Here is a 72,089-nt window from a genome sequence, read left to right as displayed (position 1 = left end):
ACCATATCAATAGTTGATGGCATCAGAGAATATGCTGGCACAAATTTGGTAGAGTGCTAATATTAGCCAGTTGCACCATCACCAGGCTGAAGGCTCATTGGTGCATCTGACCACTGAGTATTCAGCATCAACATGACTATAGTGGGAGATATGATGGATGGCTTTCAGCTGAAATTGCTTTGATTGGATCTAACTACTGATCTATTCAACTCTGCAGAATGAATTATCTAGAACAAACAGTCATGGTTGTTCCATATATTTCTAATGATATCCAGGCATCTTGACAGAAGTGCTGCATGGTTCTTGGGTGTTTCTTTTTAAATTTCACAGCCACACAGTCATGCCAGGCCTCATACTGTATCCAGATCAATCATATCTTGAACTATGCCAGCCTCTCTCTGCAGCAATATCACCAGTTCATTAAAACTCTTCCACATTGCCTGCCAGTCAAGAATGTTGCTTTTGACCTGGACATCTCTGCACACCAGGCAGTAGGTGTACATGATCTTGTTCATCTGCCCATAGCAACAGATGCATGCCTTGCCCTGAGCCTCATCCCTCTCCAACCAGCTCAGGCTCAGCAGGATAAGTCAGAAGACACAAACACAGGTGTAGCTCATGTCTAGAATCTTCAGAATGCTGATCAGAATACCTGGACTGGCATCAGTCTCATCTTCAGACAGTAGCAGGTTCTGATTGAAGGTGTTGATGCACATGTCTCAGTCCTCAACACTCATACTGCTATAGACTGCTGCAACACAGTAGCCTTGCTTCTGCAGCCACTGTATGGAAAGTTAGCCAGGGAAGAAAACACAAGAAAAGAGAATGTGGTAATCTATCATCTCAAGTATGTAAACCATGCAGAAGAATTCTGTCAGAATAACAATCTTCTCTGGGCACCCACAATAGTCTCTCCCCATGCCCTGCAGGATGTGTTGAATCACATGATACTTGAAGCTGGAATTAGCCAGGGTATTAATTGCATGAATGTACAGTGTCTTCTTGTCCCCACCAGCATGCCACCCATTCTCCATCATCTTCTCATTGGTGAGCTTGAGCTTGCATTGCTCAGTCTTTATGAGATCCAGAAGGGCTGGAAAGATGACAATGATCCAGTTTATGTGTGACTTCTTGAAAAAGGTCTGGCTGGAAAGCTCAGATTTAGATTCTTGACTGTGCTTCTTCCATTCCTGCAGGCTTCTCATGTAGCTATCTTTTAGTTTTTGAATTTCACACTGCTCATGCTGCTGGAGCTCATCTCTGACCTTGGGCTCTAGGCTGCAGAGAACATCATGATAGTGATTGTGGGGCAGCTTCATGATGGATTTGTCAAACCAACTTGTCTCAGTGGTGCAGCAGATCATCAGACACTCAAGCATCTGATCAAACTAGTGTGCTGCTGACCAGAACTCAATCTGTTCTGTTCTGGACAGCTGCTTCTTGCTGATCAGTAGCTGCACTTTGACTAAGAGAGTCTTTCATTGATTGGGTTTGACAAATTACAGTCTGGCATCATTACCCCATTCATCAGAGGCCAGTATCATCATTCAGGAGAGCATGTCTGTCAGTTCTTTATCATACAGTGTCCCAGAGAGCAGCCAGGTGGCTGGAGCATAGTCTTGCTTCCCTGTAGCTGCATTAATCTCTCAAAACTGCCTGATAATCTTGCTGTCAAAGCCCTTCTTCTGGTGGCATTCATCTCAGATCACAGCTTGCCATCACAATTGCTGGACATCTTGTTTCTGAATGTCACAGAGGAGTATCATCATACAGCTGGAGAGTGAGTCTGGCATGATCAGGAATATATACCAATAATCCTGCTAGAGATCCAGATCATGTTGTCTCAGCATCATATGCTGTATGGTCTGTATAAACACATGGCCCAAGTTGCCAATCTTTGTGGAAGTTAAGTCTCCATGGTTAATGAAGAGATTCAGTTTCAGACAGTTCTCTGAATCACAGGGGATAGAGTTGGCCCACTCTCTTGTCCAGGGAAGAAGAAGACCTTTGAGCACTATCACCAGCATTGCACCTCACAGCAGTTGACTCAGACAGCATGCAGTCATTCCATCTGGAATACAGCCACACAGAATGGGAAACATATTCTGAGAGAGACATCTTAGATGATGCTGCTTTGAATCCTTGTGTTCTTCTTCTGTGTCTATGACTGCAGGAAGATGCTTGTTGGCCATTGCAGGATTCTTACAGCACTGTTTGATGTGCAGGCAGTTGTAGATGATTCAGGCACTCAGAACAAAGTACAATATCACCTTCATGATTTTGCCAATTCCCATCTTGTCAGCAATGAATCCACCTTGCTCTAACTCTTGATTCTTGAGAAGCATCCAGAATGTGCAGTAAAGCTGGTGGGGTGAGATGTCTTGCAGCATGCCATGGATAAGAATCTTTCTGATTGAATCTGTGCCATCATTTTCATTCTGTGGGAGCATGAAGAAACTGGTGAAATCCCATTATGTTTGGCTGTTCATCTGCTCACATCAAAATCTGCCAGGCTTGATGAGTTCTGCCAGGTCAACTTGCTCAGTGTTGCTCTTGTCACTGGTTTGTAGCTCAGGTTCCAGTTATGTCATCTTGTCAAGAAACTCATAACCTGTGTCCAAGAGTAAAGTGTCATCATCATCAATCATCTCAACATCTGGAGAGCAGTGCTCTTGTTGAATTTCACAGGATAGTGTTGGTGGGCCCTCTTTTTGAATTTCACTGGATGAAGCTGGCAGGTATTCATTTTGAATTTCACTGTCCTTGGTTAGTGCTGATGTTGTTCTTGAAACCAGCCACTCAACCATAATATGTGCAGGTGTGGAGTCACATTCACAGTCATCTCTGATCTGGGTCAGGCCATCTTGAGGATCCTGGACTTTGATGGAGGCAGTGGAGACAGCATCTGGGTTTGGTGGATCTATTACAGTGTCCAAGTCCATTAGAGTGTCTGGGTGGTTGGCCATGCTATCAATTTCTTGTTGAATTTCATGAAGTAGGGTTGGTGGGCCCTCTTTTTGAATTTCACTGGGTGAAGCTGGCAGGTATTCATTTTGAATTTCACTGTCCTTGATTGATGCTGATGTTGTTCTTGAAACTGGCTGGATCAGGCCATCTTGAGGATCCTGAGCTTCAGTAGAGGCAGTGGGGATAGTGCCTGTGTTTGGTGGATCTATTACAGTGTCCAAGTCCATTGAAGTGTCTGGATGGCTAGCCATGCTATCAATTCCATTGAAGCCATTCTTACAGTCACAATGTGACTCATCAACAGTTGTGTCCACGTGCATGCTGTTCTGGGGGCTGTCTTGATTGTGTTGAGAGAGGGGATGAGAGAAAGACAGTATGGATGCAGAAGATGGCAAGCATGTGATGATCCAGCATCAGCAGGTTACAGGCATATCATGATGCCCATCACTATCTAAGAACTCTGTCTCTGGGCCTTCAGACATGTTCCCATCATTGTTGGAGCTGGTGACTGACACAATTCATCTTTTTTGAATTTCACAGGTATGGGTGGACTCTGTGTTCCAGGCAGTAATCACAAAGTTGAGGGTCAGAGATTCATCTGTTTCTTTACTCAGAATCTCCTCCAGCTGCATCACACATACTGATTGTTACAGTTACTTGTTGATGATGGTGATCTGCTCATCCAGGCTCTTGATAATCTGAGAGTTGCAATGAAATTTACAGTCAGTAATCAGAATACTCTGTCACTCTGTCCAATCCTTCTTGAAGAGTGTTTCCTGCCTGTCTAACATGTGATGTGATGGTAATTCATTAACCTGGCAGACCAACATACAGCCAGAGACTGTGTTTCTGGTGAAAATAATGGCTTGATAGAGTTCTTTGGCTGCCAGCATCAGAGACTTGGCCAAACCCAGCACATACTACAGAGTGCTTGATATAGTGGGACAGGTCTCAAGAGACTCAAGTGCAGAGAGGAAAGATGTTGATCTGGAGGCAGCTGTAGCCAACAATAGCTGCTGAACAGATATTGATAAGGAAATCCAGGGGCTTGCAGGCTTGAGGGATGAATCTTGCTGAATGCCATATTACTGTTGCCTTGTTTTCTGGTACTGGACCTGCACAATAAGCCACACAAGCACTCCACAGACATTCTCACAGTTAGACTCACTCTCCCAGGCCTGCAGGATCTTGTTGCCAAAGCTCTCTTGAGAAATGGTGTACTTCACTACAGTAATCCAGCTCTCCTTCAGCACCCTCTTAGCTACCACTTGATGGAGAAGGCCCTGGATCTTCTTGTCATGAAGCTTTTGCATGATCTTTTTCAGATCAAGTAGCTCCTCCACTGTCAAGCCAAGCATAGCTTTAACATGAGTCTCATTCATTGTTATCACATTGTACTGGGAGGAATATCATGTCAGTATTTCTTGATCTGATGTCATGCAGAAATCAGACAGTGGCACAGCAAATCTTTTTGAATTTCACTATCTTTCCAAAATGAAGCAGGACCTTGACTTTATGACATATGATTCTTGATGCTGGACAGCTGCTCAATCTCTCATGATGGTTCTTGACAGTGATTCAGCATCTTCAGATGTTCAGTCAGCTCTGATCTCAGTGTCTTATGATGCTTAAGTGGGTGATGCTGAACTTACAATGCAGCTATTGAATACTGGGAGGAATAATCAAGAGATTTCAAAGTCAATGCAATTGTGGTTGAGAAGGTTGTCAGAATCAGAAATGTTGTGGGTGAGAAGCAAAGCCTGAAGCAAAATGTTGATGTGAAGTGAATGTAAACATTACAGAATCCCTCTGACCCCATGATCACATTGAACCCTCATGATGAATGCCATTTACTGTAATTGGTGACTCATCATTATTTTTGCTTCTCAGTCTGTCCTCAATTCTACATGTCAAAAAGCCATCCAAGGCCTGCCCCACAATATCTTGTCAACCACTGCTGATCCATCTTCTATCACATTTTCATTGCCTCACTAAGTGCCTGCCTGCCCAGGCAGTGCAGCCAAGCAGCATGAGCTGCAGATACTGGATTCATGGAAAATGCCAGTTTGATGATTGCTGTAAGTTTCAGCACAGCCTGTCAACACAAGCATCTGGAGATGACACCCCAAGTAAAATTAAAAAAAAGGAGATAGCCCACTGCAAGTTCTGGCTGAGAGAAAACTGCATTTGAGGAACAAAATGCTGGTTTGAACATGTTCCAGCAGAAAAGAGATGTGCCCTGCAGGATGAGTATAGCAAAGATATAAGCTCAAGAGTCCTATTCTGTGGCAATTTTCTTGATCATGGCTGACTGCAGCACAGAGCTAGACCACATGTATGAGTGTTCTGTCTGCAGGAAGACAACAATACTCATAATCTTTCCAGTGCTATCAAACTGCATCCATTGCATTTGTCCAGATAAGAGACTCTGTTTAGTGATGTGCTTGTTGCAATACTGATACTGATGGAGGCCCACAGAGTGCATCACAATCATTTAAGAACAGGACAAGAATGGATTGCTCTGGATATCAGACAACAATCTGCTGAAAAACAGAGAATGTTGCCCACTGTGTCATTCCTTCATCTATTTTGTTGTGATGGCCTCAGTCTGGCCACTCACTAAAGATGAGCACTCAGCCACAATCAAGCAGTATCTGAGATATCAAAAGAAAACACCATGCTGGTTCTTTGAAGCCAGCTTCAGGAAATGAAGACAGAATGAATATAAGGCAGAGTATCTTTATTATTTCTGAAGAAACAGATACTACTTCAAGCACCAACTTCCTGGTTCAACCACTCCCTTCCACTTCAAATAGCCTTTTGTGCAGGCAATGATGGACCAACAGCAGAAGGCAAGAAGAGAAAAGACACTAGAAGTGTCTCTAGAGATGGCTGGCATCCAGTCAATCCCAGACATCTATAACATTGACTCTGATGAGGACTCAGAGGATGGAATGCCCATGACTGAAGAAGAAGATCAAGAGCTGGTGACCATGAGACAGATCCTCTCAAGAGCTGAGTTACTTATATGGGTTGTTGATAGAGAATTTGAACAGATATGTCAACATGCACAGCTGGAACAGGAGTGATGGGCACAAGAGAATCATAAAGAGCAGCTACTTCAGCCATATCAATTCTGGTAGTGCAGCACCAACAGTGAAATTCAAAAACCAATAGCTAATGCAGAGATGAAAATTCATTCTAATTTCAAGATTTTGTGCTTGTTTATCTTTCTTAATTTCCTTGATGCAGCAGGGAAAGTGACTGCAAATGTTTGCCATCAGTTTTAACCATCAATTTTGACCATTGTCAATTTTGGCTGTTGTGACCAATTTTGGCCGTGTCAATTTTTACTATCATCAATTTTTACAGTCAATTTTGGCTGTGTCAATTTTGGCTGTGTCAATTTTGACCGCTGTGACCAATTTTGGCTGGCATCAATTTTGGCTGTCATCAATTTTGACCATCATCAATTTTGACTGTCAATTTTGGCGTCATCAATTTTGACCATCATCAATTTTTACTGTCAATTTTGGTGTTGTCAATTTTGACCATTAATTTTGGCATTGTCAATTTTGACTGACAATTTTGGCATCATCAATTTTGACTGTCAATTTTGACCATTGTCAATTTTGACCAACAATTTTGGCATCATCAATTTTGACCATCGTCAATTTTGACCGACAATTTTGGTGTCATCAATTTTGGTGTCATCAATTTTGACCATTGTCAATTTTGGCCGTCATCAATTTTGACCATCAATTTTGGCGTTGTCAATTTTGACCATCACCAATTTTGACCATTGTCAATTTTGGTGTCATCAATTTTGACCATCAATTTTGACCATCATCAATTTTTACCATCAATTTTGGTGTCATCAATTTTGACTGTCAATTTTGGCGTTGTCAATTTTGACCATTGTCAATTTTTACCGTCAATTTTGGCGTCATCAATTTTGACTGACAATTTTGGCGTCATCAATTTTGACCGTCAACTTTGACCGTCATCAATTTTTACTGTCAATTTTGGTGTCATCAATTTTGACCATCATCAATTTTGACTGTCAATTTTGGTGTTGTCAATTTTGACCATTGTCAATTTTTACCATCAATTTTGGCGTTGTCAATTTTGACTGACAATTTTGGCGTCATCAATTTTGACCATCAATTTTGACCATCATCAATTTTGACCAACAATTTTGGCGTCATCAATTTTGACCATTGTCAATTTTGACCGACAATTTTGGTGTCATCAATTTTGGCGTTGTCAATTTTGACCATCATCAATTTTGGCTGTCATCAATTTTGACCATCAATTTTGGCGTCGTCAATTTTGACCATCAATTTTGACCATCAATTTTGACCATCATCAATTTTGGCGTTGTCAATTTTGACCATCATCAATTTTGGCTGTCGTCAATTTTGACCATCAATTTTGGCGTCATCAATTTTGACTGTCAATTTTGACCATCAATTTTGACCATCGTCAATTTTGGCGTTGTCAATTTTGACTGTCAATTTTGGTGTTGTCAATTTTGACCATCAATTTTGGCGTTGTCAATTTTGACTGTCAATTTTGACCATCAATTTTGACCATCGTCAATTTTGGCGTTGTCAATTTTGACTGTCAATTTTGGTGTTGTCAATTTTGACCATCAATTTTGGCTGGCATCAATTTTGGCTGTCATCAATTTTGACCGTCATCAATTTTGACTGTCAATTTTGGCGTCATCAATTTTGACCATCATCAATTTTTACTGTCAATTTTGGTGTTGTCAATTTTGACCATTAATTTTGGCATTGTCAATTTTGACTGACAATTTTGGCATCATCAATTTTGACTGTCAATTTTGACCATTGTCAATTTTGACCAACAATTTTGGCATCATCAATTTTGACCATCGTCAATTTTGACCGACAATTTTGGTGTCATCAATTTTGGTGTCATCAATTTTGACCATTGTCAATTTTGGCCGTCATCAATTTTGACCATCAATTTTGGCGTTGTCAATTTTGACCATCACCAATTTTGACCATTGTCAATTTTGGTGTCATCAATTTTAACCATCAATTTTGACCATCATCAATTTTTACCATCAATTTTGGTGTCATCAATTTTGACTGTCAATTTTGGCGTTGTCAATTTTGACCATTGTCAATTTTTACCGTCAATTTTGGCGTCATCAATTTTGACTGACAATTTTGGCGTCATCAATTTTGACCGTCAACTTTGACCGTCATCAATTTTTACTGTCAATTTTGGTGTCATCAATTTTGACCATCATCAATTTTGACTGTCAATTTTGGTGTTGTCAATTTTGACCATTGTCAATTTTTACCATCAATTTTGGCGTTGTCAATTTTGACTGACAATTTTGGCGTCATCAATTTTGACCATCAATTTTGACCATCATCAATTTTGACCAACAATTTTGGCGTTGTCAATTTTGACCATTGTCAATTTTTACCGTCAATTTTGGCGTCATCAATTTTGACTGACAATTTTGGCGTCATCAATTTTGACCGTCAACTTTGACCGTCATCAATTTTTACTGTCAATTTTGGTGTCATCAATTTTGACCATCATCAATTTTGACTGTCAATTTTGGTGTTGTCAATTTTGACCATTGTCAATTTTTACCATCAATTTTGGCGTTGTCAATTTTGACTGACAATTTTGGCGTCATCAATTTTGACCATCAATTTTGACCATCATCAATTTTGACCAACAATTTTGGCGTCGTCAATTTTGACCATTGTCAATTTTGACCGACAATTTTGGTGTCATCAATTTTGGCGTTGTCAATTTTGACCATCATCAATTTTGGCTGTCATCAATTTTGACCATCAATTTTGGCGTCGTCAATTTTGACCATCAATTTTGACCATCAATTTTGACCATCATCAATTTTGGCGTTGTCAATTTTGACCATCATCAATTTTGGCTGTCGTCAATTTTGACCATCAATTTTGGCGTCATCAATTTTGACTGTCAATTTTGACCATCAATTTTGACCATCGTCAATTTTGGCGTTGTCAATTTTGACTGTCAATTTTGGTGTTGTCAATTTTGACCATCAATTTTGGCGTTGTCAATTTTGACTGTCAATTTTGACCATCATCAATTTTGGCTGTTGTCAATTTTGGCGTCATTAATCTTGACTGTCAATTTTGGTGTCATCAATTTTTGCTGCCATATTCAGTTTTGACTGTCCTGACCATCATCAGCTTTGGACTGCTATCAGTTTTGACCAGTTTTGCCTGTTGGTAAAAATCACTACCACTAAGCAAAAAATCCCTTGCATGAGTTGGTTTGGAGTATGAAATCTTGGCAACAAAAATGAACTCTTGTCTGAGGTTGATGTTAGATAATTATTTTTCCAACCCAACAAAATTCCACAACAGAAATATCACCAAATTCACAACAACATCATGCACCTCCTGCAATCTCAATAGACAAAATTAAACCACAATTTTTGAATAGCAAAAAGATCTCACAGAGAGGATTCTTTTAGTGGTAATCTTAATTAAAACCACCTACTGGTTGTGGAGAAAAAGGCCATGTAACAGAAATTACAAATTGGGTTAGCATGAAAAAGGACACTAACCCAATTTGAATTTCTGTTACATCTACATTTTTGCCAATAACTCCACAACCATCCATCATACAGACATAAGAGTACCACCGTTCAAATCATCTTGCCGAGCTGGTTAGAATGCGCCTATTTTTGTTAAAAAATATCAAGTTTTGAATGTTATGTTTTAGTGACTATTTGGTCTATAGATTGTTTTTTGTTACCTTTTATATTTTTACTGATAACTCCACAACCATCCATTGTACAGACATAAGAGTACCACCATTCAAATTGTCTCTCTGAGCTGGTTAGAGTGGGCCCATTTTTGTGAAAAAATATCAACCTTTGAATCTTATGTTTTAGTCACTATTTGCTCTATAGATTCTGTTGGTCAATTTTGGCATTCTGACATTTTCACACACACTCTTTTCACAACTCAGTCAATTCTTGTTCAAAATGGATGAAACTATATTCATTTGAAAGCTATTTCCCTACCTAACAACCTCTCCAATTTTCATGTGAATTGCCTTGCCGGTTGTTGAGATATAAGTGAAAATACATGGTGCCAGCCTCATGCCTGTCAGAAACACTTCTCACATTATTACTCAGCAACCACATGATTTTTTCATCTGAATTTTGAGAGACAACCTCAATAACACTCTTTAAACAAATTACCAAATTTTCTTTACTATATCTCTATTATTTCTTGTGTTATTACACTCTTTTTATCTGAAAAATCTCTTACCGGACACTCTCTTATTTTGATTTTTCTTGCCAAGACTCTTGCTTACTCACATTTTGTTAAGGTGTGTCAAGCTAAGCTAGAGCTCTTATCTTATCTTATCTACTTCCATCTTATCTCCCTACTTCTTCTCATCTGATCTTTGCTGTCCAGATCTCACACCAGCACTAAATCAGCTCTATCAACTTGATACTCTTGGTATAGCTAAGCCAAATTGATCCCTGCAAATTCTGACCAATCTCTACTAAATACTACTATGTTCTATACTGTTTGGTAGCTGAGAAATCAGAATTAATTAGTGAAAAATAGCTTTTCAAATACTTATAGTAACTAAGTTTTTGAACTAGGAACAAGCTTGTAAGAATTCACCTGCAAACCTCTTACACAGACAAACAACACCTGTGAGGGCCCAGAGCCTCAGCTTGTGAGCTGTTGGGAGTACATGTGTTCTTGTGAGGCACTAAGTCATGTGCTTGCAAGCACACATAAAAGGCTGCCACTGTGTGAACCTCTTGTTAAAAGCCAGTGGCAATCTTGTCTACAAGTTTGTGAGGATTGTATGTGTGGATTGGCGTGACAATAAATCTATAGGAGGAATTGTATGTAGAAAAGAGTATGTGAGATAAAAGATCTGATATTAGCAGCTATATATGACTTCTAGACAAGATTGCCACTGGCTCCCAACAAGAGGTTCACACAGTAGTGGTCTTTTATATGTGCTTGTGAGCACATGACTTAGTGTCTTGTAAGAACACATGTACTTTCAACAGCTTGCAAGCCCAGGCTCTGAATTCTTGTAGATGTTGTTTGTCTGTATAAGAGGTTTACAGATGAATTCTTACAGATTTCTCCCTCTTGTAAGTCTTGATCTCTCAAGACAGCTGTCTCATTAAAAATCTTCATGAGTAGAAAAACAAAACCTCTTGAGAAAAATAAAAATTTCCTCATAAGAAAAAGAGTACAGCCTCACTAGAGATGTGATATCAACACAACTCTAATAACACAACACAACATAACAACACAACAGAGCTCAATAACACAACAATATGTAGAGAGTCTCTATTGTTCTCACTAGCTCCATGTCACTATTAGATAATGAGTACTATCTTAAGAGAGAGCTTTCTCTTGCTTTCTCTTTCTCTTCTTTTCTTCTCTTTCTTCTCTAGCCTATATCATCATTACCAAGGTAAGTGAACCCTTCAAGCACTGCTTTGCATGAGAGGCAGGCTTGCAGGAGGTCTCTAATGATTGAAAGAATTAAAAATGGCTTTATCCAGATGTTCTGTGTGCTTGGCCTTGCAGCCACAAGTTGGTGAGTTCACTCTTGATTGTGCCTTTGCTTCATGTGGTCATGAAGTTTTGTCTTTGTGTGGGGTTTGGTTTGCAGGGAGGCTGATGCTTGCTAGAAGTTCCTGTGGATTTGCAGTCTCTTCCCTCTCTTTCTTGTGAGTTGTTGCTGCTCTCTCTTCCCCTTCTTCACCAGTTGCTGCTGCTCCTTTCCTGTCAGCTCAAGCTGTAAGTGCTTCTCACAAGCTGACATTTGGTTTGTGTGCTGATGAAGTTAGAGTTCTGCTGCTCTGTCTCCCCCCTCTGTAGTTATTGTGCTGGCCCTGGCTGAAAATGTGAGTATCCTCTATCACATTTCAGTTCACAGCTAACTCTCTCTAGATTGTTGTTGCTGTTTCCTCTGCTCTGACAGAGTTTGTGGGTGCTGTGGTCCCACAGGGTGCCTGGAATCATCCAGCACCCCCTCCTGCAAGACTGACAATGGTAGTCCCAGACCATCTTTACTCAAATGCTGCCAGCCACTACTTTTGCTGGTGCTTTGTGGGCCAACCTGGTGGTTCTCCCAGGCCTCCCACCCCATACTGGGGCACAAGCTTTGTCTGCCCATGAAAGAGCATGGTGTTGTGAGCCTATTCAAAGGCCCATGCTTATTGCTGGTTTGGATAATTCAAACCAGTTAGCTGTCTGCACCCAGCTCCACAAGAGTATTCTTGTGACTCAAGCTGGGGTCCAGCCATTACCAGGACAGAAGTGCTCTGCCTGCAAGAGAGCTCAGCAAGACTATAATAATATAGTCTTTACAGAGTGCATCTCTGCAGGCTTGAGTCAAAAATGTAATAACTGCCTATACTGTGGGCACCTTGCTTGCTCTTTCCAGCAGTAAGATTATAGGTAGTTGTTACAGGTCTTTGTGGGAGAAAGCTGGAGGCTCTTATATAGTTCTTAGCTTAGTTTTTTCTTCTTTTAAGGTCAATTCAATTTGATTCAGTTCAGCTTGGCTATGTCTTTTCTCTCCCTAACCCATTTTCTAGCTCTACTACCTCCATCCATCTCTTTTGTGAACCAGACTTGTCCGGGTTCCTACTATGAAATTGTTGGAGTAGCTTTCTCAGTGGATGAACATTACTTGTGAGAACCCATGTCTTGTTCTTCTCATTATCATAACCTTCCCAATGTACTCTGTACCACAGCTTGTGACCCTCTCTCTTTGAGTTAATTATCTTGCAGATCTGATACTCCTTTTCATTCTTGTCTGCCTTGTGAACTTTGTGATGAGGTGAGCTATTGATTTCTTTGTGGGTCTTGTGCTTGTGGAGCAGGAATACATGGAAGACATTATGAGTTTGCAGACCTGGAGGCAGCTCCAGTCTGTAAACTCATGAGCCTATCTTCTCCACAATCCTACAAGGCCCATGTCTCAACAAATCCAATTTTTTGTTAGGCTGTATGATCTTGATATTGTGAAGGTCAAGCCACACCTTGTCTTCCACCTGGAAAGTCTTTGTGGTGTGCTTCTGATTATAGTACTTCTTCTGGTAGACTTGTGTCTTTGTGAGTGATTCCTTGACCTTCTTGCAGAGTAATCTTATTGTCTCTGCCTGATTCTTTGAATTCTTGCACACATAACCATACTCCTCAGGGTCCAACAGATCCACTTGCAGATTCAACCCATATATCAGCTGAAAAGGTGATTTCTGTGTGGAGGCCTGCTGTGAGTTATTGTATGTGAACTCTGCCATTGGCAACCACATCACCCAGTCATCTTGATCATAACTGATATAGCTTTGCAGATACTGTTCTAGCACACTATTCAGTCTCTCAGTTTGACCATCAGTTTGCAGGTGGAATGCTGTACTCATTGCTCTTGCAATCTTCAAGATATGAGTCAAATCACCCCAAAATTCACTTGTGAACAGAGATTCTTGATCTGTTACTATGCTTGCAGGTAATCTGTATAATCTCACTATCTCACAAATAAAGAGATGAGCTAATTTCTCTAATGTCAGCTTCTTTGTTGTAGGGATAAAGTAAGCCATCTTTGTGAGCTGGTCCACTACAACCAGAATACAGTCAAACTGCACTTTCTCAAAATTCAGGCTTGTGGGGAGATCTGTAATAACATCCATGCTAATAGATTCTCAAGAGCAATTTGCAATTAGTAAGGGTGATAGTTCTCCTTGAGGTTTCCCACAAACTGTTCTTAAGCCCTGGCAGACCCCACAGGCTTTGCAACACTCCTTCACCAGTTCTCTTATTCTTGGCCAAAAGTATTTGTGAGCTATAAGCTTGTATGTTCTTGCTGTAGCAAAATACTCCACAAGAGATAGATCATGATGATGCCTGATCAGCTCTATTCACAAGACCTCATTCTGAGGGATGTACATGTGATCATCCCTATAGAGAATGCCCTTCTCCTCTTTCCATGTTGCAAATTTCTTCATGCCCACCTTAATGCCTTCACAGATCTTGGCTGCATAGTTGTCACTTTGCAGTAGCTTTGGCAATGATGCCAACAGGTTAAAGCTGCCCTTCTCATAAGAATTCTTCTTGTGAACCAGGTCTTTGACCTTCTGAACCTGTGTTGTGATCTTCTTCACTTTGCATGTGCCTTTCAAGACAATCTTCACAAGTAGTTTCTTGGTTGCAACCTGAAGCTTTGCAGAGGTGAGTTGTACATTCTCATCTTCTCTCTTCCCTCTCTGGTTGGGAGAAACTTGGGCTGTCAGTCCCAACTTTTTTGTGGTCTCTTGCTCCTTCACAAGCATCACCCTCAGTTAGTTTGCAGTCATGTGACTCTCTGTATCATCTAGACCAGCCTTCTTGGCATAATCAGATCTTCACAAGAGTCCATCTGCTGGGTTCTTGGTTCCTTTCACATGGTCAATCATGAACCAAAAGACTGTCAGTCTTTGTGTCCAGTGGACCTGTCTTTGTGAGAGGTCTTGAGCAGTCTGAAAATAGTGCAAGCTATCATGGTCTGTAAGAACTTGAACTGGTGTTTGCAAGCCTTCCAACCAGCAGTGCCAATATCTAAATAACTCCACAATTGTGAGCAGTTCTTGATCATGGATGCCATAGTTCATCTCTGTGGATTACATCTTCCACAAATAAAACTCAACTGGAATCCAAATGCCATCCTTCACCAGTTGTAATAGAATACTACACACTGTGAAGCCAGAGGCATCTGTTTCCAGTCTGGTCTTCTGTTTCATATCAAAATGGTGAAGTATAACAGCTTCTGTGAATGCCCTTTTCAGATCTATAAAGGCTTTGTAACCTTCCTCAGTCATGAAAGTGTTGGTCTCTCTCCTCATCTCTCTTTATGTATGCTTGCTTAGCTTTACTTCTCCTCCCTTTAAGAGAGCAGTCAGGCCACAGGCTATCTTAGAGAATCTTAAAATGAAGTGCCTGTAAAAGTTTGTGAATTCTAAGAAGATCTGAATCTCTTTCTTACTGATTGGCTCTGGCCAGTCAAGAATAGTGTCCATACAGCTCTTCTCCATAAGAATACTCTCTGATGTTATGATATACTCAAAATAATCAATCTTATGAGTATTGAACTTGCACTTTACCAGCTTGCAATAAAGGCTTGCATTCTTGAGTACCTTAAGTATCAATTTCACATGCTCCTCATGGTCTTTCTTGTGAGCCAAGTACATGATCACATCATCAAGATAGACCACTGTAAACACATCCAGATATTTGCTAAGTATCTTTATGATGTACAATTAGAAGGCTGCCAGTGCATTTGCAAGTTCAAAAAGCACTATCAAGTACTTAAATAGCTTCTATAAAGTCTGAAATGCAGTCTTCCACTTATTTCTTTTGTGAATTCTCAATCTATAATAAGCATTCTTGACATCCAACTAAGTGAATATTGCAGCTTCTGCAAGCTTATACAACACATCTTCAATCAGTAGTAGAGAATATCTATTCTTGACTGTTTTTGAATTCAGATCACAATAGTCCACACACATTCTTAGTCTGCCATTTTTCTTGAACATGAACAGAATGGGTGCTCTTCTGAATGACTTGAAAGTGCAGATGAACTCATGAGTTAGAGCACTGCTCAGATATTTATGAAGAGTCTCTTGTTCAGCTTGTGAAGGTCTGTATGTTCTTCTAAATTCTGGCTGCTTCTCTGACTCAAGATCTATAGCCAAATTATCTTTATAGTGGCAGCTTCCAAGCTCTCTTGTTACTAAACACTTCCATAAGTTTACAGTAGACTTCCAGTATCTGGAGATCTAGATCTGCTATCACCACCTGTTCTGATTTACAGAGAATTATCATATAGATGAGCTTCTCTCTCTCTACTAGCTTCAAGAGATTAACTGGTTTAACCTTTACAAGCAGGTCATAACATACAGTTTGGAACTCTAGCCTTAGTTCTCTGAAATACATCTTGAGATTATGTTGCTACAGCTAGCTCAAACCCACTAGCATCTTATTTTTTATGTTTGTGACCATCACTTGTTTATGAAATAAGTGCCAGTTTTTCTGAGAGTTACAGACTTTAAAGAATATATTTGTAATCCCTTCTGTAAAAGTAACATTCTCATAATTTATAGCAGTTTCAATCTCTATAGACATCTTGTGCACCTCTAGTGCTAGCTTTGTGGCCAATTGTGAACTAATCACTAGAGATTGACAACCAGAGTCTATTAGTGCTGACCAGGTGATACTCCTGTCAGTTGGGCTTTGCACACCTAGAACAATGGGAGAGAGAGCAAGAAGACTTTTCTTGGACAACTTCATTATATTGATTCTATCTACTTGCAGCCTCTTAATTTCCTATTTGCTACTCTTCTTCTTGAGACAGTCTTTTGTGAGGTGTCTTTTTTGGCTACACTCAAAGCACTTCCCTTCTTTTCTCAAAGCTTTGTGATTCTTGATAAGGTCTTTCCCCATCTTCTGAGCAGGTCTCTGGAGTTGACTCTTCTTATCTGTTTGTGATCTTGAGTCATCAGTCTTCATATCTCTGTAAGCACTTCCAACTGGATTGGTAGACTTTGTGTGTGAGGCATTCTTTTCAAGGGCTGCTGTCACACTTGATTGGAGTCAGGTAGTCAGTGCTACTATCTCATTAATATCATCTGGTATTTCCAGCTGTTCATCCAGTTTAGCTTGCATGGGCTCATTCAAGTTCCCTATGTATAGGTTCTTCTTCATTTTTTCAAAGCTTTCAAATTCTTTGTCAATTTCTGTTGCAAGCTCTAGGAATCATTGGTGGTAGACTTGGTCAGTTTCATCCAAACTCTTGTGAAGATTGAAGATTGCTTGTCAAGAGTTTTGTGTGCAGTTTGCTGGATCTTCTAGTCTTGTGTGTAGAAATTCCTTGAGATCATTCCAGTTATTCTTCAGTAAGTTGTTTTTGCAGTAAATCTTCCAGAGATCTTTTTCAATGTAATCAAGTTCTGTAAGGGCATATGTGAGGATTTCCTCATCATCCAATTTGCTTGTATCACAAGTGGATTCAATGCTGGAGATAAACCACTGATATTTTGTATAGGAGCCAGTCTGATAGAGCTTCATGTGTTGTGGTGATCTCAAGACTGATGGATGCTTTGTGGGTGTTGGGTTGGAGGTGGCCATATCAAGAAATTTACTTTGTGAGTGCTTTTGGGTGGCCTGGAGAGTATTCAACTTTTCTTGCCATTTTGCCATTCTCTTTAGTAGTTTGGTTTTCTCATGAAGTTGTTGGATTTCATCTCTTGATGCTAAGGTAGACTCTCTCTCTGAGGTTGCAATGCTAGTTTCAGTTTCATTTACAGTTGAGAGAGTTGAGGTGGTTTCAAGATTTATCTTCTCACAAACTTGGGTTTGTTCTTCAGGTAGGTTTTCTGCTGGTGTCCCAGGTTCACAAGCTTCAGGAGGTTGGCTTCTTCATGTTGATACCATTGTTGGGTGTCACCAAAGAAGAGTGGCAAAATGTGAGAATTGTATATGTGAATTGGCATGACAATGAATCTATAGGAGGAATTGTACATAGAAAAGAGTACACAAGGTAAAAGATCTGGTATTGGCAGCTATATATGACTTGTAGACAAGATTGTCACTGGCTCTCAACAAAAGATTCACACAGTGGCAGCCTTTTATGTGTGCTTGCAAGCATGTGACTTAGTGTCTCACAAGGACACATGTACTCCCAACAGCTTGCAAGCCCAGGCCCTGGGCCCTTGCGGGTGTTGTTCATCTGTGTAAGGGGTTCGCGGGCGAATCCTTACAGTATGGCCACCTACAGCTCATGCTAACTGAAGTAGTTTTTACTGATATGCTTGCTGCATAAAGAAATTACAGAAAATGCACTGGAATAATATTGACTCTGAAGTGTCTGAGCCAGAGTCTTGAGATAAGTGAAATTTTGGCTGGACTTACTGGATGAAATGAACATTTGTAATAAATTAAAAATGCCACTCTCCTGATCATCTCAAGCCTATAAATCTAGTAAAAATGTCAGCCTCTTTCTTCTGCCAACTTTGAGCCTACAATTGAAGCTCTCTTTTCTCCATTGCTTTATTACAATCATCTCAGATTATCTTTTTGGTAGTCTGAGACTTCATTCTCATTCCTTCTCTTCTCTTTCCTGTTCTTCCAGTTGTTGAATAGATTGCTGTTGACCATGGTAGCTTAGAGATATTCCAGTATCCAGTCATGATCTTCCAGCACAGAGACAGAGTTATATCTCTCCAGTGCTTTCACTGTACTTCAAAGAAAAAAAGCAAGAAGAACATCAAATCAGTTCCAGTTCTCACTATTAGTGATGGTGAAAAGCAGTCAACACACACTGTTAAACAGTTCTCTGTCAAGCAACATGTCTCTAGATGGTGAGTAGCAGCCCTAAATCTTATAATTCTATATATACCATCAATTAACAAGTGGTTCTAAATAAAGATCTTGCTCAAATTACTTCTTTCAACAAGAGTACACCATCTTCAAGTCCCATAAATGTTCCTGCATGTACATTATACAACAGCAAGCTCAATCTGAAAAGCCAGAATTAATAGCTATCTAGCTCTTAATCAGTAACACCAGAAAAGATTTTGACTTCTAAGAATTCCATTTCATATCAGACAAGTAACAGGCACTCAGAGGTGATCTGTCCAGAGAATAGAAAAGAAAAAGCATCTAGATTGAGCCAGAGCTCAGTCTTGAAGAACAGCTGCTTTCAGAAATAATCAAGACTCTTGCTCAGCAGCTCTCAAGTGTTAACACCAATCCAGACACCAGAGAGAGAGCAAGAGACATGGAAATAGTTCTTCTGCTTGACTGACAACTCTTCTGATGCTGACATCAGCTATCTCAGAAATCATTATTAACAATCAAGCACAATTAATTTATTAGCAGCATACTTGATATTGACTTCAGACCTGAATGTGAATCTGGATGAATGGAATTACATTAACAACTTAGTATGGAGAGGTTCAAGAGAATACTTGCTTTATAAATAGCAGAGAGAGATCAGGTGTATGAAGAATATAATAGAAAGAAGAGCAAATTGCAGAAGCAGGCATTACAGATGGCCATACATTCAAACAAGATGATCTGCTGAAGAGATCACAAGACTGATACAGCTGTAAGAGAGATACAGTAATAACTGGACTTTGATCAAAGAGCTGGACAAGAATATGCCTGAGCCCAGACTGTGGAACTGTATACAGGTGGATCTTAAGAATCAGATGTGAAATGTGAAGATTAGTCTTATAAGATATGCAGTAGCCTTCTGTATGAGGCAGTCTGGTCTTGTAAACTAACATTTGACCACAGAAGAGGTTATCCAGTACCAGATGACTACTGTCAGATTCATCTAGATAACCAGCATCTGAAATCAATTGCATGAGAGTAGCTAAGATAACAAGAATGAGAATAGCTTCCAGGCACCCTAGCATGATTGGACAAGTGTTATGAATTCAATAAGATGGTTGGAGAAAGATTTCATATACAGCATGGCAGAAGGGAAGCAGCCTATTAAGCTGACTTAGAGAAATAGTTGTTTCAAGCTAATCAGATACTTTGCCTGTGAAGTCACTGCTGGACATGCTGTATAAAATTTGGCAATTCTGGCTTGAATTATATGCATCCATTAGCAAATCACAGTAGCAGGAAATATCATGCTGAAAACATCAGAATGAGAGTAAAAGAAGACACTGTAGCAGATTCAAGATAATACAAGAAAAGCTGAAGATAATAGATCTATAAAAGAGAAGATATACAAATGATAAAATTCAGACTTCTGTCACCTAATTCAGAGAATTCATCTTGCAGTCAATGTTTGCAGATGAAAACCAGCAGTCAAAATTGACAACAGCCAAAATTGACAGCCAGAATTGATAGTCAAAATTGACAGTAAAAATTGACAGTCAAAATTAACAACAGTAAAAATTGGTCATGGTAGTCAAAATTAACAACACCAAAATTGACAACAGTAAAAATTGACAGTAAAAATTGACAACAGTAAAAATTGATGATCAAAATTAACAACAGTAAAAATTGGTCATGGTAGTCAAAATTAACAACACCAAAATTGACAACAGTAAAAATTGACAGTAAAAATTGACAGTCAAAATTGACAGTAAAAATTGACAGTCAAAATTGACAACAGTAAAAATTAATGGTCAAAATTGACAATACCAAAATTGACAACACCAAAATTGACACCAGCCAAAATTGGTCATGGTGGTCAAAATTGACAGTAAAAATTAACAGTCAAAATTGACAACAGTAAAAATTAATGGTCAAAATCGACAATACCAAAATTGACAACACCAAAATTGACACCAGCCAAAATTGGTCATGGTGGTCAAAATTGACAACAGTAAAAATTGACAGTCAAAATTGACAATGCCAAAATTGACAGTAAAAACTGATGACAGTAAAAATTGATGATGCCAAAATTGACAGTCAAAATTGACAACACCAAAATTGACAGTCAAAATTGACAACAGCCAAAATTGACAGTGAAAATTGACAACAGTAAAAATTGACAGTAAAAATTGATGATAGTCAAAATTGACAACACCAAAATTGACACCAGCCAAAATTGGTCACAGTAGTCAAAATTAACAATACCAAAATTGGCAGTAAAAATTGACAGTAAAAATTAATGACAGTCAAAATTGACAACACCAAAATTGACACCAGTCAAAATTGATCATGGTAGTCAAAATTAACAACACCAAAATTGACAGTAAAAATTGACAGTCAAAATTAACAACAGTCAAAATTGATGACACCAAAATTGACAACAGTAAAAATTGACAGTAAAAATTGACAGTCAAAATTAACAGTAAAAATTGACAGTCAAAATTAACAACAGTAAAAATTGATGGTCAAAATTGATGACAGTAAAAATTGACAGTAAAAATTGATGACAGTCAAAATTAACAATGCCAAAATTGACAACAGTAAAGATGATGATCAAAATTGACAGTAAAAATTGATGACAGTCAAAATTGACACCAGCCAAAATTGATCACAGCAGTCAAAATTGACAATGCCAAAATTGACAGTAAAAATTGACAGTAAAAATTGATGACAGTCAAAATTAACAATGCCAAAATTGACAACAGTAAAGATGATGATCAAAATTGACAGTAAAAATTGATGACAGTCAAAATTGACACCAGCCAAAATTGATCACAGCAGTCAAAATTGACAATGCCAAAATTGACAGTAAAAATTGACAGTAAAAATTGATGACAGTCAAAATTGACAATGCCAAAATTGACAACAGTAAAGATGATGATCAAAATTGACAGTAAAAATTGATGATGGTAAAAATTGACAGTAAAAATTAATGACAGTAAAAATTAACAGTAAAAATTGACAACAGTCAAAATTAACAATCCCAAAATTGACAGTGAAAATTGATGACAGTAAAAATTGATGATGGTAAAAATTGACAGTAAAAATTAATGACAGTAAAAATTAACAGTAAAAATTGACAACAGTCAAAATTAACAATCCCAAAATTGACAGTGAAAATTGATGACAGTAAAAATTGATGACAGTAAAAATTGACAGTAAAAATTGATGACAGTAAAAATTGACAATGCCAAAATTGACAGTAAAAATTGACAGTCAAAATTGATGACAGTAAAAATTGACAGTAAAAATTAACAACAGTAAAAATTGATGGTCAAAATTGACACCAGCCAAAATTGGTCACGGCAGTCAAAATTGATGATGCCAAAATTGACAGTAAAAATTGACAGTCAAAATTGATGATGATAAAAATTGACAGTAAAAATTGATGATGGTAAAAATTGATGGTCAAAATTGATGGTCAAAATTGACAACAGTAAAAATTGACAGTCAAAATTGACAGCAGCCACAATTGATAACAGTCAAAATCAGCAGCCATGACTAATAACAGTGAAACTTGACAGCTAAACTTAATGGTTAAAACACATCTTGTGCATCTGCAACAGGTTCAGCTCATTAAAAACCAGCAGTCAAAATTGACAACAATGAAAATTGATGATAGAAATTGGTACTCAACACTCACAGTCAATAGTCTGCAGCCTCATTCTTTGGAGGAACTGTGTTCCAGTTGATATTAGTATTAGCCATTGTTGATGGCCAACATTGGCAGTTAGGATTGATCAGAGAAAGCCAGTATCACTATAAGCAACTCAAATTAAACATGTTCAGATATTCTGCTGCACCATACTTAAAGATTGTAAAGCTTAAGCAGCATCTCAAGCTCCAGACTGGAAAAAGAGACTTAGCATCAGCATGTCATGACACATCATATACATCTCTGGGCAAGGGAATTCTCCTTCTTGAATGAAAGACCACAGGTGCCATACCAATAGTTAATGGTATCAGAGAATATGCTGGCCCAAATTTGGTAGAGTACTAATATTAGCTGGTTACACCATCACCAGACTGAAGGCTTATTAGCATATCTGACCATCAAGTATTCAGCATCAACATGACTATGGTGGAAGATATGATGGATGGCTTTCAGCTGAAATTGCTTTGATTGAATCTAACTACTGATCTATTCAACTCTGTAGAACAAATCATCTAGAACAAACAGTCATGATTATTCTATATATCTCTAATAATATTCAGGCATCTTGATAGAAGCACTGCATGGTCCTTGGGTGTTTCTTTTTAAATTTTACAGCCATGCAGCCATGCCAGGCCTTATACTATATTCAGATCAATCATGTCTTGAACTATGCCAGTCTCTCTCTGCAGTAATATCACCAGTTCATTAAAACTCTTTCATATTGCCTGCTGGTCAAGAATGTTGCTTTCAATCTGAACATCTCTGCACATCAGATGATAGATATATATGACCTTGTTAATCTGCCTGTAGTGACAGATGTGTGTCTTGTCCTGGATCTCATCTCTCTCCAACCAGCTTGGGCTCAGCAGAATAAGTTGGAAGATATAAATACAGGTGTAGCTTATGTCTAGAATCTCCAGAGTGCTGATCAGAATGTCTGGACTGGCATCAGTCTTATCTTCAGGCAGTGGCAGGTTCTGATTAAAGGTGTTGATGCACATGTTTCAGTTCTCAACACTTATACTGCTATAGACTGCTGTAATACAGTAGTCTTGCTTCTGCAGCCACTGTATAGAAAGTTAGCTGGAGAAGAAAATATAAGAAAAGAGAATGCAGTAATCTATTATCTCAAGCATGTGAATTATACAGAAGAATTCTGTCAGGATAATAATCTTTTCTGGATACCTATAATAGTCTCTCCTCATGCTCTGCAGGATGTGTTGAATTACATAATACTTGAAGCTGAAATTAGCCAGAGTATCAATTACATGAATGTACAGTGCCTTCTTGTCTTCACCAGCATGCCATCTGTTCTCCAACATCTTCTTGTTAGTGAGCTTGAGCTTGTATTGCTTGATCTTCATGAGATTCAGAAGAGCTGGAAAGATAGTAATGATCTGATTTATATGCAACTTCTTAAAAAAGATTTGGCTGGAAAGCTCAGATTTAGATTCTTGATTATGCTTCTTTCATTCCTGCAGGCTTCTTATATAGCTGTCTTTTAGTTTTTGAATTTCATGCTGCTCATGCTGCTGGAGCTTGTCTCTGATCTTGAGCTCTAGACTGCAGAGAATATCATGATGATGATTGTAGAGCAGCCTTATGATAAGTTTGTTGAACTAACTTGTCTCAGTAATGCAGTAGATTATTAGATACTCAAGCATCTGACTAAACTGGTGTACTGCTGACCAGAACTTAATCTGTTCTGTTCTGGACAGCTGCTTCTTGCTGATCAGTAGCTGTACTCTGGCTGAGAGAGTCTTCTATTAATCAGGTTTGACAAATTACAGTCTGGTGTCATTATCTCATTCATTAAAGACCAGTATTGTCATCCAGAAGAGCATATCTGTTGATTCTTTATTATACAGTGTTCCGGAGAGCAGTCAGATGACTGGAGCATAGTCTTGCTTCTCTGTAGCTGCATTAATCTCTTGAAACTGCCTGATGATCTTGCTGTCAAAGCTCTTCTTCTGATGACATTCATCTTGAATTACAGCTTGCCATTACAATTGCTAGGCATCTTGTTTCTAAATGTTACAGAAAGATATTATCATACAGCTGGAGAGCAAGTCTGGCATGATCAGAAACATGTGCTAATAATCCTGCTGGAGATCCAGATCATGTTGTCTCAGCATCACATGCTGTATAATCTGTATAAATGTGTGGCCCAAGTTGCCAATCTTTATGGAAGTTAAGTCTCCATGGTCAATAAAGAGATTCAGTTTCAGACAGTTCTCTGAGTTACAGAGGATAGGGTTAGCCCACTTTCTCACTCAGATGAGAAGAAGACCTTTGGGCACTATCACCAGCATTGCATCTTGTAGTGGTTGACTCAGATAGCATACAGTCATTCCATCCAGAATACAGCCATACAGAATGGAGAACATATTCTAAGAGAGATATCTTAGATAATGCTGCTTTAAACTCTTGTGTTCTTCTTTTATATTCATGACTACAGAGAGATACTTATTGACCATTGCAGAATTCTTACAGTACTGTTTGATGTACAGATGGTTGTAGATAATTCAGGCACTTAGAACAAAGTATAATATCATCTTTATGGTTTTGCCAATTCCCATCTTATTAGTGATGAATCCATCTTGCTCTAACTCTTGATTCTTGAGAAGCATTCAGAATGTGCAGTAAAGCTGGTGAGATGGAATATCTTGCAGCATGCCACAGATAAGAATCTTTCTAATTAAGTTCATGCTATTATTTTCATTCTGCAGGAGCATGAAGAAACTGATAAAATTCTGTCATGTTTAGCTATCCATCTGCTTATATTAAAATCTGCCAGACTTGATGAGTTCTGCTGAATCAACTTGCTCAGTATTGCTCTTATACTGATTTGTAGCTCAGATTCCAGTTGTGTCATCTTGTCAAGAAACTCATAACTCATATCTAAAAGTAAAGTGTCATCACTATTAATCATCTTAACATTCAGAAAGTGGCACTCTTGTTAAATTTCATGGAATAAGATTGGTGGGCTCTCTTTTTGAATTTCACTGGATGATGCTGGTGGATATTTATGTTGAATTTCACTGTTCTTGATTAGTGCTGATGTTGTTCTTGAAACTGGCTGCTTAACCACAATATGTACAGGTGTAAAGTTACATTTACAGTCATCTCTAATCTGAATTGGACCATCTTGAGAATCCTGAGCTTTAGTAAAGGCAGTAAGGATAGCATCTGGATTTGATAAATCTATTATGGTGTTCAAGTTCATTGAAGTGTCTGGATGATTGGCCATGCTATTAATTTCTTGTTAAATTTCACAGAATAGGGTTGGTGGGCCCTCTTTTTGAATTTCACTGAATGAAGCTGGCAGATATTTATTTTAAATTTTGCTGTTCTTGATTAGTGCTGATGTTGTTCTTGAAACTGGCTGAATTGAGCCATCTTGAGAATTCTGAGCTTCAGTAGAGACAGTAAGAATAGCATCTGTATTTGATGAATCTATTACAGTGTCCAAGTCTATTGAAGTATCTGAATGGCTAGCCATGCTATCAATTTCATTAAAGCCATTCTTGTAATTATAATGCAGCTTATTAACAGTTGTGTCCACATGCATGCTGTTCTGGAGACTGTCTTGATTATATCAAGAGAGAGAACAAGAGAAAGATAGTATAGATGCAGAAGATAGCAAGTGTATAATAATTTAGTATTGATGGATTGCAGGCATATTATAGTACCCATCACTATCTAAGAACTCTGTCTCTAGATCTTCAGACATGTTCCCATCATTATTGGAGCTGGTAACTGATGCAATTTGTCTTTTTTGAATTTCACAGATATAGGTGGACTCTATATTCCAGGCAGTAATCATAAAGTTAAGAGTCAGAAATTCATCTGTTTCTTTGCTCAGAATCTTCTTCAGCTGCATCATGTATACTGATTGCTACAGTTACTTGTTGATAATAGTGACCTGCTCATCTGAACTCTTGATAATCTGAGAGTTGCAATAAAATTTACAGTCAGTAATTAGAATACTCTGCTACTCTGTCCAATTCTTCTTGAAGAGTGTTTCCTGCCTGTCTAATGTGTGATGTGACAGCAATTTGTTAATCTGGCAGACTAATATACAGCCAGAGACTGTATTTCTGATGAAGAGAATGACTCAGTAGAGTTCTTTGGCCACTAGCATCAGAGACTTGACCAAATCCAGCACATATCATGAAGTGCTTGATGTATGAAACAGATCTCAAGAGACTCAAGTATGAAAAGAGAAGATGTTGGTCTGGAGACAGCTGTAGCCAATAATAGCTGCTAAACAGATGTTGATGAGAAAACCTGAAAGCTTACAGGCTCAGAAGATGAATCTTGCTGGATACTATACTGCTGTTATCTTGTTTTCTGGTACTGGACCTGCACAATAAGCCATACAAGTACTTCATGAATATTCTCATGATTAGACTCACTCTTCCAGGCCTGCAGGACCTTGTTGTTAAAGCTCTCTTGAGAAATAGCATACTTCACTACAGCAATCTAGCTCTCCTTCAGCACTCTCTTAGCTACTACTTAATGGAGAAGACCCTGAATCTTCTTGTTATAAAGCTCTTGCATGATCTTTTTCAGATTAAGTAGCTCCTCCACTGTCAAGTCAAGCATGGCTTTGACATGAGTCTCATTCATTGTTATTACATTGTACTGGAAGAAATATCATGTCAGTGTTTCTTGATCTGATGTCATGCAGAAATCAGATAGTAATACAGCAAATCTTTTTAAATTTCACTATCTTTTCAAAATGAAGCAGAACCTTAACTTTATGACACATAATTCTTGATGCTGGATGGCTGCTCAATCTTTCATGATAATTCTTGACAGTAGTTCAGCATCTTCAGATGTTCAGTCAGCTCTGATCTTGATGCCTTACAATGCTTAAGTAGATGATGCTGGACTTACAATGCAGCTATTGAATACTGGAAGAGATAATCAAGAGATTTCAAAGTCAATGCAATTGTGATTGGGAAGGTTATCAGAATCAGAAATATTGTGAGTGAGAAGTAAAGTCTGAAGTAAAGTATTGATGTAAAGTGAATGTAAACATTACAGAATTTCTCTAATCCCATGATTACATTGGACCCTCATGATGAATGCCATTTGCTGTAATTGGTGACTTGTTATTGATTTTACTTCTCAGTCTGTTCTCAATTCTACATATTAAAAAGCCATCTGAGGCCTGCCCCACAATATCTTGTTAACCACTGCCAATCCACCTTCTATCACATTTTTATTGTCTTGCTAAGTGCCTGCTCATTCAGGCAGTACAGCCAAGCAGCATGAGCTGCAGATACTAGATTCATGGAAAATGCCAGCTCAGTAATTGCTGCAAGTTTCAGTACAGCCTGTCAACACAAGTATCTGGAGATGACACTTCAAGTAAAATTAAAAAAAAGAAGATAGTCCACTGCAAGTTCTGGCTGAGAAGAAACTACATTTGAGAAATAAAATACTGGTTTGAACATGTTCCAGCAGAAAAGAGACACACTCTGCAGGATGAGCATGATAAAGATATAAGCTTAAGAGTTCTATTCTGTAATAATTTTCTTAATCATAACTAACTGGAGTACAGAGCTAGACCACATGTATAAGTGTCCTGTCTGCAGAAAGATAATAATATCCACAATCTTTTCAGTGCTATCAAACTGTATTCATCATATTTGTCCAGATAAGAGACTCTGTTTAGTAATGTGCTTGTTGTAATACTGATGCTGATAGAGGTCCACAGAGTGCATCACAATTATTCAAGAACAGAACAAGAATGAATTGCTCTGAATACCAGACAACAACCTGCTGAAAAACAGAAAATATTGCCTACTGTATCATTCCTTCATCTATTTTGTTGTGATGGCCTCAGTCTGGTCACTCACTAAAGACAAGCACTTGACCACAATCAAGCAGTATCTGAGATATCAAAAGAAAATACCATGCCAGTTCTTTAAAGCCAGCTTCAGAAAATGAAGGCAGAATAGATATAAGACAGAGTATCTTTATTATCTCTAGAAAAACAGATGTTACTTCAAGCATCAACTTTCTGGTTCAACCACTCTCTTCCACTTCAAATAATCTTTTGTGCAGGCAATGATGGACCAACAGCAGAAGATGAGAAGAGAAAAGACACTAGAAGTGTCTCCAGAGATGACTGACATCCAGTCAATCCCAGATATCTATAACATTGACTCTGATGAGGACTCAGAAAATGAAATACTTATGACTGAAGAAGAAGATCAAGAGCTGGTAACTATAAGACAGACTCTCTCAAGAGCTGAGTTACTTACATGGATTGTTGATAGAGAATTTGAATAAATATGTTAACATGCACAGCTGGAACAGGAGAGACAGGCACAAGAAAATCATAAAGAACAGCTACTTCAGTCATATTAATTCTGGTAGTGTAGCATCAACAGTGAAATTCAAAAATCAATAGCTAATGCAGAGATGAAAATTCATTCTAATTTCAAGATTTTGTACTTGTTTATCTTTCTTAATGTTCTTGATGCAGCAGGGAAAGTGACTGCAAATGTTTGCCATCAGTTTTGACTGTCAATTTTGACCATTATCAATTTTGGCCATTATTAATTTTAACCATCATGACCAATTTTAGCTGTGTCAATTTTTACTATCATCAATTTTTACAGTCAATTTTGGTGTCATCAATTTTGACTGTCATCAATTTTGGTGTCATCAATTTTGACCATCAATTTTGACCATCATCAATTTTTACTGTCAATTTTGACCATCATCAATTTTGGTATTGTCAATTTTGACCATCAATTTTGGAGTTGTCAATTTTGACCATCATCAATTTTGGCATCATCAATTTTTACCATCAATTTTGACCATCATCAATTTTTACCATTAATTTTGACCATCATCAATTTTGGTGTCATCAATTTTGGCGTTGTCAAATTTGACTGTCAATTTTGGTGTCATCAAATTTTGGCTGTCAATTTTAGCTGTCAATTTTGGCATTGTCAATTTTGGCTGTCATCAATTTTGGTGTTGTCAATTTTAACTGTTGTCAATTTTTACTGTCAATTTTGACTGTTGTCAATTTTTACCATCAATTTTGACCATTGTCAATTTTGGTGTTATCAATTTTGGCGTTGTCAATTTTGACTGTCAATTTTGGTGTCGTCAAATTTTGGCCATCAATTTTGGCTGTCAATTTTGACCATTGTCAATTTTTACTGTCAATTTTGACCATTGTCAATTTTTACTGTCAATTTTGACCATCATCAATTTTGACTGTTGTCAATTTTGACTGTCAATTTTGGCCATCAATTTTGGCGTTGTCAAATTTTGGCCGTCAATTTTGGCTGTCAATTTTGGCGTCGTCAATTTTGGCTGTTGTCAATTTTGGCTGTCATCAATTTTTGCTGCCATATTCAGTTTTGACTGTCCTGACCATCATCAGCTTTGGACTGCTATCAGTTTTGACCAGTTTTGCCTGTTGGTAAAAATCACTACCACTAAGCAAAAAATCTCTTGCATGACAACTGGTTTGGAGTATGAAATCTTGGCAACAAAAAGAAACTCTTGTCTGAGATTGGTGTCAGATAATTATTTTTCCAACCCAACAAAATTGTATTAGGTAATCCAACTAGCACCTCACTCATGTGACCCACATAGATTAGCCAAGATTCCTCTTTAGGTAGCTTAGTGAATGACAAGCATACAAGTCCTCCATCAGATTATAGCTCTTTGTACTGAGGAGCAAGTATATAAGATTGATTTACAGCTCAATTGGTTATTGAAGCTTACAATCAACACTCTGAACAGTTATTCTTGTGAATAACAAGGTTTTACAAGCACTAAAGAGAGCATACATCAAGATAGACATCTTCTATATGTGCAAACTTCTGTAGCTTTCTAGCATCAAGCTGGAGAGCAAGTTGAACCCTGTAGCTTTCTGGCACATAATCAGAGAGTGAGTAAAACACCTGCTAAACACATCTAGCAAGCAAATCAAGCATCTGGCAACACTAAAGCCATGGTGAACTGTACAGACAAACTGGAGCACCAAACTCTCAACTGGAAAGCTCCAATAAATCTCCCTACATTCCAAACTGAGCTTAGGCAGTCAAGTAGGCTCAGAGGCAGCCCATCAAATGACAAGCAGGAGTCTAGAGAGAAGAGTGAACTCCAAATGTTGTGCAGAATGATGCTGAATCAACAGAAGATGATGCAAAGATAACAGAAGTCAATGCCAAGGCAACAGAAGACAGTACAACAGCTGGCATAGCAAGTGAACCTTCTATCAGGTCAAGCAAGTACCACAAATGCACCTGCAACAATGCAGGAGAACCTAGAGCATGAAGCTCAACAAGAAGAAGAAGAGGATCAAGAAATAGATTCTGATGAGGAACTAGAAGAATATGTCAGCAATCTTATAGACACAAATATGTGAATTGGCAGAGCAATCACCCAATTCACAAAGATCATGAAGACAGTGAAGAAGTCTATAACCCTGGCTGGAGCCAGCAACTATCTAGCATGGAGCAAAGCCACTCTAAAGATAGTCTGTCAAGTAGGTGTTTAGAGAATTATTCTGGAAAGGCAAGAGACTTCACCATGGTCAGAGTGCTTGAAGATTTCATAATACTGGAATATTCAGAACAATTGGCTATACAGTCTAATCAACAGCACAATATCTGCACAAGCCAGAGAATACTTCAAGGAATCAGATAGTCTTAGTGCTTACAAACTCTGGAAAGCTGTAAGAACAGTCTTCCAAGAGAGATCTGAGATACAGTGGGAAAGCCTACTTACAGAGTTAGTGAGAATGACACTACAGTTCACTGGCTCAGAAAGAAATTATATAGAGAGATTTCTAGCAATCTGTGGGGAATTTGAGAGATTAGGGTTTAAACAACTGGACCACACCCTACACAATATCTTGAAGATGAACATTATGTCCTGATGGAGAGAGTTCATACAGAACTGATTTGATATGGCATGCCAGAGCAGAATGAACCTACTGAAGAAGGATTTGGAAGGTCTACTGAAGAATATCCTCCACTAAATCCTCAAGAAAGACCTGAAGAAAGGTGGATCTACAAAGCCAAATACAAATGCAACAAGCTTGAATCCCCAAAAATCTTATAAGAATATGAACTCTGAATTCAATCCAGAGAAGAGCTCACTGCAGAACTGGAACTACTATATCTGTGGCAAACCTAGCCATTTAGCTAAATTCTGCAGATCTAACAAGAATATGAAGCCTAATAAGCCTAAGGAAGGCTTTAAAGGCAAAAGCAAGGAAGCAACAACAGTTGCAATGCACAAGATCCATTTGGTTCATGAAGCAGTCTTTTCTACAAGAGAAGCCTGTGAATTCATGAACAGATGGATTCTTGACTCTGGAGCTGGATTCCACGCAACCTCATGTATGGATCTAGTTCAAATAGACCCAAAGAGCCATGCAACACAACTGCTTATGGCAAATGGTTTGAAATCAGTCACCAGAGGATTTGGCATGGCCAGTATCCAAACCAACAATGGTGAATTGAGCATTGGGGGGGTTAGAATTGTGCCTGACCTCCAGGTTAATCTCATAAGCTTTGGAAAGCTTATATGAGATGGCTTTACAGTGGAACAGCTCTATGTCAATGGAGAACACATCTTCCTACTAGAATTGGCAGATAAAATGCAGAGCTTTGAAGCCATGCTTAATGAAAATGACATCCTAGTTCTATGAATGTCTAGAATATGCAATTTACTGGCATATGTGTTTCCAGTACCTATGAAACTTCTAGAGCCCTGCTATGTAACAGCAACTCTAGAGAATAAAGATAGAGATGATGTGCTTTTGGCACTGAATCACCTGGCAAAGACACCAGAAATCAAGGAGGATATGATGGCCAATTGGCACAAATGCTGGGGGCATCTTAATGCCCATGATATAGCTATTCTAGCTAGAGATCTGAGAATGGCAATGTAAATAAAGGGAGTAAAGAAGCTAGGGTTCTGTAAAGCCTGTGCTAAAGCTAAGCAAGCTTGCAACCCATTTGAATCTAGAACATGCTCTACAAAGCCTGGAGCTAAAATTTTTATTGATATTGCAGGTGGTGGCTGTATCCTATCTACAGACTCTGATTCTTCAAGCTATGGTGGAGTGAAGTATTTTCTACTTATAATGAATGATGCCACATGATACAGGTGGATCTATCTTCTGAAGGAGTGGGTAGAAGCTCCAGAAACTCTAAAGAACTGAATTAACATGATTGAAGCATTCACTGAATGAAAGATTGGCACTATACTGTCTGATGGAGCTTCTGAATTGATGAGCCAGCAACTGGCTGAATTCTACAGAAGCAAGAGTATAAAACAGGAGATTATATGCCCATATACATCTCAACAAGATGGAATGAGTGAATGAGGAATATGACTTCTTTGTGAGTGAACAAGAAGCATACTTATAGACTCAGAACTACTCAATGAGTTATGGGGTAAAGCTCTTACCACAGTCTCCATGATGGTAAATCTATTGCCTACCTCAGTGCCTCTATATGAATGCAAGAACACAAAGCCATTGACACCCTTTGAAGTCTGGTTGGGTCACCAACCCCATTGCAGATGGGTCCATAGGTGGGGATGTGATGCTTATGTGAAGATTTTGAATGAATCCTCAAAGCTCCAATCTAGGTCCAAGAAGGTCAAATTTGTAGGATATTGTGGCATGCACACCTACAGGCTTTGGAACCCAGAAATGAACAGTATAATGATCTTGTGAGATGTTATATTTGACAAGAAATTGGATCAAATCCCTATGAATTTGCTAACTGAAGCTGAATATGTTGAACTCCCAGAGGAGTACAATTACATAGATTTATTGAATGGCTGGCAACACAAGCTACTAGCTTACCTTGTGAAGAAGAAGTCAGAAATCATGAAGAAGCTTGCAGATGGTGAATTAGAGGCTTTAGAGCCTATATATCTGGATGAAGAGCAAGAAATTCTCTTGGATGCTATGGAGGAAGAAGAGACAAATGGAGCTGAGCTTCCAGTGCTCAGTATGTGTACAGACATACCAAAATTCATTGCTGAAGCCAAATGCTCTGAAGAATGGCTTTATTGAAAGAAGACTCTAGATATTGAAGTCTCCAAATTACAAGAGAAAGGCATTTGAATTCTAGTTAAGAAGGAACCTGAAATGCAGATCCTCTCTAGCAAATGAGTATTTGATAGGAAGCTCAACAACACAGGTGGTACAGTATAATTTAAAGTCTGTTGGGTTGTACATGAATTCAAACAGCAAGAAGGCATTCACTACAAGAAGGCCTACATAGCAGTTGTTAGTGGATCTATAATGAGAGCCTTCTTTGCTATCTCAACAGCCAAGAACTGGAAGATCAAAGTCTTTGACTTTGTGACAGTCTTTCTAAATGGAATTCTTCCAGAGGATGAATGTGTATATGTTTAACTATCTACTGGATTCAAGCACAGATGAGGTAATCTAGTAGGGCTCTTATGTCAGAGACTCTATAGATTGAAGCAAGCTGCTAGGCTCTGGTATCAAGCAGCTACTGACTATCTGAAATCTCTAGAATTCCAGATCTCTCCATATAATGCAGGCCTACTCTACCACAAGGGAAAGCAAATCTATCTAACTCTACATGTTGATAACTGTTGTATAATGGGACCCAATAAAGTTGAAACAGAATGACTTATTAAGAAGCTTCAGGAATGCTTCAAGATCAAGAAGATTATAGAACAGAGCTGTTATCTAGGCATGTAGATTCAAAAGCAGTCAAATGGAGACCTTTTTGTGAATCAGAAACAGTAAATCAAGAATCTACTGACTGAATATGGAATGGAAGACTGCAAACCTTCCAAAACACTAATGAAGAAAGAAATAAGCATTGAATTTGTGCCAGATCAGACTCTCAAAGATAGAGTTAATAAGCAGGCTACATCTATGAATTACAGGAAAGGCCTGGGCTCTCTACAGTTTCTAGTTATGTGTATGAGACTGGATATTGCATTTGCAGTTAATTATCTGGCAAGATTCAACAGCAGGCCCAATAGAGAGAGCTGAGCAGCATTCAAGCAGATTCTACACTATCTCAAGAGCATAAAATTAAAAGAAATAGTCTTCAAAAGAAATATGGATTCTGAAGACTTGAAACTGGCAGCCAGTTTGGATTCTGACTGAACTGGAGCCAATTCTGTGTACAAATTCACCAGCAGCTATATTATTATCATGAACAGAGCTCCAATCTTGTGGAGATCACAGCACCAGATGTCTGTCTTGAAATCTATAACTGAAGCAGAGTATTTGACAGCTAGTGAAGCTACTTGTGAACTGGTTTAGATTAATGACCTGTTAATAGATGCTGGGGTAATTAGTGAAGGCTCAGCAAGACTAAGAAGCTCAAAATTAAGTATTGACAACAAGAGAGCTATTAACTTAGCCAAAGCTAAAGCTATAATGTGAAGAGCATGCCATATTGAGATTTGGCACCATATGCTAAGAGACTGGATGCAAAAGAACAAAATCTTGATCAAGCATATTGAAAGTGATGCAAATAAAGCTGACAGGCTCACAAAGGCTCTTGCAATGAATTCCTACACTCAATTTGTGAGTGTGATAGGGGTGACAGATTAATACAGGAAAATATGAAAGTTTATCAGTAAAACTGGTGAAAATACTGTATCACAGCAAATGAAGCTAAGTCTAAAAAAGGAATAAATCTGGATTTTGTAATTAATTTTTATTGCAGATTTGAGAGATTTGGAAGCTTTAGATCTTTGTGGCTCTTGCTCACTGCTGGAGCTTGTTGCATGGGGGGGTGTTAGGTAGTCCAACTAGCACCTTGCTCACATGACCCACATAGATTAGCTGAGATTCCCCTTTAGGTAGCTTAGCGAATGACAAGCATACAAGTCCTCCATCAAACCTGCCACCACCTACCTGGTCAGAGGTTAAAGTATTTTAGGCCTAGTTTCACCTCATCCTTTTTGGGAGACAGAGAAGAGAGAACAACGGCCAATCAGACATCCTGCGCCTGATTCCTCCAACAATGTCCTCCCATATTAGGCAGCAATGCATGGAGGGGTAATTAATGCCGGATTTGCGGAGGCTGTTTGAATCTTTGGGTACTTATTGGAACTGCCCTGGTTCGGCAACCATTTGACAGGGTAAGATGTCAAGCAATGGCAAATTGCGGGTTCTTGGTCGCCAGCAAACGAGCTCTGCTTCTGTCGTAAAGTGTATATAAATCATTGCCTTGTATGTGCTGTTTCTTTCGGGCAAAAAAGGCTTTCTTGCGCCCTCACGCCCACTGATAGTGTTGCCGCCAATCTTGACCACAGGACCCATATTCCAAGATCACTTGGAATTTGACATTATCCCACTTGGTGTAGGATAAGTATGGAAAGGTTCCTGAACAGGATGCAAACATATGCTGAGAGCTTGCAGCCAGGAGAGCAGATGAAATGGACAGTCCAAAACTCCATGTTGTGTTCTATCGACCCCGTTACGGCAATTTTCAACATTGGGCATTGTATCTTGATGCCGACGACCAGGATGTAATCTTTGAGGTTGTTGGATCGCATCCGAACTTCCAGCCCAATGTCGTGTATTCGAAACCCGAACGTTCCAAGAATTTTGTTGGCAAAGTCTTCATTGCTACAATGAGCAAAAACGACATTCAAAGGGTGCATGATGTCGTCCGTGAGACTCCTGTGGATAACGACACCGTGGAATGGGATTGTCAGGAATATGTGCTTGATATTCTCGACAAGCTAGAAGATGAGTTCATTTTGGAAGAGGATGATGAGGAGTACCGTGAAGCTCGGGATGAATTGAAGGAAAAGCGAGGCGCAATCCTCTAATTTCCTTGCCATGCCCTCAGTTTCCACTAAGTATTTAGCTTTCGTGCCTAGGATCACAATCAGGGCTTTGCAACCACCTAATACATGCTGCGATATAGTACCAATTTCCGACGCCTCCATTCTTCTAAAGCCATATGATAATCACTCCACCAACCTCCCATGAGCGTAGTCCAGTAACCACCACATGCCATAGCGTTCTGGCGAAATACACTCCGGTAGGAACAAATACCAGTCATCATCTCCAGAAGGGCCGAGGCCGTTTGTGCTCCTAATCAACTCGTAATACTCAGGATAGAATCCACTATATTCCCAGTCCAGCAGACCAGTAATTCGGAATTGGCCGCCATCGCTTGCTTCTACAGTAATATTATCTGGTCGCAGATCACCATGTGTAAACACACATTGAATTTCTAACTGCCCGGGTCGGATGCAGGGTTGACAGAGCCGGTCGATAAATTCTGTGAAAATAGGAGTGCGCAAAGAGGGGAACTGAAAGTTCTTGAAATCCTTTATGGTAAGAATGGGTTCAATGCTGTGGCGAAGATGTCTCCTAACATCTTTACAGCCTTCGCCGCGGACTCCTCCGAGCGGCATCCCATCGGGGCATGAGAGGGACCTTAGATCAGCTAGGATTTCGTTCAGCTGATGTTGAATAGACCTCTTCTGTGCGATATCCAGTCCTGTCCAGATGTCTGCCAGTGTTGTCGTGGGGACGTAAGTCATAAAAATTAAAGAGACATTGTTGACATGTAATAATCCAGATGGCCTTGGAGCGGGCACTGTGGGCTTGTGCACTTCCAGGTACAGTAGTGTTGTATATTCAGTGTAGTCCACCGCATTCTTTATGGCCTTAACGACGATATTTCCATCGCATTTGAAAACCATTTTCTTTCGAGGAAACGGGCTTTTCCAGAGAATTTCAGAGCGCTGCATAAGCCCTATTAAGGCCTCCGACATGTCCGTACCCGCCAGCATTCTGCAAACCGAGTCAGATAAGGGAAATATAACGGCGATGGGTTCGGAAGGTCTTAGAAACACGCGGATATCGTCTTCGAGAACTGAACCTGACGTCGTTGCAGCAGAAATAGGTGCTACCGGCAGAGAAGTTAGAAAAGGTAGGTTATAACTATGGAGGGAATCTTAACTCGCTGAGGATAGTAACGGAGTCCGCATTTCAGAGAGACGCTCAGAGTAGTCCTTAGGGAAGTATAATGTCAGATCAATTTCGGGATCCGCTGCAACCGCCTTTTGCAACCGGCTTAGTGTGTGGATATTGAATCGTGCTGCTTTGGACTTTTTTGGGCTTGTACCCTCTGACTCCTCATGCCTTTTCCTCTTCGCCATTTTTAGGGAGAGGGCTGATACCGATTTTGATAACAATGAGAGCTACTGGAGAGAAAAAGAACAGTCTGTGAACGTCCCTACTGGAAGTGTTAGTGTTTGAGGTCAGTCTTTGCACATGCCAACTCCCAAATCTGGCCTAGCTCCACCACGTGACTATAAGTGTCGGATGTACAGGGTAAAATTGTTCTGGAGTCTGGTCTCTTTGTTAGGTAATCCAACTAGCACCTCACTCACATGACCCACATAGATTAGCTGAGATTCCTCTTTAGGTAGCTTAGTGAATGACAAGCATACAAGTTCTTCATCAGGTTATAGCTCTTTGTGCTGAAGAGCAAGCATATAAGATTGATTTACAGCTCAATTGAATATTGAAGCTTACAATTAACATTCTGAACAGTTATTCTTGTGAATAACAAGGTTTTACAAGCACTAAAGAGAGCATATGTCATGATAGATGCCTTCTATACATGCAAACTTCTGTAGCTTTCTGGCATCAAGCTGAAGAGTGAGTTGAATCCTGTAGCTTTCTAGCACATAATCAGAGAGTGAGTGAAATATCTGCTAAACACAACTAGCAAGCAAATCAAGCATCTGGCAACATCAAAGTCATGATAAACTATACAGATGAACCAGAGCACTGAACTTCTGATCAGAAGACTTCAACAAATCTTTCTACACCTCAAACCAAGCTTAGATAGTTAAGTAGGCTCAGAGATGGCCCACCAAATAACAAGCAGAAGTCTAGAAAGGAGAGCAAACTTCAAATGTTATGCAGAATGATACTGAATCAACAGAAGATGATGCAAAAGCAATAGAAGTTAATATAAAGATAACAGAAAATGATACAACAGCTGGCACAGCAAATGAACCTTCTGTCAGGCCAAGAAAGCACTGCAAACACACCTGCAACAGTACAAGAGAACCTGGAGCAAGAAGCTCAACAAGAAGAGAACCAAAAACTAGACTCTGAGAACAAACTAGAAAAATTTGTTGAAAATCTTATAGATACAAATACATGAACCAGCAGAGCAATCAATTAATTCATGAAGATCTCAAAAACAGTAAAGAAGCCTATAATTCTGGCTGAGACCAGCAACTATCTAGCATGAAGCAAAGTCATTCTAAAGATAGCTCATCAAGTGAATACTGAGAAGATTATTCTGGAAAGACAAGAGATCTTACTACAGCTAGAGAACTTAAAGATTTCAGAATACTGAAACATTCAAAATAAATAATTATACAGCCTAATCAATAGTATGATATCTGCACAAGCTAAAGAACACTTTGAGAAATCAGATAGTCTTAGTATCTATAAACTCTGAAAAGCTGTAAAGACAGTCTTTCAAGAGAGACCTGAGATACAGCAGGAAAACCTATATATAAAGTTAATAAGAATGACACTACAGTCTGCTGACTCAGAAAGAAATTATATAAAGAGATTTCTAGTAATCTGTATAGAATTTGAGAGATTAAAATTCAAACAACTAGATCATACTCTACATGATATTTTAAAGGCAAATATTATGCCTTAATAAAGAGAGTTCATACAGAACTGATTTGATATGGCATGCCAGAGTGAAACAAATCTATCAGAGAAGAATTTGAAAGATCTACTGAAGAATATTCTTCACCAAATCTCTAAAAAAGATGAGAAGAAAGGCAGATCTACAAGATCAAATACAAATGTAACAACAAGCTCAGATTCTCAAAGATCTTATAAGAATATGAACTCCAAATCCATTCCAGAGAAGAGCTCACCACTAAACTGGAACTGCTATATCTGTGGCAAACCTGGCCACTTATCTAAATTCTGCAGATCTAACAAGAATACAAATTTAAAGTCTAATAAGTTTAAGAAAGACTCTAAAGATAAAAGCAAGAAAGTAATAACAGTTATAACAGACAAGATTCATTTGATTCACAAAGCAGTCTTTTCTACAAGAGAAGTATATGAATCCACAAACAGATAGATTCTTGACTCTGAAGCCAGATCTCACATAATCTCACATATAGATCTAGTTCAAATGGACCCAAAGAGCCATGCAACACAACTGCTTATTACAAATGATTTGAAATCAGTCACCAGAGAATTCAGCACAGCCAGTATTCAAACTGACAATAGTGAATTAAGTATTAAGAGAATTAGAATTGTGCGTGACCTTCAAGTTAATCTTATAAGCTTTGAAAAGCTTATATGAGATGGGTTTACAGTAGAACAGCTCTACATTAATGAAGAACATATCTTTCTACTAGAATTGGCAGATAAAATACAGAGCTTTGAAGCTGTACTTAATGAAGATGATATTCTAGTTCTACAAATGCCTAGAATATGCAATTTACCAGCATATACATTTTTAATGCCTATAAAACCTCTAGAGCCCTGCTATTGAAGTGGGGTATGATGGGATGTCTTGTCAAAGTAGGTGAGTTGGTTGAGATGATAAGAGTGCAAGAAGGATGAAAAATCACAACATAGTAAGGATGGTAATAGCTGAGTAGTAAGAACAGAGAAGCATGCCTTAACAGACACCTAAGCTTATAAGAAATAATAGTACTAAAGAGCCCTGTATTAATACAGGCAGCTCTAATAAGAAACAGTGGCAAGCTTTATGAATAAGAGATCTTCATATTCTCTAACTAATAACCAAACTAGCAATAAAGAATAAGTGTGTAGTAAAGTACAAAGATGCATGAAAGTGTTGAGCAAGATGCAGAAGCTATAGGTGGTTTATATAGCTCAGAGATAGTAGCTGGAGAGGAGTTTTGTGCATCAGACCAGAATAATCTTTGTTCTAATATGGTATCAGAATCCCCACTACATTTTCTCCTGGCTTTCAATGTTGGCATCCCCTGACAACAAGCAACATATGAAACAAAACAAAGATAATTTAGTAAAGAAAATAAGAGAATAAGAAATAGTAACAATCTGATAAGAAAAGAGATAGAAAATAAGAATAAAGAGAGTAACAGCAGCAATTTCTAATAATAATTATCATAATTCTCTTCTTTCACCAAGTTCTTGAAAGAAGGAGAAGGCTGAACTGACACTGGATCAATGTTGTTATGCACACAATGCTAATAGAATTTGTTACTAAAAGCTTTCTTTGAAATTTGATATGTCTTGACAATAGTATCTAAGGCAATTTGTGTGGTCTTTAGATGCTAGTTATTAATAAAGTTCTGAGCCTTCTTCTCTTCTGGTCCAAAGAGGGTATTGAGCTTCTCAATCATTATAAAGTTGTCCCATCTAATTCAGTCTACCAAGGCATCTAATATAGCTCCTAAGCCTTGCAATTGAATAGCAGTAGAGAATTGATATGGAACTGATGCATAACAGTTTAAATGGCTGGAGAGTGATGATGGCTCTGGAACTAGATCCCTATGTGTGGTGGAGAGCTGTAATCAGATACCAGCTTCATTGACTTCAAGATATTCATGATTCTTCTAAATTGCCACATACCAGAGTAGTATAGTACACCAGATCTTTTTGCATAGACTGTAAGCTCTATAAGGCAGCAGAGAGCTTGTAATTTGGATATTGCCAGGTTTGTAAATGATATCAGTCCATCTAATATCAAATTTTCTTTTGTTGTCTTTGGTATACATTGTATTCTTAATGTGATGAATATAGTCATTAGTGAATAAGCCTTGCTCTTTGACTAGTTCTTATCAATTCTCTAGATGATTATGCATTTCTGGCAAGATTTCTGTGCAGTTGCCAGGCTCTTCTGCAGTTAAAGTCAAGAATTCTTGTATCATATTAATGCCCTTTCCAGTAGTAATAGCATCTGGAATATTGACATTGATATGATGAAATTCTGTTTTATTCTCTGGCTTTGCATACTTGGCATAATATGAATAGGAGATTAATTTCCAAGTGTGGTTGGATCTTGTCAGCATATACTAAAGATAGTATGCAGAGTTCTGGCATATAAGTTGTTAGCTGATATTGTAGTATATTGTTCTCAGCCATCTGTAATTGTTGCAGCCTTCCATTATTTGTTAATAATGATAGTATATATCATATTTGTTATTGACCTGAGTGAGTACTGTAGTGGTGATGCCTTGTAACTTATTGTTTCACCAGCATATTAGCTAGAGAATAATGACAGATCCAGTGGTTTCCCATTTCTTCTCAAAATTGCTGGTAGTGAACTTGTTAACTTCAGTGATCTGTATGTATTAGTTAAAGTTAAATGTTTGCATGTTTGCAACCAGAGAGATAATTGGCTGATGTTTGAATTTATAAATGTCTAAAGCATCTTCAGCTCTAGCTGGTCTATTTGTCAAATGAAACCAGAGGTGGATACTGTCATTAGTCTTGACTGAGTCAATATTGTGAGGATTTCTATAGATGTGAGTCAAATAGTTGAGAAGCTATTCTCTATTAAGTGTGTGAGTCTGCAACCCAAGTTTTGAAGTTATTAGTTTTGCATGGTTATAGTATAGATAGATATCAGCTTTCTTATCACTAAATGCCTTTTCTAATTGCTTCAGGATGTGAATAAGCTCCAAGCATTGGCAAATCCCTACCAGGCCCAGGGCTAGCCCCAGGTGTCTGGGTGGCCAGGGTGTCTGTGCTTATGTTGCTTTTCTGGACTTACCCTGGGTGGGCACAGGACTCACTCTGGTAAGCATTTTTCTCTGCCATGGTCCCAGGCAACTTCTAATATAATGAGTGCCTTTACTGCATCTGCTGTTAATTTAGCATGTTCTATAAATGCTATTATTTTCAACAACTCTGTTGTGTCTACTAGATCTGTTATTTTTTATTGATCCACACAAGCTGCTTTCTTTCACATTGGTATTAATGACAGCAATAAAGATGTTATTGATATTTTTATTTACTCTACTGATAATGTTGCTTATATGATTACTGTTACAATTAACATAAACAACACTATCACCAAATGCATTAATGTCCCATTTCATGATGCTGCTACTAACACCAGAGGTGACAATAAATATGCTGCTCTTAACTTTGCTGTAGAAAATAAATCTAGTGATGCAGCCAGGTAATTCACTACTACTGATGTGAAAAACACAATTACACAGGACCTCATATATACTCTTCAATGCTATTAATCTTGCTGTATGGCCTGACTATTTCATGTCATACAGCTAGATTAGCAAGCTTTACCCCATTAATTATTATTTTCTGGCCTCCTCATGCTCTGTATTCTCAAGAACATGAGGACTGCTCTTTTCATCATCTTTATTATCTTTATCATCTCTGTCATCTCTATTATCTCTGTTGGCCTCATTGTTCCTGTTGTCTCCATTGTCTCCATCAACATCAGATGTCTTGTTTGTAAGGTCATGAATATACTCCAAGTTAATATTCTTGATGTCAACAAGCCTCTACATTTTTGATTCACATTTGTTAGTACAATCTAACAAACTGGAGTTAACTTCATGTCAGACTAATCAAAGTACTATCATTCAGAGTCCCAATATTACTATACTGTGATGTGCACTCATTACCATCATCAGTATCTTCCACAAAGTCTAGCTCTACCAAATCATCCAAACCATTCTCATACTCATTAATAATATCAGCAGCAGCAGGCTCTCTCTTCTTCTGAGCATCCTATTCTATATGAGCTCTCACTTTGTCAAAAATGATTTTACAAATATGTGATTGTTGTTCTTCTGTCTGTCAGTTTCAAACAGCTTGTAGACATTTAAAATCATCTATTAAAGTACAGTACTAGTTAGCTTTCAAATTAATCAAGCCAGCATCTGTAAAGCAGCTTACTCTGCACAGCTTGGTTCTCAAATCTGATATATTCATAACTACCAGTCTTATACTTCTTGATAGTGTAGTACAAACATGTTGATGCTCAAATGATGCAATCAGCAGGCAGAGAATCAAAGAGATACATAATGTGTTCATTCATGGCAGAGTTGTATATACCCCTATTATAGAGAAACTGACCAACAGCAACATATATTATTGGGTTCAGAAAGCATCTCTTGCCATCCTGTCATTCCAGACTTCTTAGTAGCAGATTTTATCAGATGGGCATCTTAGAAAGATGTTGTGTATCTTTTTCTCTGGATTGAAATATGTAAAGCTATCTTTAAAAAGAAGATTTGCAGCAGTCTCTTTCTACTCTTCAGCTGTTAATTCAAAGTGTTTCTCCATCACAACATTATAAGTCTTTTTCATGAAGTGCCCTCATGCAAAACTTGCAATATTGTGAAGCTAACATGTAATGTTAGAAACTTGTTGTGTCTTGTAAAGATAATAAGACTTACTCTTCTAGCTTCTGTCTTATTTAATTTATAAAATAAAGTACTTGATATACTACTGACATTACATCTGTTATTATATCATATCTACACTGCTCTTGTCCAGATGCTCTCAATCATTTCACTAAGTTAGTCTGTATTAGCAAGGTATTCAGGCCATGATATCAGTTAATTATCTGGTACTCTGTCAAGATTCAAACCAGAAAACAGCTGTACTCTTCAGAATTGCTCTGCAATGGAAAGCACTGCTTTATTGGCTGCATTCAGTAATCTGATCAGGCAATGCTGCTTGGCACCATGTCATATTACACACTTTGAAGCAGGCAGCTGGGCACTGAAAGATATATTTACTGTATTTTCTGGAGTTGCAGTGCTTCTGACTCTAGTATCATAATTCTGTCAAAGTTCTTTAGTTATCTGCAATGGCTTCTATCATGTTAGATATTGTTAGTGCTAGCAGATACATTGTAATTACAACTTACTTTCTCAAATAATATATCAATATTACTATTCTTTGTCAAGTTTATTGCTTCTTGCATTATACTATTCTGTGACATTGATGATGCACCCTTGCCTATTAATTGCATTTGAATTAGCAATTATCTCTGTAGCATATTACTAAAATCTGACTAACTCTGTCTGCTTTTCAGAGAACCTGCTGACTGTTTAGTTAATGTATTATATTTGGCTGTCTATTGCTTGCATCAACTGTTTATCTGATCTCAGAAAAGCTCTTGCAGTACTTACTGATTTGATTCTCTTTCTTGTTATCTGAGAAGTGGCAGATGCACTTCTGTACTGAGTAGTGCCTAACTGAATTTGTGATGGTGACTTCTGCTTCTGTAACAAGAGCACTATTGTATGCAATTTCTTACATGAGAGTCAGTCTTCAATCCCATTAATATAAAACAATTCAAGTTTGACACATCTTTCAATTCACTATATAATATGTGTGAACAACAATAGATTGAAGAGAATTAACTTGTGAAATATCTTGCATTAATTGTTGATGTAGAGGAGAATTCTCAGTACCAGAATGCTGAAATGAAGAAGAAGAATTGTTGAAGAAATTGAAGTCTCTGAAATGCTGGTTCAGCATTTAGCAACTAGACTAGTAATCTTTTTGATAATGATCACCAATTATAAGCTATTTCAAAGCTGGAACTCCTGTGTATCTGCTCCATAAAATAAACTCAAAAAGTCACCCAAATAGTTATTCTATCAGAAGTGGACATACACACCTAACCACCACTTTTATTAAAAAGCAATTCTTCAATTCCATTCAAACCAGTTAGAAAAAGCTGAAAGTAGCACCATTTTAAGCAATACATTTGTTTGAGAGCTGTTCAGAACAAATACTCTTTACAGATTTTCAGCAGCTTGTTGTCTAGCAGCTCAAAGTACCAAATTTGAGTATCTTTCCAGTCAAGATCAAGCTCATTTTAAAGCAGTATTCTTAATTATTGGAAGAAGACACATAAAATCAGAGCTGAGTTATCTATCATGCTTGTTCTTTTCTTTAGCATGCTCTTACAGTTGCTGACAAGATCTTCCATACTACATATTATAGTGTCTCTCTGTTCTAAATGTTGAACAACTATATTTGTTGATTCAAGCAGAGTATTATTCATTTCATTACTGCTATTATTCTGTCCAGTAAGAATAATACATTAAAGCTTTGCAGTGGCATTTAGAAACTGTTGTTTTTGACTCTATTCATGTATCCTGACAATCCCTCCAATATTAATACCAGAAGAAACAGAGTTGAACTGAGAATAATTACTGTCTGATGAAGCAATTAAGTTTGAATGTACAAGCTCTTCTCTGAATAAGTAGTACTTTTAGTTGTTGTTGCATTTCTGAGCTATTGCTGTTAGACAACATTGTGCCTGGAAAGTCAGATAATCATGAAAGATAGAATCATATTAAGCAATTATTTGCTGAATAACATCAAGTAGTTTCTTTCTGTTCTTCTATATACTAAGCTTCTTTCTGAATATCTATTGTAGATACATCTCTTGTTCAACAGAGCAACATAGTAATTGATATATGTTACAGTCAATTTTCAGTTCATGTTTAATCACTGACAATTTTCAATCTTTGACTTCCAGTAATCTGGTGCTAGCCACATGGCTTTGTCTGGAGAATGTATTCCTGAGGACTATTGTCAGTATTACTTGAGAAAATCACTTAGTAAATAACAGATTCTTAAATTGAATTGCATGTAATAAATAATCAAAGAAAAACCATGCAACTCATCAAGTTCCAGAATGCAAAACATGAACTGGAGCCTGTAAAGTCACTGTAAGAGATTGGGAGATGTTATGGGTCACATGACTAACTAACTAATAGGTTAGTTAACTAAGTTATTGAGTTACTCTGTAACTAGTTAGCCAGTTAGATAACTAGTTACTTCATATTTCATACAGCCACAGAAAATGCTTTAATCTTCATCAATATACAGAGTACTTTTATTTATTAAGAGCTACTGTCTTCTTTATAAGTATAGTGTTGTTTCATGTTGAGTATATGTATTCTTTTTATTTAACTCTGTAGTTACAGAGTACAGATGATGGGGTCTCAAAGTCATGTTAGAATATATATCTAGTCATACAGCAAGAGTCTGACAGATATGCACATCTGTTATATAGCTAGATATTATGGCCATCCAACTGACTATATAATCACCATGAAGATGTTCTATCTCATCTCTGACATAAATAATTCATTGCAATATTGTTAAGTAAAGCAGTAAAAAAAATGTATTCAACAATTTACTGAAACTTTTCAGTTGCTGACAAGTATTCTTGAATATTTTAATTACTCAGTCAATTCTTTCTCAGATTCTCCATCAGATTTTGCTTTTCTATTTGCTATCTCTTGTTAAGGTTTAGAGGAAAACTTATTTGCTAGTGCTGTACTGGTGTTCATAAAATCTGAGTCATATAGACTTGTATACTGGTTCCAGTCAATATAGTTGTTCACATAAAAAAGTCTTTTATCTCTGTATAAAGACTCATCTTCTGTTGCTGAAACAACATGTACACTATAGATGATATTCTTTATGAAGTAGATTCATTGTTTATCAAGATTACAGCTTTTTAACAGAGACCTTTGAGATATTGCAGGTAATTCCATCTTAATCATGCCATAAATCTTATGCAGAATTCCAGTATGAGTCTGTAACATGTCAATAAATGTGCTACTATATATTGCAGGTTGTGCAGATAATATATTGATCTTTTAGCTTCTTATATATTCTGTCTGTTCATGATCAAGAACTGTTATCACAACCACAAGCTGGCCAACCATCTTGCCATTCAATATGGACCTACTTGCTCAGAATAGTTCATGCACTTGGACCCAAATGTAGTTCTGCCACCAGAAATTTGTTTTTTCCATCCATGCTGGTGAGCAATGTACAATTTTCTTGATTAATCTTTCTCAGTTTGAGTCATTCTTTCCATCTGGTTTCCAAGTTATGATAGATTGATGAATTTGAAGACAGTATATCTTGACCCAATCTCATTAAGGCTCTTGTTTATTACTGAAAGCACAAGTTTCTCCAGATTTTATAATATTCAATTGCTTTCATATTTCCCAAACAAATACAGCAAGTGTCTCAAGAAATTCATCATTCAGGCTTTTCAATTAGCTGGCTAGATCTGCAGCAGTGAGTTGATTCTTGAGAAGATTTCTAGAACTTAGTTCAGACACCTGTTACTTCAAGTCATGTATAGGCACTGCCTCTGATGAGCATGTGTTCTTGACTTCTAGCTTATCAGCTGCTCTTGCTGCTTCTTGATTCAGAATTTTATTATCAAGTGCTGTATTCTTAAGTAACATCATGTTCATGCAGCAGATGTTGTGTTTGATTATTTGGTTCTGATATAATTCTTGCTTGTTGATTCTACTGAACAGCTTTTTAACTAAATATTTGTGTGATATCTCATAATTCTCAGTATCAAATCTATCAAGTCTCCCAAATTCATAGATGAATTGCGCATAGTGAACAAGTACATGGAACTTCAGAAAGTTAAAATACCCACTCTCAGCAGAATCTTTATTATTTGTCTAATAGTCACTAAAAGCTTATTTAAGTCTGTTAATTTAATATAGTGCATGTTCAATATATTTCAATGTATTCTCATCATGCAACCAATATTACACAAGAAAAAGCAGATTAAGTACAGCATGAGCAAATAGTACAGCAGCTGACTTTGTCTTTGTCAGTATGAAAGCAATTACTATAATTAACTGTCACACAACTACTCTCTATTGAACTCCAGTTCATTAACTTATAGTGCTGAACTTCTTGAAGTGCTTCAGTAAATGATACACAGGAATCTGTTGAAACCACTCATCAAGTCTTGCAATACCTACAGTATCTGATATAATAATGGTGGAATCAGAGTCTTTCTTCTCTTGACACATTGCTTTAAAGACATTCTTGATTAAAGTCTTCAACCAGTTAATTAAATGATTCACTAGTTCTTTAAGCAATTGGTGGAAGATGTCAATCATTATAATACTGTGAACATTTACTAATGAATAATGCCATACAAAGTTCAGAACAGCATGAATCAACATTTCTTTAATTCTTGTTGAAATTTCATCAAGTCTTCTGGTTACTATTGCATCCTGCTGATTCTGAAGCATTGCCAGTGTGTATTCATGGGTTCTCATTGGCCAGAATTCCATCAGATTCTCTTGTGCATTAGGTGGAACAGTACAAATAATGCAGTGTCTACTACTTTTAACTTCAGTTATCAACACTTGTTCTTTATAGTCAGCTATTATTCTGGCAAGAATAGGAAAACAGTTTTGAACTCACTCATCAGTATATTTGACCATGAAGCCTGTTTTATACAAGTGTTCAAGTACTAATTGACTCAACTAACTGTCAGTCAATTTTGTCAACAGATTCAGCATATATCTAGCTGTACAGCTAGATTATATGTTGCAATGACAGAAACTTGTAGTGCTTTAAAGTAAGACTTACACTTCAGTATAATTCTTATAAACTCATAATATACTTGGAATTTGAGTTTCTGTAATGCATTCTTTAGTGATGGGAGAAATTCAACAAGCATTGTGCCATTCATGTTATAAGACCATCTTACTATATTGCTTAAATTTTCAATTAAGAGATATACAGGCCATGAGTTCAAGTCTTCATGTTAGTTAATAAGCTGTATTTTATCTGTCACAATTAACACTAGTATTACAGTTGCACCATCAGAAAAGTTCTTCTGTATATTTTACCACTAATTTCCAGTATGCATTTCTGTATACACTCAGTCATTGCTCTGATTAAAGTACTGCACTGGTTCATATACCAGATGTTTCTGAAATGATTTATAGTCAAGAAGATGTTGAATAACATATTCAACTTTCTGATACTAAAGCTTGTGTATCTTAAAGTGTAAATCTAGTTCTGGCAAGAGAACTGTTACATTCATCTAAACTCAATTTCTTGCAGTATAATCATATGAGATCTTGACAACTTTCAAGAAGAGCTTGTCTGTATTGTAAAAACTCAGTTATGTAGTGATGCTGTATAGAGAAGAGCTCTTCAAGAAGTTATTAATATTTTTCTTGCTAAGTTTTGCTCTGAAAAAGAAACTTGCTATTCTATAATCAATCTCACTACAAAATAAATAAAATGAATTGTGTTCTTCTGAATATTCAGAATCAGATTCAATTTGAATATTAACAGGTACACCTGCCCTTTAACCTGTTGTCTTGTATATGATGGTGTGGGTTGTGAATGTGATGAAAAGCTTGGCTGGTGATACCAGAATGTAGAGATTTGAGCTTCTTTTAACAATGAATTCTGTACATTCTCTCTTGTCATCAGTGTCAACATTACATGTAACCAAATCTTCTTGTGATAGAAGGTTACTAGCTGTAGTGCTTTCAAGTAACAAGATTTCTGGCTTATTTATCTTAATGTTCTCTTTCCCCATGTTGGCCAACCAGTCACTATAGTTGTCATGAACAAAATCCCATTCACTAGTAGAGATTTCAGTAGTGTTAAGATTATCAGCATGTTCTTGAATCTCTGAGTCTGTCAGAATAACTGATTCAGTCTGGAAAGACTAGAATTCTTGAAAATAATCAAGTAACACTGGATATTTTATGCAATGCCTCTCTAATTTACTTAATGTGGAGATTTGCTTGCTACAAGCAGCACAACAGCAATGGAAAAACATTATTTAAAAATTTGGTTGCTAGTAAATTATTGCATAATAATAGAGACTTTACTTTATACTTGCTCTGGCTTCACTTTACACTTACTTTGGCCTCACTTACAGAGTAGTGTATTTTTACTATAATATTACAATAATATTTACAAGCTAGTTTATTTTAGACTTAGCTTGGCAGCATTATACAAGATATAAATACTTCTTCTCTCCTGTCTTCTATAACTCTTAATATTATATCTAGCTATACTGGTGCTGCAGTTATAACCTGCAGCTGCAGCTGCTGCTTCTGCTGCAGAAAAGAAAGCATTGCTAGCTTGATTACTTAACAGCAGCATTTAATAAGTTCTACCAATGTTGCATCTTTCATAAAAATCTAGCTAATATTTATGGAGGTTCTGTCATATCAGAACTATTGCAAACAATCAGGGACATTATACTATGTTATTATTTGTTGTCTTTACAGATACTAAGCATTTAATTAATGATGCTGTAAAGAATTAAGTTGTCATGAACTCTGTAAATACAGACTTTAATATCAAGTATCTTATCAGTTATAAATTTAACAATACTAAGATTCAAGCTGACATGAAACACTTTCTCTTCAAGATCATTAATAAGAGTGGCAAGCCCATTATCTTGAATTTAAAGATGAGACCAAATAATTTATACCAGAGAAGATTATCTCTACTGTCAACAATGCTGGCATGATTATGCCAGTCTACTTCAATAATAAAGCAGTTTCTGCCAGGGAAGATCTTCTCCATATCTTGATTAAGATGGGAGAGACAGCTGACTCTTATCTTGATGGCACTGTTAATAATGCTGGTGTGACTGTGCCAGTCTACTTTAATAACAAAGCAGTTTCCACTAAAGGAGATCTTCTCCATGATCTTGATCAAGATGAGGAAGATGGTTAAACCTCATCTTGATGGCACTATTAATAATGCTGGTGTAATTATGCCAGCCTACTTCAACAATTTCCAGCATCAAGCTATCAAGAATGCCAGTCTTATTACTGATTTTAACATTTTCTATACCCTGAACAAGCTCAATGTTATCATGATTATGCATGACTTTGAATTAAAGTTAGTTGCTATAGAGTTTCTTATACTTGCCATTCTGAAATACAGATGTAGCATTGAGATATTATAATATAATATAGAGATTCTATATTATTTTCTTGTTGCCATGCTTGTCTACTTGATCTACTGAGCTGTTATCTAGCTGTAAAGCATAGCATGTATTTTAGAAATACTGCTGAAGATTTACAGCTTTTACTTTAAATATGAGAATATTAGATCTTATGCTACTTTTCTAGCTGTACAGTACAGAGATGTGTTGTTTTGAATTTTCTAATTAGGTCAAGAGTCTACACTTTATTTTTGTTGCTATAATCTCCCTTCCAACTCTCTCTCTAACTACTAATCTATACAGTCTTGCCAGCTATGTTACAAGCTTGCTGGCTCTCCAAATTAGTAAAGATAAGCTCTCTACAGCCATGAATTTCAATCTTGAAAGAGCTTATAAGCTTGCTAACTAGAGATTAGCAATATACAGACTTCTCTATGAGTGCAAAACAAGCTCTATAAGCACTTTCTTTCTCATAAGCAACAAGCTGATATTGAACTTAGACACCATTTGAAGACTTCTTTTATAATATTGTGTGTTGTACATCTAGATATGCAACATATCTTCTGACTTGAAATTCTTATTGTATGGCTAGTATGCCCCAATATTTACTATATTGAGTGACTGGTTATTATTCTAATATAGAGTTTAGTCTAGCTTGAGAAATGGATTCTTCAACTTCATTAAAGAAAATAAGCACACTGAAGGCTCACAAGGCAGCCAAGGCTGAAGACCTTCACTCAAGTACAATTTCTGGAGTCCATGTACTTGGTAGTAGTCAAATCTATAAAAACCAAGCAAAGCTTGCAGAATATTTAGCCTTCCCAAGAACAGGTGTATTGTGAGAATAGATGCAATCAGATGAAATCAACTATGTTTTAACTACATTCCACAAGAAATACAGCAATTTCTTCAGTAGAACTGGCCCTGTATACAGATCTGATACCTTAATTCATATTGATGTAATGAAGAAAATGAAGCTTCTAACAATACAGGCAGAAATTTCTTCACTCAATCATGATCTTGAGAATCTTAAGCCTACTGATGATGTTTCTACTGTAATGTTATTATGAGCTGTTTAGCAATTAATTGCAAAATTCAAGAAGAGATTTAAAAATGATAATTCTGAGAACATACATAGACTTCTTCTTCTATTGAAATATGTAGTATGGACAAGATCTGCAGATTGATAGCTTAAACAAGAAAAAGACTGTAAGCAAGACAATAAAGTAATCATCTCAAAGTATACAGACCTGAATGTGTAAGATGATCCTGCTGCAAAGGCAGAAGCTGAGACTGCTATTACTACAGTCATTAGCAAAGAGTTTCAAGGCAATGTTGAAATTGATTCTACTGATGAAGATGTTAATACTGATTCAAGAAGAACACCAATAATGCTGTTGAAATCATGAATAAGATTATTCATGAGATTAGCTCTGATATTCCTTTGCCTTCTATAAATAAAGACATGAGAAAAGCCTTACTTGAAAAGTTTACCAAAAATGCTGTTAATATCAAAATACCATTTGTAGAAAAGCACAGATCTGACAATAGACTAATAGCTAATGCCAAACATCTGGAACACCTTGAAATAAGTGATGATAATGACAATAATAAAGATTCTGTTGAGAATACCAGCAAGACTCTCTTTAAGCTGAATTGCATGCTCAATACAACTGGAGCAGAAGCTCCAGATTATCTTACTACTTGTTCTGACTTGAATATGGACTCTGACAACCTGATGGTTGCAAATCTTACACTGAAACCTTGGCAAGTCACTGGAGTTGCTTGAAAATTGACACAAGAGCTGTCATCAGTAAAAGATGGAATTCTTGCTGATGAAGCAGAACTGGAAAAGACTGCACAATACTGCACTTTAATTCTCAAAGCAAAAGAACAAAAGTCAACTGGGCCATATTATCCAACTCTGATTGTCTGTCTGAATGGAGTGATCATTAATTGAGTTGATCAGATTGTTCAGTTCTTCTCTGATAGCATTTGACTGATTCTTTTTTATGGTGTTCTTGGCAGCAGAGAGATCATTAATGACACTCTCAAGAAGTTTATTGTTGACAAAACCACATTGAAATCTGAATTCAAAAAGCTCAACAAAAATAATCTGAAGACTGCAACAACAGTTATCATCATGTTATATTTGGTATAGTGACAGTGCATGTATTTGAGCTCTGATGATCTAGCCATACAACACAAGACTCCAGATATCACTATATGACTAGATGAATGCTCTGATGTATTCAGGAACATGCTTCAGCAGCTTTACAGAAAACTTGATTGGCTGACTGAAAACTTCTTTAAATGTGTGATACTTAATGAAGAATACAAAGTTGAGAATTCAAGAATCTCTGTCCACAAGACTATTATCTTGATCTCAAGAGACTATATCTGAATTGTGTCAGTAACCTCTATAATGAACAGAGCCTTCAATTTGTCTGGTTTTATGTAGCTTATCAATAAGAAATCTTTACATATGAATTTTGATTTTCAAGCAATTAACAACCCACTTAAAGTTTATGAGAAAGTGCCCATGTCTGATATGAATTGCTTGCATATTCTGCACCCATTGCTCTACAATCAGCTTTTTTAACATGATTCAATATTGTCACACTCTGTAATGATTGCTTTGCCTTAAATTCTTAACTGCATCCAGCTTCATCAGACATATGGTCACTAAATAAATCTTGATGGTATATGTGGAGTTGTCACTATTGACAGAGATATTCCAAGCTATAGTGCATAGATGATCAAGTGTAAAATGATGCAGATAAAACAGCTAGTACAGTATTACAGCATTTACTTACATCTTGTTTCAATACTGAAGAAAGAAACTGTTAGTGATATCCAAGAATCTTCTGAGAATGAAAATGATATTAGTGGCAGTTTTGACATAGCTGTTTATTGCTGGCTCAGGCATGCATCATTTTTATTTGCTTTGGAAAACCTTTTTACTTCAACCATTGCAAAGCATGAGAGTAATCTGTCTCAAGATATTAATCAAAAGTGCCACTCATTTCAGGAAATTGTGTAGCTTATAAGCAGAATGATCATCAATGATAACATTTTCTGTATTTCAGCTGACTGTATATAAATTGTTGAATTCTTATGCTCAACAACATTAAAATATTTGATGTTTCTTAAGATTCTTCAAAAAGTTATGGACATCAAGAGGTGTTGTCTTTTAGTCTTTGTTACTTATCTGACTGTTGAGTTTCATGTTGAAATCTTCTTGAAACTTCTTGAGTACAATATTCTTTTACTACAAGCAGGCCAGTTGTTTCAGAAACAGCAAAAAATATAAGATGTCTTTAATAATTCTGACAGCAATGTTGAAGTTTTGGTCACTACTTATAGTACTTGCTCTCTTGATATCAATATCCATCACCACTGCTTGAACATTGCCATGCTTGAACCAGTAATTAATGTGAACACCACTTTACAGGTTATGGAAAGAGTTCACTATCTTGATCAAACAGAAAAGCAACAGATCTGAATTCTTCATGATATAAATACATTTGATTGTTTTGTTGAATTTAATCAAGTAAACAAGATGATCCCCCAAATTATTGATATGATACAGAATATATTTGATGATCTTGAAGATAAACTAGCTGTATGGCTAGATGAACCTCCAGAAGATGTTAAGGCTTAGAAAAATAACAAGAGACAGAACAATATTATGGCAAATTTACTAAATGAGATCAAGAATATTGTGTGTGAATAAGTGAATATCTTCTACTATAAAATATTTGAACAAACTTGTTTGTGTTTAAAATACAAAGACATGACAGACTTAGAATTAGATGACGACATTATGAAAAAGATCTGGTGAATGCTTGAGTTAGTTCCATTAAAAAAGCTGGTCATAACCAGCAAGGCTCTTCTTGTGACATAATCACCAGTAAAATCTAGTGATGAGATGTCTGCCAAGCCAGATTCAGAGCAGCCTCTACAACATGCAGATCCACCAGAAAATAAGGCTGTTACAGAAATTACAGAAGGTGATTCAAAAACACCAGACAGTCTATACAAATCTTTACAAGACTTCACCCTCTTTATCAGAGTTCTAATGCCTGGTACACTATCCACTATTGAGCTTGAATATATGAATCTTGATGATTTACTCTTGATAGATCTTGGCAGCTTGCCATCTTCAGATAAAACAGATGACAATGACAAGAAAAATAAGATACCAGAAGATGGAACAGAAAATAGTAACAAGAAAATTAAGAAATCAGATACTAATAGTTGGAAGTGTAAAACTCTGCTTTATATACAGCCTCTGCATAGCATCAAGAGATCAAGAGTTTCTGAGAATTCATGATGTACTTTAGTTTTTTACTTACATCTAAATGTAGCTTTGTAAGTTTTTACAAAAAATGAGAATGCTACTAGCCTTGAAATTATTTATTTTAATATATACAGTTAGAACCTTCAGATAGCTAAGAGTACAAAGTACTAGTGAAAGTGGCATCTTGGCTTAATGAGTAAAAGAGATAATTAAAGAATGATTTGATAAAGTTTAGCAGATCTGAAGCCATTACTAGTGAAAGAACTTAATCAGAGCTAATCTGGAGCAACAAGAAAATCAAAAATGTGGCCTGGAGTAAAACCGGAGCAATTATGTGGTGCCAAGAGCACTAAGACTATCTATAGCACAAAAAATTATACTAAAATTTGTGGGGCATGGCAGGCCTGATAGGGATTTGCTGATGCTTGCCTATAGCAATATGCTTATAGAATGTAAACAATATGTATAATAACCATTTTATACAAGTAGTTAATTAATATACTCTATAATTTCATTTGTGAGAATTGTACGTGTGGATTGGCGTGACAATGAATCTATAGGAGGAATTGTATGTAGAAAAGAGTACGCAAGGTAAAAGGTCTGGTATTGGCAGCTATGTACAACTTGTAGACAAGATTGCCACTGGCTCCCAACAAGGAGTTCACACAGTGGCAGCCTTTTATGTGTGCTTGCGAGCATGTGACTTAGTACCTTGTGAGAACACATGTACTCCCAACAGCTTGCAAGCCCAGGCCCTGGGCTCTCATGGGTGTTGTTCATCTGTGTAAGGGGTTTGCGGGCGAATCCTTACATCATTATATAGTACCTTTAATTCAACTCATCACATACAATTGTAAAGATGGGGCCAAAACAATATTTAATAAGAGAGAAGATCTGGGCCACATAGAAGCATCATCAGACCTTGAAAGACTATTAAAAAGATATATTCAAGACAGAAGAGACAGATTAGAAGATACACTATAATATGCTGAAGAGAATTCAAGCCAAACATGAGTGATATGCACTCTCAGTAGTTTGCATTAGATTATATTAACATCCATTGCTGGCAGAATAGCAGCAAGAAGAATCACAAGATAATTAAGAATAAAGCTATTGAACAGTTGATGATCAAGCAATTTATCAAGAGCAAGTGAAAGAAGTATCATAAGCATCAGCTTATGATATCTCAGCAAAAGAAGAGAAAACAGAAGAAGAAGCATCATCAAGAAGAAATTACAGAGATCAAGAATAAAGCTCAGCAGAACAAGAAGATAGAATCTAAAAGTAACAAAATTTGGTAACAGTCCTGACATATTTAGATCAAAATAAGCCAGCTACAGTATTTTATTACTGCACATAAGCAGGTCCAGTTCCAACAAATAATAGTTAAGCTTGAGACTAAGATCATAAACTATAATTATGATTGTCTTGCTGCAGTCAGTATAGTAAGAGAGAGAGTTAAGAAGAAAATGAGAAAATTTCTGAGCTAATTACAAAATCTAATTGAAGATAATAATAGTCTGCCTGCTTCAGAGAAGATAAAGAAAGATGATTTTGAGATGTAGTGTTCTCTGATAAGAACAATGAGAAGAATAATAAGAAGAATAATGATTGGATTATTAATATCTAAAGAAGAAAGTTAGGTTTTTAGTCCTTTTTTTATATTAATTTGAGAATAGACTGCTATTAAATTGATAAAATATTTTATTTTTCTGAAGAAGAATGTTCCATTTTATAGATGATGATGATTTTGTAGTTGATTACTGTACAGAGTAGAATAAGTCTAACTAGCTAAAGATTATCAAATTTTACTTGAACTGTTAAACCAAATTTTGTTACTTTTTTAACTAAGACAGAACTCAGAGAAAAATTAATTTAATTGTGAAAAAAAAAAATCTAATTAAATAGCTGAAGCTAGCAAACAAGCAAAATTTACAGAGATTTCTTCAGAATTAACTATAGTTTAATATGAAAAAAAATAATTTGTATTGTGAAAGAAGCAGCATTATAAGTTGTTTGTTACTTAATAATTAACTACTTAAGCTGCTCAGTTAATTAAGAATAAGAATCATGATGACCTCAACTGAAAGATAAAGTAATGTTATTCTGATTTTTGGTCAAAATTTGATCAGATAACAAAGCATTCTAAGAATACTTTAGAGATGATTTGCAAGCATTATTAAATCTTTCTCAGTTATTTAAGCTTTTCTTGAAATAGTACAAGTGATCTGAAGAAGCATTTAACCAGTAAAGATTATACAAAAACTAGTGACAGACAGAATAATACTCTGATTAACATAATAATAGATCATGGATTCTAATTTTCCAAATTAACAAATTTTAGTAACAGTTCTGGTATCTTAGTAAGAGTTTCTGAAGCATTCTTGAACAGATTCAGATCTGTCTGTTCCTAAATATAATTAAGACAATTTTCTTCAGCAGCTTGTGCAAATATTAATATTCTTGAATCTCTTATTTTATGCTATCAAGAATTCAGCATTTCACATCTTAATAATCATGCTTAATTCAACAATGGCATTACAGATATTTACACAAGAAATATTATATCAGATTATAAATAATATGTATAATCAGCTATTTTAAAATTTTCTCTTTAATTATAATTCAACAATTAAGATATCTCTAATAGTGAATAATTGAACAAGTCCCAATAATCTTTTCTTTATGATAATTAATGATTATTATATTACAGAGAATTAAGAGTACTATAAGTATTTACTGGATTTGAAAAGTTTAGAAACTGCTTATACTAGCAAGAATATGATAGAGATTCTTCAACAATTATTAGCAGCATGAAGACTTGAGAGCAATCTCCTTGTAATTACAAGTAACAATGCATCAAATAATAATATCATGCAAGTACATCTTATACATCAGTTAAGGCTAGCATTAGAGTAGTTGAACAAGACAACTGATTGAAATGCAGACAATAAAACAATACTCTGTCTTGCTTATATGATTTAACTTGTGATTTGAGAGCTGGTTTGCAATCTCAAGATTCAGCCAGATAATAATGCTCTATTCACTATCTTTAATAAGAGCTTAATTACTGATGATCTAGCATCAACAAATACATTTGCAAATACTCTTAGAAAGATGATGAAATTTAGTAACAGTCTTGATATACTTAAGTTAATTTACTAATCTTTACTTAATAATAAATTCATCTTGTTTTTAATATAATCAATATCTTCTCTTAACTTGCTGCACATTTCCAAGAATATTAATAAGAGAATCAGCACAAGATGATTCAAAATGTTTGCACAAGATGAAATTTTATCTATAAGATATATATTTGTATCTTGTTGCTTTAACAAGCTGTAGACTTATAAATTCAAAACTTATCACTAAAATATTAAAGACTTTACTTATTAAATCATGACTGAAAGCAGATAAAGTATATAGTTGAACTGTTGCAGTCATTTAGTCAATTTATCAAGATACTATTCAAACAACAGATTCAATAATTTATCTAATATAGGTAATCTATAATCATCTTTTCCAGCATTTAAAAAGAGAGAAGAACAAGATCTAATAGTTAACAATAAGAGAGAACATTAAATAAGCTATCAAAGCTGCCAGCTTGAAATTCTAGAAATACTATAGTAATACTGAGAATTCAAAAAGTGAGCTGCTAGCTGTAGCTGCTGCCCTTCATTTATTATATTATATGAGAGTATATGATTCAGAGAATTGGACCAGTGACAAGCATGAAACATATCAATAATATATTTTGAGGTTTTACAAAAAGCATTATAAGAAATATAAACAGTCAAGAGAAGTAATACTTGATATGAATGATGTATAATTGTTATAAGTATTATTCTGATTTTCTCTCTACTAACTTCTTTAGAATATTAAGCAAATGATTTGTGAGAGACCCTATTAAAGACAAGCAAATTTCCAAAATAAAATACAGCAATATTTAAATGATAAAAATTTAATATTATTTCAAGCTTCAATTCTGGAACAGTAGAGAATGCTAGAGTCTGATTTTTTAACTGTTGCTTAAATGACAAGAGATATCCTGGCTGTATCTTTAACAGAAGTTAGAGTAGAACAGATTTTTAATATTGCTCAGAATACATATTATTATCAATAATTACAGCTCCATACATCTATAATTAAGAAGATCATGCTACTTAAACATGGAGACAAGATATATATGCTGAATGAAGCACTCATATCATATAAGAAGTTGATCAAGAAAATCATTCAAGATAATCAAGAGAATCAAGATACTCCAGAGATTGTACAGAAAGAGATTGCAAGCCTGCTAAATTCACTACTTAATTCAGACAAGAAACAGAAAATATGTTAATATTATTAATAGATACTCAAGTAGCTAAAGTCTAATAACTTGCAATATAATCTAATTATGTAAAGAGCATTACTAAATTTCATTACTTTTCTAAAGTTAAATAAATTGATAAAATTATGTTAGAACTGTTACCAAATTTTATTATCTTTTAATAACACAAATAGGATCAGAATTTTCAGTCTCATTCTACACTTTACTGGTTCTGTCCCATATACAATATTGAAATTCAAGTTCTATCTCATTTTGTTATGGCCAGGTTCCAGAACCATTCTATTAGCTAGATTTTGATTCCAGTTCCAATTCTATTCTGATTTCAGCTTCCATGGAACTGTCCCAATATGCTGTTAAATAATTCAGTCTCATTCTGTTGAGCTAAGCTTCAACCCAATCCTGTTCTTGGAACAGAAATTAGAACAGGAATTCAGAACTAGAACAGAAAATCCTGGAACTGGATATCACTCTATATATTATATACATCTCTGAATGAGAGAATTCTTTTTCTTAGATAAAAGGCTACAGGTACTATATTAATGATTGATAACATCAGAGCATATGCTGACACAAATTTAGTAGAATACTAATATTAGCTGGTTACACTATTACCAGGCTGAAGACTCATTAGTGCATTTAACTACTGAGTATTCAGTATCAATATGACTATAGTGAAAGATATGATCAATGGCTTTCAGCTGAAATTGCTTTAATTAAATCTAACTACTAATCTATTTAACTCTGCAGAATAAATCATCTAGAACAAACAGTCATGGTTGTTTCATATATCTCTAATAATATTCAGACATCTTGATAAAAGTGCTGCATGATTTTTGAGTGTTTCTTTTTAAATTTCATGGCCATACAGCTACACCAGGCCTTATACTGTATCCAGATTAATTATGTCTTGAACTATGTCAGCCTCTCTCTGCAGTAACATTATCAGTTCATTGAAATTCTTCTGTATTATCTGCTGGTCAAGAATATTACTTTTGATCTGAACATCTCTGCACACCAGATGGTAGATGTATGTGGCCTTTAGGCTGGTATTCAGAATCAGAATGGGATCTCATTTCCCATTGAAGCTTGTTCTGGTCCCAAATTTAGAAACAGCCAGAATCTCAAATATGAAATCTCAGTCTCATGTTTCATTCCACTCAAGAGCTTGAGATTCTATTATCATTCTTATTTCATAAATTATTTCCCAGTCCTATTCTCAAATAGAAAATTATGTCCCATGTTCTATTCCAGCAGAGAAGGTAGACTTCCATTTTTTATCCTGACTGGATCCACAGTGGGACCAGAATGGGATCAGATTTTCCAGCCCTATTATGTCAAGAGTCAAACTGGTCAAATTTTGTGTGAAATCATTATTAAATTTCATTATTTTTTTGATGAAGGCAGAACTCTTAGAAAAATTAATTTGATTGTAAAAGAAAAAAACAAAGTATTAAAACTAAGTAATAACTGAAGCTAGTAAATAACTAGAAACTGTCTAAATAGCAAGTTTATTATTATTATTATTGTTATTATTCTCATTATTATCATTATTCTTATTATCATCATAATTCTCTTTTTCTTTCTTCTTCTCTCTCTTCTTCTTCTTCTTTCTCTTCTTTTTTTTCTTCTTCTTCTTCTTCTTCTTCTCCTGCTCCTCCAGAATCAGCTTTGTGAACTGGACAGGAGCTCTAATATTCATTATTTGACAGATAAAGATTCTGTCAGTACTAAAGAAAGACAGAGAGACAGTAATAAGCAGTAACAGTAATAGTGGAGTAGCAGCAGTAGTTAGTGGAGCAGAACCAGAATACAGACAGTAAATAATAGTGACAGAAGCAGGAACAGCAGAAGCAGAACAATCAGACACATTAATCAGATTAAAATAATTCAATTCAGTCATGGTACTGATATTAAAAACAAGCTTCATGTTGTTAGTATTGACTGTAATGCACTTACAGTGCACCATTGCCATAACAGAGCCTATATTACTTAGTATAATTGTTAGTGTTATTGTTAATAATGACTTATACTTAAATAAAGTGCACAAAATTACTTCAGCAGTCTTCTGAAGTAACTTAATGATAGAATATTGTCAGTAATATTCATGTTCTTGATAACAGAATAAAGTAATTTTTCAAATTAATTACTGGAACAGAACTACTGAAAGAATTAGCTCTGTAAAGCTCTGAAAGTAGTGAATCTTCTTAATAATATCTATTTCATGAATTAGCATCAAGACCATTACCAAAAATTATTACTTTTTAACATACAAGTGCTGGACTTCTAATTATGAATAGAGCAGCAGGAGCAGAAGTTCTTCTGATCAAAGTTAGTCAGATTAATATTTTTATTAGCTTTACACTAATTACTCTTCTTCAGGGCTCATTCTTTTAATACAGTCTTGTGCCACTTCTCTCCAGCTATATGAAATGAACATGTACAAGAAAAACTAATATCTTGTCAGTAAATAATATGTATCAGAGCAGTATTCTGCAAGCACTCATCTCTTAATATAATCTATTTTGTTGCAGTGCAGATTCTTATACAGAGGTATTGCAGGACAGTAAATAATTAGAGAGAGAGAAGAATTATTAATAGTAGTTCTGAAGAAAAAGAAGAAGAAGAGAAAGAGAAAAACAAGAAAAGAGAGACTAATCTTATGTTATTATTCTACAGTCAGTATAGCAACAATACATTAAGCTTGCCTATAGCAACATGTTTATAGAATGTAAATAATATGTATAATAATTATTCTATACAAGTACTAGATCAATATACTCCATATTTCTATTATTCTATAGCCAGCATAGCAACAACATATGGAGCTTGCCTATAGCAACATGCTTATAGAATGTAAACAATGTATATAGTAATCATTCTATACAAGTAGTTGGTTAATACACTTTATAATTTCATCATATAGTGCCTCTAATTCAACTCATCACATACAATCATGAAAATGGGATCAAAATAATATTCAATAAGAGAGAAGACCTGTGCAGCACAGTAGCATCACCAGATCTTAGAAAACTATTAAAAAGATATATTCAAGATAGAAGAGACAGATCACAAGATACACTATAACATGCTGAAGAGAATCTGAGTCAAATATAAGTGGTATACAGTCTCAGTGGTTTGCATTAAGGTAGTTCACCACTAAACAAGCCACACCACTAAACAAGCCACACCACTAAACAAGCCACACCACTAAACAAGCCAAATTTTCCACCACCAAATTCCTTCAACATTCAACATTCAATATGCAACAACATGGTCAACAACACTTTAATTAGGCTTGCAATGGAAGATCTTGAATTGCAAGAGGCCCCAAATTACACTGCAACTACAAAAAAGTACTCAGTCAATCAAGAGACCCTGTGCTAATAGCATAAAGGCTTGCAACTTGCTCAGGATGAAGCAGTCTCCTGATATAAGAAAAAGCTCTCTGATATACAGGGGACAGAGCTTCTGAATTATATAAACAAGCTCCCTAGCTGTGGCCTTGCCATTACACCTCAGATCCTATGAAATATTGTACAAGAGATGACAGAAGAAATGTTGGAATCAACTGGATTAATTAATTTTGTGAGTGGCATAATAACAAAGATCAAATGCATTTATCTCAAAGCAATTGATCAAAATAGGCAGGTAGCAGATAACTATCAGTGCTTTAAGCACTTCTATATGCTTGTAATTTGATGATTTATTTGATTAATTGCAATTGCAGTTATTGACACTGGCTAACTAGTTGACTACTTACAGTTGGAGCAGAAAATCAATCAATATAATCTTGAGCTCTCAAATATCTACAACTTTGATGAAAAAGGATTCCTTCTAGGCTCCTGCCATGCCTCAAAGTAATTAGTCTCTATTGAAGCCCTATGAGCTAGAAAGAATGCCATCACCCAGAATGGTAGTCAGGAATTTCTCTCATTGCTCTGTTCAGTCTCTGCTGAAGGAATTACACTATCTCCAGCTCTTATTTACCAGGGTGAATTGTGAGATCTCCAGGATATATGGCTAGATGATTATGATGGAAGCAAATGGGCCTACTGTGCAGCTTCAATAAATGGTTGGAGCAATGCTGAATTTTTTGCACAGTTCTGGTCTTCAACAAAAGTTCTTAAGGCACACAAGCGTCTGGATGAAATAAAGGCTGAAAAAGCTGATAAAATTGCTCAAACACAAGAGGTAAAGCTTCAACAGGAGCTTCAAAAGAAGCAGGCTGCCAGAGATGTTGAAGAAAGATAGATTGAACAGGAGGATACCTGTAAAAAGACCTGTAAGCAACAAGAGACTGAAAAAATCAAACATGCTAGACAAAAAGAGGCACAACATGTTGCTTATAAGGAGAAGAAGGGTTTACAACTAGCAGAGAAGGAAAAACAGATGATTGAATGTGCTGCTAAATGCTGGCAGTCAGGGCTTCAAGCACCAGCTGCAAAGCACTATCAGAAGGACTCCCCTACTAAAGAGTCTCATTACAGAGAGTCTATACAATCTTCCAAAAGGGGAAGTAAGAGCTCTACAAGCCTCTCTAGCAAGATATTAGGCTCTCAAGTCAAGAAATCTACTGTTGACATTCCTTTGAATTCTTTTCTATCTATCTCCCAAATCTCTCACTCTGGCCACAATATTAGGCTGTCCACCTGTTTATTTTTCTAACTACAGTAATTTCTATGCTTCAAAGAACACATTCATTTAATATTGAATAGCTATTTAATAATAAAGATCTGGTTGTTGAGATATTTAATAAATTTGTTGCGTAGAGCATTTGGCAAGATTTGACTTGTTTAGTGGTGCACTATCTTAAATCATATTAACATTTATTGCAGGCAGAATAGCAGCAAGAAGAATTGCAAGACAATTGAGAATAAAGCTATTGAACAGTTGATGGTCAAGTAATTTGTTAAGAGCAAGTTAAAGAAGTATTATAAGCATCAGCTTATGATATCTTAGCAAAAGAAGAAAGAACAGGAGAAGAAGCATTATCAAGAAAAGGCTACAGAGATCAAGAATGAAGCTCAGCAGAACAAGAAGATAGAATTTAAAAGTAATAAAATTTGATAATAGTTCTGACATATTTAGCTAAAACAAGCCAGCTACAGCATTCTATTGCTGTATATAAGCAGGCCTGGTTTCAACAAATAATAGTTAAGCTTGAAATCAAGATTATGAACTATAATCATGATTATCTTGCTGCAGTCAGTGTATCAAGAGAGAGAATTAAGAAGAAGATGAGAGAATTTCTGAATTAATTACAAAGTCCAATTGAAGATAACAATAGTCTGTCTGTCTTAGAGAAAATAAAGAAAGATGATTTTGAGATGGTAATATTCTCTGATAAGAACAATAAGAAGAATGATAGAAGAATAATAATTTAATTATTAATATCTAGAGAAGAAAGTTAGGTTTTTAGTTTTTTTTTATATCAATTTGAGAATGAGATATCATTAAATTAACAAAATGTTTTATTTTTCTGAAGAAGAATGTTCTATTTTGTAGATGATGATAATTTTGTAGTTGGTTACTGTGCAGAGTAGAATGAGTCTAACTAGCTAAAGATTATCAAATTTTGCTTGAACTGTTACCAAATTTTATAACTTTTTTGACTAAGACAAAACTCAGAGAAAAATCAATTTAATTGTGAAAAAAAAAAATCTAATTAAATGACTGTAGCCAGCAAACAAGCAAAATCTACAGAAATTTCTTCAGAATTGACTATAGTTTAACATGAAAAAAAATAATTTGTATTGTAAAAGGAGCAGTATTATAAGTTATTTGTTACTTAATAATTAACTACTTAAGCTGCTCAGTTAATTAAGAATAAGAATCATGATGACCTCAACTGAAAGATAAAGTAATATTATTCTGATTTTTGATCAAAATTTGATCAGATGGCAGAGTATTCTAAAAGCACTTCAGAAGTAATTTGCAAGCATTGTTAAATCTTTCTTAGTTATTCAAGCTTTTCTCAAAACAGTACAAGTGGTCTGAAAAAGCATTTAATCAGTAAAGATTGTACAAAAACTGATAACAGACAGGATAACACTCTGGTTAATATGCTGATAGATTATGGATTCTAATTTTCCAAATATAATGAATTTTAGTAACAGTTCTGGTGTCTTAGCAATAGTTTTTAAAGCATTCTCAAACAGATTCAGATCTGTCTGTTTTCAAATGCAATCAAGATAATTTTCTTCAGTAGCTTGTGTGAACATTAATATTCTTAAATCTCTTATTTTATGCTATCAAGAATTTAGCATTCTGTATATTAATAACTATACTCAATTCTGCAATAGTATTATAGATACTTACATGAGAAATATTATATCAGATCATAAATAATATATACAATTAGCTATTCTAAAATCTTCTCTTTAACTATAGCTCAATAATCAAGATATCTCTGATAGTAAATAATTAAACAAGTTCTAATAATCTTGTCTTTATAGCAATTAATAGTTATTATATTATAAAGAATTAGGAGTATCATAAGTATTTACTGAATTTTAAAAGTTTAGAGAGTACTTATACTGACAAGAATATAATGGAGATTCTTTAATAATTATTAGCAGTATGAAGACTTGAGAGCAATCTTCTTGCAATTACAAGTGACAATATATTAAATAATAATATCATGCAAGCACATTTTACACATCAGTTAAGATCAGTATTGCAGCAGTTAAATAAGACAACTAATTGAAATACAGACAGTGAAACAATACTCTGTCTTGCTTATGTAATTCAACTTGTAGTTTAAGAGCTGGTTTGCAATCTCAAGATTCAGCCAGACAATAATACTCTACCCACTATCTTTAATAAGAGCTTAATTACTGATAATCTAGTATTAACAAACACATTTACAAATACTCTTAAAAAGATAATGAAATTTGATAACAGTCCTGATATACTTGAGTTGATTTACTAATCTTTACTTAATAATAGATTTATCTTGTTGTTAATATAATCAATATCTTCTCTTAACTTACTGCATATTTTCAACAATATTAACAAGAGAACCAGCACAAGATGATTTAAGATATTTGCACAAGATGAAATTTCATTTATAAGATCTGTATTCATGTTTTGTTGCTTTAACAAGCTGTAGACTCATGAATTCAGAACTTATTACCAAAATATTAAAGACTTCACTTATTAGATTATGACTGAAAGCAGATAGAGTTATAATTAAACTGTTGCAGTCATTCAGTCAATTTATCAAAATACTGTTCAAAATAACAGATTCAACAATTTATTTAGTATGAGCAATCTACAATCATCTTTTCCAGTATTTAGAAAAAGAGAAGAACAAGGCCTGACAGTTAATAACAAGAGAGAATATTAAAGAAGCTATCAAAGCTGCTAGCTTGAAATTCCAGAAATACTATAATAATACTGAGCATTCAAAAAGTAAGCTGCTAGCTGTAGCTACTGCTCTCTATTTATTATACTGCATAAGAGCATATAATTCAGAGAATTGAATCAGTAATAAGTGTAAAATATATCAATAATATATTTTAAGGTTTTACAAAAAGTATTATAAGAAATATAAATAGTCAAGAAAAGTAATACTTGATATGAATGATATATGTTTATTATAAGTATTATTCTGATTTTCTCTCTGCTAACTTCTTTAGAATATTGAGCAAATGATTTTTGAGAGATTTCATTAAAGATAAGCAAATTTCCAAAATGAAATATAGCAATATTTAAATGATAAGAATTTGATATTATCTCAAGCTCTAATTCTGGAATAGTGGAGGATGCTAGAGTCTGATTTTTTAACTGTTACTCAGATGGCAAGAGATATTCTGGCTGTATCTTTAACAGAAATTAAAGTAGAACAGATTTTCAATATTGCTTGAAATACATATTATTATCAATAATTACAGCTTCATGCATCTACAATCAAGAAGATCATGCTACTTAAACATGAAGACAAGATATATACACTAAATAAAGCACTTATATTATATGAAAGATTGGTCAAGAAAGTTATTCAAGATAATCAAGATAATCAAGATACTTCAGAGATTGTATGAAAGGAGATTGCAAGCCTCCTAAATTCAGTACTTAATTTAGACAAGAAACAGAAAATACATTAATATTATTAATAGATAGATTCAAGTAGCTAAAGTCTAATAGCTTGCAATATAATCTAATTATATAAAGAGCAGTATCAAATTTCAGTACTTTTCTAAAGTTAAATAAATTAATAAAATTATGTTAAAATCATTATCAAATTTTATTATCTTTTAATAATACAAATAGAACCAGAATTTCCAGTTTCATTTTACACTTTACTGGTCCTGTCCTATATATAATATTGAAATCCTGATCTTATTTTATTTTGTCATAGCCAGATTCTGAAATCATTCTATTAGCTAGATTTTGATTCCAGTTCCAGTCTCATTCTAATTCCAGCTTTCATGGAACCATTCCAATATGCTGTTAAACAATCCAGTTCTATTTTATTGAGCTGAGCTTTAACCCAATTCTATTCTTGAGACAGAAATTGGGACAGGAATCCAGAATCAGAACAGGAAATTCCAGAACCAGATACCACTTTATATATTATATACATCTCTGGGTGAGAGGATTCTCCTTCTTAGATAAAAGGCCACAGGCACCATACTAATAGTTGATAGCATCAGAGAATATGCTGGCACAAATTTGGTAGAATACTAATATTAGCTAGTTGCATCATCACTAGACTGAAGACTTATTAATGTATTTAACTGCTGAGTACTTAGTATCAACATAACTATAGTAAAAGATATAATGAATAGCTTTCAGCTGAAATTGCTTTAATTAAATCTAACTACTGATCTATTCAACTCTGCAGAATGAATCATCTAGAACAAACAGTTATGATTGTTTCATATATCTCTAATAATATTCAGATATCTTGATGAAAGTACTGTATAATTCTTAGATGTTTCTTTTTAAATTTCATGATCATACAGTCACACCAGATCTTATACTGTATCCAGATTAATTATATCTTGAACTATATCAGTCTCTCTCTGCAGTAATATTATTAGTTTATTGAAACTCTTCTGTATTATCTGCTGGTCAAGAATATTGCTTTTAATCTGAATATCTCTACACATCAGATGATAAATGTATATAGCTCTGTTTATTTGTTTGTAGTGGTGGATGTATATCTTGCTCTGGATCTCATCTCTCTCTAATCAGCTCAGGCTTAGCAGAATAAGTTGAAAGATATGAATACAGATATAATCTATATCTAGAATCTCCAGAGTACTGATCAGAATGCCTGGACTGGCATCAGTCTCATCTTCAGATAGTAGCAAATTCTAATTAAAGATATTGATGCACATGTCTCAGTTCTCAACACTCATACTACTATAGACTGCTATAATACAGTAATCTTGCTTCTGCAGCTACTGTATGAAAAGTTAGCTGAAAAGAAAACACAAGAAAAGAGAATACAGCAATCTATCATTTCAAGTATATAAATTATACAGAAGAATTCTGTCAGAATAATAATCTTTTCTAAATACTTATAATAGTCTCTCTCTATGTTCTGCAGAATATGTTGAATTACACAATACTTGAAGCTGAAATTAATCAGAGTATTGATTGCATGAATATATAATATCTCTTGATGCTAAGATAAACTCTCTCTCTGAGATTGTGATGCTAGTTTTGATTTCATCCATGATTGAGAGAGCTGAGATGATTTCAAGATTTATCATCTTCTCACAAACTTGAGTTTGTTCTTTGGGTAGATTTTCTGCTGGTGTCCCAGGTTCACAAGCTTCAGGAGGTCGGCTTCTTTGTGTTGATACCATTGTCAGATATCACCAAAGAAGAGTGGTAAAATGTGAAAATTATATGTGTGAATCAGTATGACAATAAATCTATAGAAGGAATTGTATGTAGAAAAGAGTACACAAGATAAAAGATCTGGTATTGGCAGCTATGTATGACTTGTAGACAAGATTGCCACTGGCTTCTAACAAGAGGTTTGTGCAGTGGTGATCTTTTATGTGTGTTTGCAAGCATGTGACTTAGTGTCTTGTGAGGACACATGTACCCCCAACAGCTTGCAAGCTGAGGCCCTGGGCCCTTGCAGGTATTGTTGATCTGTGTAAGGGGTTCGCGGGTGAATTCTTACATTCATGCTCCTGCAGAATGAAAATGACAGTACAGACTTAATCAGAAAGATTCTTATCTGTAGCATGCTGCAAGATACTTTACTTCACTAGCTTTACTGCATATTCTAAATGCTGCTCAAGAATCAAGACTTAGAGCAAGATGAATTCATTACTGATAAGATGGAAATTGACAAAATCATAAAGATGATATTATACTTTGTTCTGAGTATCTGAATTATCTACAACTGTCTGCACATCAAACAGTACTGTAAGAATTCTGCAATAATCAACAACCATCTTTCTGCAGTCATGAATACAGAAGAAGAACATGAGAGTTTAAAGTAGTATTATTTAAGATGTCTCTCTTAGAATATGTTTCTCATTCTGTATGACTGTATTCCAGATAAGATGACTGCACACCATCTGAGTTAACTACTGCAAGATGCAATACTGATAGTAGTGTCTAAAGATCTTCTTCTCTTCTGGATAAGAAAGTGGGCTAACTCTATTCTCTGTAACTCAGAGAACTGTCTGAAACTGAATCCCTTTATTAGTTATGAAGACTTGACTTTCATAAAGATTGGCAACTTGAGCCATGCATTCATACAAATTATACAGCATACAATACTGAGATAACATGATCTGAATTCTCAGCAGAATTATCAGCACATATTTCTTATTATACTGAACTCATTCTCCAGCTGTATGATGATACTTCTTCATAATATTTAGAAACAAGATGCTCAGTAATTGCAATAGCAAGCCATAATTCAAGATGAATACTACCAGAAGAAGAGCTTTGACAGCAAGATTATCAGGCACTTTCAAGAGATTAATACAGCTACAGAAAAGCAAGACTACACTCCAGTCATCTGACTGCTCTCCAGAACACCATACAATAAAGAACTGACCAACATGCTCTTCTGAATAACAATACTGGTCTCTGACAAATGAAATAATAATACCAGACTGCAATTTGCCAAATCCAATTAATGAAAGACTCTCTCAGCCAGAGTGCAGTTACTAATCAGCAAGAAGCAGCTGTCTAGAGTAGAATAGATCAAGTTCCAGTCAGCAGCACATCAGTTTGGTCAGATGCTTGAGTGTCTGATAATTCATCACATTATCAAGACAAGTTGGTTCAACAAATCTATTATAAAGCTGCCCTGCAATCACCATTATGATGCTCTCTGCAGCCTAGAGCTCAAGATCAGAGATGAGCTCCAGCAGTATAAGCAGCATAAAATTCAAAAACTAAAAGACAGCTACATAAAAAGTCTGCAGAAATCAAAGAAGTACAGTCAAGGATCTAAATCTGAGCTTTTTAGTCAGATTTTTTTCAAGAAGTCATGCATAAATCAGATTATTGTCATCTGTCCAGTTCTTCTGAATCTTATAAAGACCAAGCAATGTGAGTTCAAGCTCATTAACAAGAAAATGATGGAGAACAGATGGCATGCTGATGATTCAACAACTTCACAAGAAAACCAAACTACTAAAGAGAATGACAAAATGGCAAGAAAAGTTGAATACTCTCCAGGCCACCCAAAAGCACTCACAAAGTGAATCTTTCAATATGGCCACCTCCAACCCAACATCTACAAAGCATCCATCAGTCTTGAGACCACCATAATACACAAAGCTCTATCAGACTAGCTTCTATACAAAATATCAGCAGTTCATCTCCAGTATTGAATTCACTTGTGATGCAAGCAAATTGAATGATGAGAAGATTCTCATGTATGCTCTTATAAGACTTGATTACATTAAAAAAGATCTCTGGAAGATTTATCATGAAAACAACCCATTGAAGAATAAGTGAAATGATCTCAAGAAATTCCTACATGCAAGGCTAGAAAATTCAGCAAACTACACATAAAACTTTTAATAAGTAATCTTTAATCTTCACAAGAGTTTGAATGAAACTGACCAAGTTTACTACCAATAATTTCTAGAGCTTGCAACAGAAATTGGTGAAGAATTTGAAAGCTTTAAAAAAATGAAGAAGAATCTATACATAAAGAACTTGAATGAGCTCATGCAAGCTAAACTAGATGAACAGCTGGAAATACCAGATAATATTAATGAGATAGTAGTACTGACTACCCAACTCCAATCAAGTATGACAACAGCTCTTGAAAAGAGTGTCTCACATGCAAAGTCTACCAATTCAGTTAGAAGTGCTTACAGAGGTATGAAGACTGATGACTCAAGATCACAAACAGATAAGAGAAGTCAATTCTAGAGATCTGCTCAGAAGATGGGGAAAGATCTTATCAAGAATCATAAAGCTTTAAGAAAAGAAGAGAAGGGCTTTGAGTGTGGCCAAAAGAGGCATCTCACAAAAGACTGTCTCAAGAAGAAGAGTAGCAAATAGAAAATTAAGAGGCTGCAAGTAGATAGAATTAATATAATAAAGTTGTTCAAGAAAAGTCTTCTTGCTCTCCCCCTCATTATTC

The 72,089-nt window shown here is 36.0% G+C and overlaps 11 protein-coding genes across 12 annotated transcripts; 4 read left to right on the top strand and 7 right to left on the bottom strand.

The window, feature by feature from the left end:
• Window positions 1-719: 719 nt before the first annotated feature.
• CIMG_12921 (transcription termination factor 2) lies at window positions 720-1,319 on the bottom strand (the record flags this gene model as incomplete). The annotated part of the gene is made up of 2 exons (XM_001246232.2): window positions 720-782; window positions 858-1,319. The coding sequence occupies 2 exons, from the start codon at window positions 1,317-1,319 to the stop codon at window positions 720-722; spliced, it is 525 nt and encodes a 174-aa protein (XP_001246233.2).
• A 10,227-nt stretch (window positions 1,320-11,546) lies between these two features.
• CIMG_12920 (uncharacterized protein) lies at window positions 11,547-12,179 on the top strand (the record flags this gene model as incomplete). The annotated part of the gene is made up of 5 exons (XM_004445953.1): window positions 11,547-11,595; window positions 11,690-11,728; window positions 11,791-11,798; window positions 11,849-11,905; window positions 11,952-12,179. 5 exons carry the CDS (start codon window positions 11,547-11,549, stop codon window positions 12,177-12,179), a joined length of 381 nt encoding a protein of 126 aa, XP_004446010.1.
• Window positions 12,180-16,853: 4,674 nt separating this feature from the next.
• On the bottom strand, window positions 16,854-18,082 carry CIMG_12919 (uncharacterized protein; the record flags this gene model as incomplete). Its single annotated transcript, XM_001246237.2, has 5 exons — window positions 16,854-17,322; window positions 17,388-17,540; window positions 17,717-17,766; window positions 17,949-18,006; window positions 18,060-18,082. The coding sequence occupies 5 exons, from the start codon at window positions 18,080-18,082 to the stop codon at window positions 16,854-16,856; spliced, it is 753 nt and encodes a 250-aa protein (XP_001246238.2).
• Window positions 18,083-35,237: 17,155 nt separating this feature from the next.
• CIMG_00013 (uncharacterized protein) lies at window positions 35,238-35,928 on the top strand (the record flags this gene model as incomplete). Its single annotated transcript, XM_001246241.2, has 2 exons — window positions 35,238-35,302; window positions 35,517-35,928. The coding sequence occupies 2 exons, from the start codon at window positions 35,238-35,240 to the stop codon at window positions 35,926-35,928; spliced, it is 477 nt and encodes a 158-aa protein (XP_001246242.2).
• Window positions 35,875-37,359, bottom strand: CIMG_10458. Of its 2 annotated transcripts, XM_004445951.1 has the most exons (3): window positions 37,239-37,318; window positions 37,074-37,173; window positions 35,875-37,019 (listed from the first exon to the last, which is right to left on the bottom strand). In XM_004445951.1, exons 1-3 carry the CDS (start codon window positions 37,251-37,253, stop codon window positions 36,070-36,072), a joined length of 1,065 nt encoding a protein of 354 aa, XP_004446008.1. In that variant the 5' UTR covers window positions 37,254-37,318; the 3' UTR covers window positions 35,875-36,069. The 2 variants fall into 2 exon arrangements, with proteins under 2 accessions (XP_004446008.1, XP_004446007.1); XM_004445950.1 differs by having other exon boundaries at window positions 37,074-37,359.
• Window positions 37,360-42,423: 5,064 nt separating this feature from the next.
• Window positions 42,424-43,066, bottom strand: CIMG_12918 (uncharacterized protein; the record flags this gene model as incomplete). The annotated part of the gene is made up of 4 exons (XM_001246244.1): window positions 42,424-42,633; window positions 42,791-42,862; window positions 42,904-42,966; window positions 43,031-43,066. The coding sequence occupies 4 exons, from the start codon at window positions 43,064-43,066 to the stop codon at window positions 42,424-42,426; spliced, it is 381 nt and encodes a 126-aa protein (XP_001246245.1).
• Window positions 43,067-43,614: 548 nt separating this feature from the next.
• CIMG_12917 (uncharacterized protein) lies at window positions 43,615-44,426 on the bottom strand (the record flags this gene model as incomplete). Its single annotated transcript, XM_001246245.2, has 5 exons — window positions 43,615-43,651; window positions 43,841-43,923; window positions 44,010-44,101; window positions 44,275-44,320; window positions 44,403-44,426. The coding sequence occupies 5 exons, from the start codon at window positions 44,424-44,426 to the stop codon at window positions 43,615-43,617; spliced, it is 282 nt and encodes a 93-aa protein (XP_001246246.2).
• A 2,821-nt stretch (window positions 44,427-47,247) lies between these two features.
• On the bottom strand, window positions 47,248-48,632 carry CIMG_12916 (uncharacterized protein; the record flags this gene model as incomplete). Its single annotated transcript, XM_001246246.2, has 5 exons — window positions 47,248-47,601; window positions 47,719-47,751; window positions 47,911-48,274; window positions 48,362-48,410; window positions 48,530-48,632. The coding sequence occupies 5 exons, from the start codon at window positions 48,630-48,632 to the stop codon at window positions 47,248-47,250; spliced, it is 903 nt and encodes a 300-aa protein (XP_001246247.2).
• A 6,166-nt stretch (window positions 48,633-54,798) lies between these two features.
• On the top strand, window positions 54,799-55,203 carry CIMG_12915 (uncharacterized protein; the record flags this gene model as incomplete). Its single annotated transcript, XM_001246248.1, has 1 exon — window positions 54,799-55,203. One exon carries the CDS (start codon window positions 54,799-54,801, stop codon window positions 55,201-55,203), a length of 405 nt encoding a protein of 134 aa, XP_001246249.1.
• Window positions 55,204-63,350: 8,147 nt separating this feature from the next.
• Window positions 63,351-64,218, top strand: CIMG_12914 (uncharacterized protein; the record flags this gene model as incomplete). The annotated part of the gene is made up of 4 exons (XM_001246250.2): window positions 63,351-63,360; window positions 63,528-63,694; window positions 63,764-64,019; window positions 64,175-64,218. The coding sequence occupies 4 exons, from the start codon at window positions 63,351-63,353 to the stop codon at window positions 64,216-64,218; spliced, it is 477 nt and encodes a 158-aa protein (XP_001246251.2).
• A 4,878-nt stretch (window positions 64,219-69,096) lies between these two features.
• Window positions 69,097-69,324, bottom strand: CIMG_12913 (uncharacterized protein; the record flags this gene model as incomplete). Its single annotated transcript, XM_004445944.1, has 1 exon — window positions 69,097-69,324. The coding sequence occupies one exon, from the start codon at window positions 69,322-69,324 to the stop codon at window positions 69,097-69,099; it is 228 nt and encodes a 75-aa protein (XP_004446001.1).
• Window positions 69,325-72,089: the final 2,765 nt, after the last annotated feature.

This window comes from Coccidioides immitis, assembly GCF_000149335.2.
Source record: "Coccidioides immitis RS genomic scaffold supercont3.1, whole genome shotgun sequence".
Taxonomy (NCBI): domain Eukaryota; kingdom Fungi; phylum Ascomycota; class Eurotiomycetes; order Onygenales; family Onygenaceae; genus Coccidioides; species Coccidioides immitis.
The sequence above is the reverse complement of the archived record's forward strand: the minus strand, read 5'-3'. Positions and strand labels throughout refer to the sequence as shown.

What these genes read in the sequence shown, in the direction of transcription:
- CIMG_10458 (XM_004445950.1), bottom strand. Translation starts at nt 37,272, where the DNA reads ATGGCGAAGAGGAAAAGGCATGAGGAGTCAGAGGGTACAAGCCCAAAA. An exon ending in TCCGTTACTATCCTCAGCGA is followed by an intron (nt 37,020 to 37,073) that starts GTTAAGATTCCC and finishes CTCTGCCGGTAG; the next exon opens with CACCTATTTCTGCTGCAACG.